Genomic DNA, 71,771 nt, shown 5'->3' with positions numbered 1-71,771 from the left:
GTTGGAATCATAATCTAGAGTTTATATACATTATGTAATTGAAATTATTATAATTATATAATATAGTTATAATTATTACATAATTATATTGCGTATAATATAATTATATAATATTTACTTGCTTATAGGTGTTCCACATCTGGAACAATGAAACCAAATGGGTTAAAATTGTTTCTATGAACCACATCATATGTTAAACTTAAAATATATATTTATTTAACCTAAAATTATATTATACAATATTTTTGAAGGTTTATAGAATCTTCCTGGCTTTCACTAGTCTTACTTTTTCAGCTTTATTAGTTTTAAAACTAAAGTTGAGCCTTGACCAAACTAATGAATACACAATTTATACCACTTTATTCATTCTAAATATTGTGGGTTACAAAGGATCTGAGTGTTCAGTGTATTTATAATGTATGTGAACTAGGAATGTACATTTTTTATTTTCACATATTTGTTATACAGGAATTACCTCTTAGTCAGTGAACTGCAAGAAACATTACTTATCCTTGCTGTAGTTTGCTATTTCCTGCCTTAGTGATTTTCAACCCTGGTAGTTCATCACCGCTCTCTCTGGAGCTATCTAAAGTAGAGGTACCTAGGCATTCTCCTTTCTATTCTACTTTATTTCATTTCTGGTGGAGTCTAAGGAATTTGGATTCTGCCCTATGGTAGAGGTCCTCTGTCCTAGCCTCATACAGAATGGTATATCTCTCCTTGCTGTCAGCACATAATAAAATTGGTTCTCATATCACTCAAAGTTCTGGCAGGAAAAAATTTGTGGCACCTTTGTATCCTCTAAATAAATAAAAAGTTGAAATAAGTATCCTAAGATTTTATCATAACTCGATATTATTTTAATCTTCCTGAATTTTTAAATATTGAAAAGCTTTCTAAGTTTCTTTTTTTCCTTTCTCTCACACTCTAGTGATGGTGCCACGCAAGCCCTAGCAAGTTGTCAGAGGGACTTTCGCAATAAACCCTATCCTGTTCGGGCAAAGATTGTATATTACCAGAAAACTCTGACAGTAAGTCGTAGTAATCAAATGAATAATGTTCTAGTATGACTTTTCTTCTTGAATTCTTTTTGAATTGATTGAAATTAAATGGACTTAAATGTGGATATTGTTTATGTGCTGATCAGTGTTACTCTAAGAGAACAGACATGGCTTCAGAGCTTGGTATATATAGGCATCTATTTTAAGAACTTGCCAGCAGGTTTCCATTTGGTCAGTAGGCATTTGAGCACCATGCTCTATGTGACATGTTATATGTATATATGCTAGTCTTTAGGAAGTAGGAGTAAGACAAAGGTCATTCTCCCCAGAAAGCTTATAGTCTAATGCTAGAGACACATGTAACATTAGCATGCTATGTAACAAAGACTACAACGCACCACCATTGAGGAATTGTAGGAGTGAAATTCTGTAACTCTGATGTGGGAGTGGGGAAGGTCAAAAATAGCTTCTCAGGGTTAAGCTACATTTTAAAGCAGGAGCAGGAAGTTTGGGGTAGGGTGTGTGTGTGTCTTCTAGGCACAGAAGGCAGTCATAGGGCCTTGAGAGAAATTGAAATATTTGAGACAGAGTTTGCTTTGACTTATAGAGGAGACCTGGGGGAAGCAAGTTTGAAAGTTTGGCGGTTATACGCCTTGCACAGGGTGTCCTGTAGTTTATCCTGTAAAGAACTTTTAAGAAAGTTTAGTTTTAAGCAGAAAGTGAAATGGTCAGATTTACAATTTTGAAAGATGACTTAGGTCCTAGTGTTCTTAAAGGATAAGCCAATTTTGACTACTTGACTCTGAAAAGTTCCAGGCCTGTGCTTTGTGCTTTATGTGCAGTTTTTTAAATAGCCCTGTGGCATATGCATCCCCATCTTAAATGAAATTGAATATAGGAGATTTTGAATAATTTCAATATTATCATACTGAATAACTCAGAGAACTCTGATGTAAACCCAGCTCCATCTTAACTGCAAGACTCCACTTGTGGTCTGCACCAAGGTGGTGCCAAAGGGAAGGCAGAGGAGAGATGAGGAGCAAGTAGAGACTGTAGGACTAACTTAGTTCAGTTTGCCAGGGGTTGAGGTACAAATAGAGTTGTAGAGTGAAAGATAGTTCCTGAATGTCTGCCCATTAGACAACTAATTGGTACCATTTCCTAGCAGAGTAGCAGTTATCTTTGTGTTTGGGGAAAAATGGAAATGAGAGGGTTGGTACATGGTTTAATTATAGATAAATTGAATTTAGCATAAAACATAGATGGCTGTATCCAACGGGCAGTTCTAATAACTAAGATCATCAATGCATTGTAAACTTTGCTTTTTAAAGATGTTATCAATATCTTTTGTGAACTTTTCCTTTTCCTAAATCATGAGCTAGTCTTAAACTCCTATGTATGAAACACTGAAAATTAGCTCTTTGGAGAAAAAGAAATTACAGGTATGTGGAATTGAACCCAGGGTTTCATGGATGCTAGGCAAGTGCTCTGCCATTGAACCATACTCCCAGCCCTTTGGAAAACTATATTGGCTTGATCTTGAATTCCAAGCTGTTAGAGATCTCATTATAGAGGATATGTCCAGGGTATTAGGCTGGACATAAGTTTCACTATAATTACTATTCATTCTGTACAGTTTCATTAGGGTCATCACTAAGTCACACTTACCTTCATATGGATAAAGCTCAGACAGCAGATATTCACATGGTGAGTAGATGCTCACTTAAGATCTCAGGGAGGCTGCCTGCATGATTCTACACAATCTATACAATGAGGGGCCCACCAGCAGTTCCTGCAGAGTGTACTACTTCCCCCCAAAATTTCCTAGTAAGATGAGATTGGGCATTGCTATATGTATTAGCATATTTAAAATTCCTTCATAAAGAAAGGATAAATAAATAGACCTTTAATAAGCCTCACATTCTGCAAATTTATTTGGCCCTGGAATTCTTTGTTGCCTAATATCTACAGATGACTGTAGGCTGGTGTTTGAAGTTACATGCTGCAGAACATGCTGGACTCCTAATGCAGCTTATTGGGTCTAGCCTGTGAGCGTTTGCTCAGCCTGTTGTTCCTTCCAGTGATGTTCTCTCCTTTTCTCTGTACTTGACTGACCATACTCAGCTTTGAACATACTGCCTCAGATCCCTTTTCCACAGATTTCCCAAACATCAGCTTATAATGATATATTTCCCCTAAACTCTTAAAGTTTCATTTATTTTTTTTTTTAGTGCTTTTTTTGGTCTTTGATGAAATGTGCTGTCTTGAATTGCTAGTTAACTCTATGTTATATCTTTTCTTACCAATATGGTTATAACCTCAGGCAGGCATTTTATCCTATGATTCTCAAAATCATTAATATTGTGCCCATGTTAGGTACTCGAGAAATGTTTAAGTTAGTATTTGCACCTCAGCTTGTCCCAGTTGTTTTGACATTGGAGGGAAAAGAAAAAGATATTGCAAGCATGAAGTGTGTGTTCTGGCATTAATTATGAACATATAGTATGTGGGCTTTACAATCCCAGTCCTGATGGTCCTCCTAACTCATAGTACAATGAATATGTTATACCCTTTAAAAAAAATAAGAACAAGACAATAAAGACAAGTTGCAAATGATATAAACTGAAACAGGATTATTTCTAATAAAAAGAAACAAATAATAATATTAGTTAACTATATGGCCAGTGATCTTTAAAATTAATTTTAACTAGTTTTTAGTCCACATATTTTTATATTACATTACATAGAGAATAACCTTTTCTATTGATGGGTATTTTATTCTTTTTCTGAAAATTTGGACAGAGTTCTATAACATTTCACCTGTGTGATTTAACCTTAATTGTCTGTGACAAAACTTTGACTCTAGAAGTAGTGATACAGGTGCCCTTGGTCCATGCCATGGACCTACTCCTTGTGTGGCCACTCCAATTTCAGTGGCTATCTTTTGGGGTAGGGCTAGTGATGGGGTTGTTAGGAATGAAGAGGTGAAACCTCAACTTGACTGGGTTGATGGAAAGAGTGTTCATGTGTCTACTGGATCCCTATGCTTTCTTAGAATTCCAAGATTCTCTTAAGAAATTTAGGGTCGTTACTTCAAATATACATCCTACTGAGAAGAAACTTGGATGTCCTTTTAGAGACTTCTATTACTTTTGCTGTTTCTGCTAACCTATAACAGCCCAATTACTTCACATACATAATAAAGAAGAGCTCACTAGTTGAAGCAATCTATTTAATTCTCTATGAGGTGTAGTTAAACTTGCACACTTAACCTATTTGGTTTTAGCTCTGTCACTGGGGTTTCAGAACAAATATGATCTCTCTTCTGAATAAACCATACAAAGAGAATAATTTTTTAAAGAGCAAGTGAGCCATATTTCATTTTAGAAAATTTGAATGAAAAATTATCAAAATTTTCACATTTTAAACATTTTTCACAGTGGGTAAAAAACAAATGGAATATCTTATTGTGTGATAATATTAAGTAAGTGAGGTTATTTAAAATTACCCTTTATAATAGTGAAAGGAAGCAAATTTTTATTTATTTTTAATTTATTTATTTGTTTGTTTGTTTATTTATTTATTTATGGTGTTGTGGATTGAACCCAGGGCTTTGAAGGAAGCAAAGTTGAACAAATTGACTAACTGTAGATCATTTTACACTGTCCATTGTAAAAGCTATAGCTGTAGTATGTCTTTCTAGGTAATGATCAATAATGGCTTTACACCAAATAGAAATGATTATGAATTTTGCGCCAAAGTAGAAAATATGGTGATCCCTCCACAAGGGTATTTTGGAATATCTGCTGCAACGGGAGGTCTTGCAGGTAAAACATGCTATCTTTTTAATATTGAAAGCTAGTGAATTGAGTTTTATTGGTAATAATATATTTTGGAGATATGTAAACTTGTTTGCATGTAACCTTTTAAGACTATTTGAAGCCTTCCCATAGTCTACTGTGCGTCTTTGGCTCTGTTGGGACAGCTCTCATTGTTTTATAAGTATACAGTTGGCTAGGGATGCATACAGGTATCCAACTTACAGCATTAGTTTGGGTACTGTTTTACAGCAAAGGAAACATATTTAAATTTGAAGATATAAAAGGTTAATTGTCCCTAGATGCCCTTCAATAGACGAATGGATAAAAAAAATGTGGCATTTATACACAATGGAGTATTACTCTGCATTAAAAAATGACAAAATCATAGAATTTGCAGGGAAATGGATGGTATTAGAGCAGATTATGCTAAGTGAAGCTAGCCAATCCCTAAAAAACAAATGCCAAATGTCTTCTTTGATATAAGGAGAGTAACTAAGAACAGAGTAGGGACGAAGAGCATGAGAAGAAGATTAACATTAAACAGGGATGAGAGGTGGGAGGGAAAGGGAGAGAGAAGGGAAATTGCATGGAAATGGAAGGAGACCCTCAGGGTTATACAAAATTACATACAAGAGGAAGTGAGGGGAAAGGGAAAAATAATACAAGGGGGAGAAATGAATGACAGTAGAGGGGGTAGAGAGAGAAGAGGGGAGGGGAGGGGAGGGGAGGGGGGATAGTAGAGGATAGGAAAGGCAGCAGAATACAACAGACACTAGTATGGCAATATGTAAATCAATGGATGTGTAACTGATGTGATTCTACAATCTGTATACAGGGTAAAAATGGGAGTTCATAACCCACTTGAATCAAAGTGTGAAATATGATATATCAAGAACTATGTAATGTTTTGAACAACCAACAATAAAAATTAAAAAAAAAAAAAGGTTAATTGTCATATGTTTTAGGACCCTAAGTGTTGTCACATCATATATAAGTGAATTTGGCAATCTGAGGAAATTTTATTTGGGGACCAAACTTTATACCAAGATTCAGTGATCATTTTTTCTCTTGTGTGGTAATAAATGAAGTTACTCCACATTAACCCAATTTTGTGTTTATATGGCATTGTAGTTTTAAATACTTTTCAAATGTATGGATCGTTCTATGCAACCCAGGGAGGGCCGAAAGAGAGACCACATTTTTCCTATTTTTAGATGAATTTGTCAAATCTTATGTGAAAGGTTCTGAAGATCACATGGCCTATAATGGTTAGCCCAAGAAGGTCTGATCCCTGCCCTTTTAGACCACATGATTTCTGTTCAAGTTTCTCAGTGTACTGTGAAGAATCACAGTTTTCTGGATTGAATTTGCCTGCATCTCTCAATTTCCATGAGTGGTAGAAAGCATGAAGACTGATGCACACTGTAGATAATTGTTCTACTCTGTGGGTGTAACTAACCAGGACAACCTGCTGAGTCTCTGCTTTTAGCTTAAACAGCTTGACATTAATTTGATTTTATGTGATTTTAGATAAAACATAAAGTTATTTGTGGCTTCCATGTGAGTAAAATAAATATTTTTTATTTAAATAACCAATACATGTGATGAAATAGACTCAGAGACAGTTAGGTATAGGAAATATATTAACAGGATTTTTGTCTATTTGTTTATTGTTTATTCCTTATTAGACATTTGTTAAGCATCTGTTATATGTTAAAATTGTTAAATGTTGTGATTTAGGGTTTAAGAAAGTGAATTTGGATTACTTTTAATGTAAATCTTTCAGATGAATTTTTGCCCTTAAGGTCACAGAGAACCATTGCCTTTATCAAATTACAGCTTATTTATCATTATTTTAAAAGCAATAAATACAAATTCACAGCTATAAAAATAATATATTATGGAATTTTTTTTTTTTTTAATTTGTAGATGACCATGATGTTCTTTCTTTTCTGACTTTCCAATTGACTGAGCCTGGAAAGGAGCCAGTGAGTACATATATTTGTTTTTCAAAGTGTATTTTCAATTTTCAATGGTTATGCCTCATGGCTGAAAACTCGGGAAGACTGACCTTCCTGCTGTATGATCATGTACAAGTTACTTAACCTCTCTAGTATATAATATTTTTATTGGCAGAACAGATGTTTGTCCTGGCCACTTCATGATGTAAGGATTAAAAGAGACAGTATACTTAGAGCAAGTAATAGTGGTTATTGTTATTTTTGTTGTTAATATTAGTAGCAAGAGTAAAGTTTTTTTTTCAATAAAAAGGAATAACCACATTATGTTAACCTTTCAGCTGGTGGTAGAATAGTGAACATAAGAAAAACAACATATATTGAAATGTCTCACAGGTTCTCTTATCTTTTTTATGATTTATTCTTAAACTCCAATAAAGCCTACACCAGATAAAGAAATTTCAGAAAAAGAAAAAGAAAAGTATCAGGAGGAATTTGAGCACTTTCAACAAGAATTGGACAAAAAAAAAGAGGAATTCCAGAAGGATCACCCTGACCTTCAGGGACAGCCTGGTGAGTGGTAGCAAAGCTGACATCCATGGTGGCTGTAAATTGGATGCATGATTCCATGTGTTTCCTATCTCACCCCCTGCTCTCTGACCTAGTAAGCTCTAAGTAATTTTTTGGAAACAATTTATGAACAAATTTTCAGTCCTCAAGAGTTGAAAGACCTTAAAAGTGAGACCTTATCTTAGTGTCAGTAATGAATGCCACAGTTGTATAGATGAATCCTACACCACTAGTGCTTGAGCTCCATGGGGCAGGGATTACACTTATTATGTTCTCTAAACCTAAAAAGTAACCCAGAACATTACTGTGCTAGTGAGGCTCAGCAGGTATTTGCTAAATGAAATCATCCAAGGTTTATGTCTCTCCTTTTAGTGGTACTATTTACCTTTTTAGCATAGAGATAATACTTAAAAACTATCAAAACTATTGTCAGAATAATGTGAAATGATATCTAATCCACTTCTCTCCTTACTACTAATAGAATCCTGGACTTGAATATTTAGTATTTTAAAGTACTATTCTAGGGCTGGGGATGTGGCTCAAGTGGTAGTGTGCTCGCCTGGCATGTGTGGGCACTGGGTTTGATCCTCAGCACCACATAAAAATAAAATAAAGATGTTGTGTCCAACAAAAACTAATAAATAAATAAATAAAGTACTTTTCTAAGCCAATGTAATTCAGATCTTGCTTATTAAATTAATAATGTCAAAAATATAATGTTAAGACTGGTTTTTATTACCTGGTTTTCCTTGTGCACATAAACAATCACTGCTGTACTTAAAGCCTGTAGCAAACATTTAACACTGTGTAGTGTAATGATCACCAGTGTCATCCAGACTTGAAGAAGATAAAAATGAAGCATAAACTTCTTTCTTTTAAGTATGTGAAAAGTGTAGTTGGTGAATTTTGAAAAATGTTTCCACCTACTTAACTATCACTCAGTATATTTTTTTCACTTTAGAAAGCTCCCTGGTGCCTCCATCACATCAAAATCCCTCTCCACAGAGCCCATCACCATTTTGATTTCTGTCACCCTACATTAGTTCTGCCTATTCAAACGGACAGAATTATACAATATGTATGAAAGAAAAAATTACTTTTAAATGACAAATTTAAATGGAATTTATAAATGTTCAGCCACTAGAAATGGCAAAAAACAAATAGTAAGAGTCATGATTAAATTAATTATTTACACATTTTCTCTTTGGAAGATTATACTACTGTGTTGGAAATGTTTTAATTTTGGTGTCTGTTTACCCTTTGTTTGGTTACAGTATTTTAGTAATCACTTATATATAAGTATATATAGGTGATTCTAATTTTAATTCATAATTACTTTGCAGCGGATGAAATATTTGAGAGTGTAGGAGATCGTGAGCTAAGACAAATCTTTGAAGGACAGAATCGTATTCATCTTGAAATCAAGCAGCTGAACCGACAATTAGATATGATTCTTGATGAACAGAGAAGATATGTCTCTTCCCTGACAGAAGAAATCTCTAAGAGAGGATCAGGGATCCCAGGGCAGCATGGGCAGGTGAGCTTTCAGAACATGCAAATATGCCTTATTTTGCCTCTCTTGGATTAGAGTAGAAAAGAAAGGCTATAAAATGAGGATTATAGAGCTAGCTGACCATCTTTTTTTCTTCCAGGTCACTCAACAAGAATTGGATACTGTTGTGAAAACTCAGCATGAGATTCTGAGACAAGTAAATGAAATGAAGTAAGTGCATCAAAGTCGTGTTTCAGTGTTAAGTGGTATCTTTATCCTAGTGAAGGTATGCATGCATGCACTGTGTTATTATGAGGGATCAATCACATTCTTGATTCATTTTATAAATAGGGGACTATAAACATAAGAATTTTTAATTGTGCAGCCAATTTGGAAAGCAGTATAGAGATTCCTTGGAAAGCTGGGAATGGAACCACCATTTGACCCAGCTATTCCTCTTCTCAGACTATACCCAAAGGACCTAAAAACAGCATACTACAAGGACACAACCACATCAATGTTTATAGCAGCACAGTTCACAGTAGCTAAACTGTGGAGCCAACCTAGATGCCCTGCAATGGATGAATGGATAAAAAAAATGTGGCATTTATACACATGGAATATTACTCAGCACTAAAAAATAATAAGATCATGGCATTTGCAGGGAAATGGATAGCATTAGAGCAGATTATGCTAAGTGAACTTAGCCAGTCCCAAAAAAAGAAATGCTGAATGTCTTCTCTGATATAAGGGGGGTGACTCAAAATGGGGTAGGGAGGAAGAGCATGGGAAGAAGATTACCTCTAGATAGGGAAGAGGGGTGAGAGGGAAAGGGAGGGAGAAGGGGAATTGCATGGATGGTGGAAGGAAACCCTCATCGTTATACAAAATACATCTATGAAGATGTGAAAAAAAAAGAAGTAAAAGAATTTCTTTCCTTTTCATGAAAAAGAAGACTCAAACTCATAATAGAATGCATGTTTAGGCATTATGTTCATAGACTTTTTTTTTCTTACTTTTGCTTTGTTTGTTGTTGTTGTTTAACACCTAATATATGTTTGTTTTCACATCATCAAAATTATTTCACCTCTATCCAAGAAATGCTGTGATATAAATTAGTGAAAATTTTGGAAGCTAGAGAGGAAAAAGGAAAAGAAAAGTGGGGGAATCTCAATAAAATCAACGGGAAATCAGTAAAATAGAGGAAAGGGACCAAAGGGAGGGAGGACAGGAAGGAAACGGGAAGTACTTCAAAATGATATTGGCCAAATTATATTGTTGTATTGTGTGCATGTATGAATATATAACCACAAATCTCACCATTATGTATCATTATGTAATTATGTGCATTACACAATGACAATACACAATAAAATATGGAAAAAACCCCCAGAAATTTAGCAGTATGAAATTATATAAGTTTTAAATAATAAAAAAAGAATTTTTGATATTTAGAAACTATAAACATCTAAATTTTTAATAGTTTTAACCTGGAAAAAAATCTTTAATGTCTTTAGAAAAGCTAACTTGACAGAGTCAGGTGTGTGCTTGTATGTAGAAAATATTAAAAGAATATGGAATGTGACATATAGCAATTCTATGAGAAATACTAGGGAATGAGCATGTTTAGCATTGTAGGACTATAATATAAATTAATTGGATGCAGGTATTCTTTTTTTTATGGCATGAAAACATTTTAAAGGAAATAATGTGTAACCGCCTCTTTTTCATTCTTATCTTGTACTCTTAAGAGAGACTAGACAAAGAGCAGAGTGTTGAATGATAAGTTTCTGATGAGAATGATTTACTTATGCAGACGATTAACATTTCTCAATTCCTTGAGCAGAGAAAACAAGCCAGAGTTTCACGTTTCCATAAGCTAATGCTTTAGAGCACTATCCTGACCAGTATAATCCTTGACAAACAAGAATGTCAAGGTATATTATTTAGGATTAGGAAATTAAACTGGATTAAACAGAAGGTGATGTTCCTGACATCTAAAGATGAAAACCACTCAACTTATAACTGAAAATTTCTATTTCTTTAATTCTGTTTTTTGGCACTTAAAAATTTTTTCATATTGTGAACTCATGATTGCCAACTGAATAGTTGAGCTATTCAGATAGTTTAGCTAAATGAATAGAGTTCTTTTGAAAATGAACTTGATCATGTAACATAACATTTGAATTTTTTATTTTCATCTGTTTTAGACTTCAAATGCTGCAAAAATAGTACAGAAAATTTCCATAAAAATCTTTTACCCATCTTCCCCTAATGTTGACATCTTATATGACCACAGTATAATTGTCATAACCAGGAAATTAACATTGATAAAATACAATCAATTAAACTAATTACTTATTCAGACCCCCTCCCCGCCAGGATATATCCTTCCAAGGAAATATTGCTTTCTCTTTCTTCCCTGCTATCACTCCTCAGTCCTTTCTCCCTTTCTTTCAGACCTTTTCCCAGTATCTCTGTTGACAAGCAATTACATTAGTTTCTGGTTTGTTCTTCCTGTTTTTCTTTTGCACATGTGCATTTTCTTAAGTCTTCATACTCTAGAAACCCTTGTGCTTTGTTTGTTTCACATTGCAGTAGTATTAGAACACCTTAAAATTTAAGTAGTGGTTAGGAATTCCTTAGGATATTTGATAGTCCTTACAAACTCCCACTTACTAGTGGAGAACAAATGTCATGCATGCAATAAATTAACCAAAACTAAGCTCAAATTTTGAATTGGTCCTATAGAGCTTTTTCTTTGGAATTAAGGTTCAGGAAAAATGTGAAGAGATAGGAAATATTTGTCTTTAATGGAAAGGAAGATTTGTGTCTTTATAAAGGATTTTCATGTTCCCATAAAGTTATAATTTTTTTTTTTTTTCTGTAGAGGTCTTAGAAAGCATGTAGTTCAGCCTCTTTTCTGTAGCATTGAACCTTTTCCCACTTCTTCATCTCAAAACTTTTTCCTTTCAAGATTTCTAGCATACTGCTCACTCTTTGGCCTCTCTGCTTCCATTTAGTTTTCTTCACGTGTTGATCTTCTTTCCAACATCTCTTAAAAGATGTTTTCTCTGGGTTTCTATCCTCTTTTCACTTGATCTATGCCCCCTTTCACGACAATTCTGCCTCATAGACCCATCCTCATTCTTTAATACTCTGCTCTAGGTGCCCAGGAAAGTTCAACACATCTTTATTTGCAGAACTCTATATTCTAAGACATTGCTCTCTTGCAAGACTGTTGGCTCAGCAGGGCAGGAATTACATTTTTCTCACACAGTTTATTTCCCTAAAAATTGCCTGGCTCATAACATGTACCAAATAAATGTTAGCAGAATCACAGGCAAACAAATGAATGATTGAATGAGAGAACATTAAGAGACTCAATTTTTGTATACTAAAAAGACATTTCTATGTAAGCAAGTTTGTACTTCTGGGAAGCAATATTCTTAAATGGAGTTATGTAAGAAATTTATATTACATGGGAGGTTTTAGTCTTGGTAAGTATTTCAAGTGTATTAAAATATAATCCTTAATTGGTGTTTTAATGGAAAAGCTTAGCCTCATGAATTTTCTTGAGCACTTGTGCCATGGAAATAAATTTTAATCAATATATGATATTGATTCAGAAAGCACTTGAGATATTTTATAGCTAGTTTTAAAGTCTTCATTGCTTCTTTAAGTCAAATACAGTTTTTTAAAACTTAACATTTAGTCTGACATAACTATGCTATTTCTAATTAATTCTGAGATTTGAGTGTCTTCTTTTTGCTTTCTTCTAGTAGAGCTCTTCTTTTTAAATTTTATTCCAGGGAAATGAGTGGGATAACTTTGTATTTATTCCTCCAAATTGAACCATAATTGCAGACACTGGTAGGAAATCAGAGACATAAAACTCATTCTCAGGGGGCTTATGCTGATCCATCTGTGCAGATCCAAAGTAGGAAAGTCTCCATGTGGGAGGACTGACTGTGTTTGTTAGGGAAGGATCCAGGGGAGAATGTAGAGGAAAGGTAACCTATAGTGGAGGGATTTTACTAGAAAGAACATCCAGAGGCTTAAAGGGAAAGGATATTTTTCAAGGAATGGCTAGAGCCAAGACAGGTAAAAAGGAGTAGTGGGAGATAAAATCTGAGCAATAAATAGCAAACATTATAGAGACACTTGAGTTTTAGATTTTGTGGCCACTTTCGAACATCCACAGAAATAGAATAGTACAATGAATATCTGTGTATCCATCACTCAGCTTCAACAGTTGCCAGTTGTATTTTATTTACCTCACAAAAGAAATTTCCAGACTTGAAGATAATTTGTAATATAAGTGTTAATATATACCTTTTTAAGTGCTTAGTAGGTAAAATAATGATATTTTCAGGTAAATTTATTTCCTTATTAATAAAAAGCCTGTTATATTTCTGCAATTTTTAAAGAAAAATGTTTGTAATTTCTTACTATCATGCTTACAGATTCATATTGAAAGGGCATACTCAGTGGTAGAACTCCTTATTTTACGTATGAATAGTGGAATCACATCTTGCATTAAATTATATTCTAAAGTCAGTATGTTAAGACAAAATGTTGCATGAAGTCAGAATTACCCTTCAAAATAATATCATGTTGGAGAATATCACACCATCTCAGCATACCAACCAGTTTTTCCTTTATATTTGGAACAAATAGATTCTTCTTTGGTTGGCTTCTGGTTGAAGCACTAGTTTGTATAGGGGCCATCTGGTAGAACTGCAAGGAGAAAACAGTAGTTGGATTTGTGTTTGGGGTTACAGAGTCCCCTAGGATTCTAAGATTTACCAGAAGTCTTCGCAGAACTCAGAAAAACTGTTATACTCATGGTTATAGTTTAATACAACAAAAAGGTATTAAGCAAAATAGCAAAGAAAAAAGGTACAGAGAGTTGAGTCCAGGAGAAAGAGGCTCCAGCTTCTGGTTGTCCTCTGCTAGTGTTCTCACAGATGGTACAGATGGTCCCCAATTTAAATTTTTCAGTTTTACCATTATACAAAAGTGATGCACATACAATAGAAATTGCACTTCAAATTTTCAAGTTTGATCTTTTCCCAGGCTAACAATGTGTGGGATAATACTTAGTTGCAATACTAGACAGCAGTATCTAACCACAGACCCTATCAGCCCATGTAGTCATGAGGGTAAACAACCAGTAGTCTATAGTGTGCTGGGTTGCTAAGCAATGATGTGCTGTTGCTTAGTTGTACTAAATGCACTTTTAACTTATATTTTCGTTTTATAAGGGGTTTGTCAGACTGTAAATTTCGAAAGTCAAGGATCTTCTATACTTAATTCTCCCAACGGCAATGTGTGACAAACAATATGTGCCAAGTGCTGCCATCTAGAGAAGCTTACCCAAGCCTTGGCATCTAGGATTTTTATTAGAGGTCAGTCATTATAAATGGAGCACCCATGTAGCTGACCACAAACACTCTGTCATCAGTTTCTTTATGACTGTAGGCAAACAAAAACAGAATTCTCATAAATCAGAGTTTGCATAAACTGGCCAGGCCCAACACCCCAGAAAAATAACTCTTTATTGGGCAGCATATTCCAGGTGCTTATAGAGATGACCTGATCAAGGGCAGTCCTGAAAAACTTAGAATGCATAGGATTTGCAGAGTTCAGGTCTGCTTAATCCTTTGCTGTAAAACATTGAAAACACTGGAAAGATTTCTTATAATTTATTAAGAGTAATTAATATCCATTATATTATTCAGAATTTAACCTTTATTTTATTTATTTATTTTTATGTGGTGCTGAAGATCAAACTCAGTGCCTCACATTCCATCACGGAGCTACAATCCCAGCCCACGTTGCTGGTTTTAATATAGATTATTTGGTAGTACTCTCTATGTATTATTTTTAGGTGGCCTTTAGTGAAGAATAAAGCCGTAGTATTAAGCTGTAGTTTTATAAATCATTTTCTAGTTTTGAAGACAATTCTGAGTTTAAATACTTTCTTTACCCTTTTTTTTGTGTGTGTATATGTGTATGTGATCTGATTATTAAGCTTCAAAAAGTATAACCATTTGAAATCTGTGACTGAAAAAGTCAATCATCTTTTTAGTGATTTCATTATATAAAGAGATTTTCTGTTTCAGGAATTCCATGAGTGAAACTGTCAGACTGGTCAGTGGGATACAGCACCCCAGTTCTGCAGGAGGAGTCTATGAGACCACACAGCACTTCATGGACATCAAGGAGCACCTGCACATAGTGAAGAGGGACATAGACATCTTAGTACAGCGAAATGTGGTAACTTTGTTTCTTTTTCTGTAACTGTTATAGACTTCCTTAGAAAAGGAAGAATGCATGGTCTACTTTTATTCTGCTGAAAATATTTTAACATTAGTTAGTGTTAATACCTTTTTTTGGCGGGGGGAGGCGGGTACTGGGGCTATACCACTGAGCTAAATTCCCAACCCTTTTAATTAATTTTATTTTGAGACTAAACTCACTAAGTTGCTTAGACTGGCCTCCAACCTGTGATCATCCCATCATGCCCAGCTAGCTGAAGTTCATTTTTATTGTTCAGGGTAGAATTGGTCCATGTCTTTCAAATTTCTATATATTTTGATTTCTTTGTTAAGTTTTATATGTAGGATTTACATTATCATTCAATGAAAATATTCTCTGATTACCATTTTAGTATCTTCTCTGATCCATGGCTAAGGCCAGGATGGTTTGGGTAATATATATGTCCTGAAGAACTGTGCTGGGTAGATGTAACTATATCAAGAACAATACATATGGAATAGGAAGAGAAATGTTTTTTAGAACAGTAGTGAGTAATATTGAATGCTGTGAGATTGGAGAGAATGATGGTAAGTAAGAGCTATTATGTTGGTAGTTTATTGGCAGGATAACTGTGCCATTTATTTTCTGAACTGAAACACTTTTGAAAGTGAAGGGTGAGCTATTGGTAAACACACTAGTGCAGCAAGTGTGCACTGAAAGTGTCCAGGGGAATGTGGTTTGTATTACTTCTCATCTCTAAAACTTTCAAAATCATCATCATCCTTAGTGAAGACAAGAGCCAGAAGGCAGTGTGATAAGGTAGAAACCATCTCATGTCAACTACTCTTAAAAATTTTTTTCATTTTTAAATTAAAAAAAAAAGGAAAAGTTGAAGTGATAGAAGATATTTCTAGGGATGAATTAATCAAAATACTTGTTTGTATAATAAACCACAAGTTTTATAAAGTTTCATGTATGTCTTTTTCCAAGCTACTAATTTGACTAATTATAATTATAGCCGTCCAATGAAAGATCAAAATGCCCAGAACTACCACCATTTCCATCATGTTTATCGACGGTTCACTTCATCGTATTTGTAATTGTACAGACACTGCTGTTCATTGGTTACATCGTGTATAGGTGAGTCTCCGTGAAATTTGACATAATTATTTTCTGTGTTTAATTTAAAATACTGTATGAAGTTATATATACCCATAATGCAACTTTCAGATACAAAGCAAATATTATTTCTAGTCTATTTCAGTTCACATTTGGAGTACATACATAGAATATATTCTTATCTTAATGTATTTTATATTTCAAAGGCATCAATATTTTAAGCAATCCTGTTTCTTTCCAAAGTTTAATGTGAAGAACTTCTTTCAGTTTTTTTTTTCTTTTTTCTTTTCTTTTTTTTGTAGGACTCAGCAAGAAGCAGCTGCCAAAAAATTCTTTTGACCACCATTTTCATGTGTGTACATCATGTATGTATGTACAAAATGTCTTTTTGAGGGACTTTTAAGTATTTAAATTACTTCATAGTCTAAATTATTAAATTTTATATAAAATAAAACATTGTTTAAACATTGATTTTTTTTTTTTTCGGTAAGAATAAACCTTAAAGATAACCACATGTAAATTTATTCATAGTACATAAATCTGTTTAAATTTCAGTGAACTGGTTAGTAGAATGTAGCCACTGAATAAATATTGACAAGAGGATAAATACTAGAAAATAAAAAATAGAAATAATAGAAAATGGATCTGAGTGTAACCCACTAAGTCTCTAATATGGAGAGGCTTATTTATTTAACATAAACACACTTGTCCTCTTGCCTCCCAGAATATGGGTCTCAGTAACAGCTCTCCATTGTATTTTGTCACCAAAGTCTTAAAGGTTGGAATTTCCTAAACTAAGACCTGGCTTTGCAGTTCTTTAATCTTAATATAGCTCCCTCTGGAATCAAAGAATGTTTTGTCTCAGAGCTTTATGATGTGGTTAATAAGCTTCAGAATGTTTAATGAAATGTTTTTCCCTCTGATTATCAATGCTACATCTCACCGTTAAAGGAAATTTTAGGGAAAAATTAAGAGCTGCATTTTGCCTAAAAAGTCACTTAGATGAAAACATTCCTCTGATAATAGTTTTTAATGGTTATTTTGCCTGGTGATGTATTCATTTCAGGATGGCCAATATTCTTGAGTGTCTTCATTCAGTATTATAAAAAATAATTTGTTTGTACTTATATTTTTAATTTAAGGAATTTATTTCTCTCATTTTGTCCAATGAATTTCAGCTCAGATTGCATGTTTTAAGAATATTTTGAGTTCACAAAACCTACCACTACACTGTGGTTTACATTACTCTGTGTAACCCAGGATTTGTTACTCCTTGTGTACTCTTACATTAAGGAGGCTTGATTTAGAAGCAGTTTTAAGATTTTTGAAGGCAAAAATTGAAAAATAGAGCAAAATACTTCTGATTTCTTCCTTTTAATGCCAGAACTAAGGATGTTGTAAAGCACTTGTTAGTAAACTTAACCATGAAATGTTAGACTGGAAGGAGATTTTATAGTCTTTGTACATAGTTCTGGGTATTAGAGAAACCATCTGTAAATGACATTTTATAAATACAGATTTAGTTTTTGTTTTCACACCTGATGTAGACTTACTTTTGCTTGCTTCAAAATACTCTTTTACCTAAAGTGATTTGATTCTCTTTCCTTTGCCATAGGATCAAGAGTAATACTGTTTTATAAAATAGTACTATTGAATTCTTCCAAGCCTTCCCAAGATTCCTCTCAAATGTCATTTACAGATTGGGCTAATGACCTAAAATTTCTATAAAGACTTCGTGAAGAACTGTGCCAGTATAGCAGTACCTAACTAGCACTGTGTGTGCGAACAGTCTTGGATTGCTTCTTGTGTAAGTGTTTATCCTAGAACACAGAAAGAGAATAACTAATGACGACTCACCCTACTTCGGTCACTTCAACGTTGAAAAAGTTCCTCTCACATTTCTCCTTTGTGTTAACATTTTGAAATTCATGTTTTGGAGACATCATTCATCACAGAATTTACTCATATTCCATGAAAAAAAAAATAACTACCCTCAGAAGAATATGTTATATACTGTGGACCTTGGGAAATCCTCTTGAGATAAAGGCTGCCAAGTCCAGTATTTTTTAAAGCCCATGGTTACATGTGCCTGAACATTAAAGAAATACAGGATCTATGCAGTATACACTTTTCAGGTTAGAATTCAAGGGGAATTCTTCTGATTGTTCCTAATACTAGTGGAGATGGTTGTTATGAAAGAGAATGAGCATGAATTTTTTTCTTATTAATTTAACTTGCTTGAAAATCAGTAAAATAGTTCATGTAGGACATTTATCTTATTATTTGAAATTTGTTTTCCTCAAAATCATCAAGTAGCTCATTTTTTAACAAAGTGTTTCGGTCGTGGAAAAATCGATCACTGCCAGAATTTTTTCATTTTTGTACTATTATGTATAATTGAATTTAGTCACTTCTCTCACACCAGCAAGTATTTTACAGGTGCCTTGGATTAAAACAAAATTTATTTAAAATTTTTAATGTAAGTTGTTGTGTTTATGATGCCACTTTTAAAAAGAAAATTCAATTACATAATGGCTGATGCCCTTATTTAATATACTTATTTGTATTCCAATTGTTTGAATGTTTTATTCAGCTTGAAACTTTACCATGAAGTCACAATAACCAATGTTCTGTTATGTGTTAAAGGCATATTAGTGTTTCTTAAAGTATAGTCCATGGACCAGACTGGGTCATGGAGTGCTTGTTTAAAATACAGATTTCAGGGCCCCATTCCAAATCACCTGTATTAAAACTCAGGGGTGGGAGGGCTTCAGAGTATCAGTGTTCAACAAGCATCTCAGATGATTCTGAGCACACTAATGGTTGAGAACCACTAAAATGGAGAGTGAAAAATAGGTCTTTTGTTGGCTTAATGCTGAGTTGAGAGCATAATATTTTTTATTATCAATGAAATTATTAGCAAATGTGCACTGATTCTTTTATATGTAAAATTTACTTAATGTTTCTTTTACTAAAATTCTTGGTTCATTAGTGACTACAAACTAAATCCAGGTTATTACTTGTAGCTCTTGGTACTTTGGTGGCGGCTTATGTTCAGATCCTGGTCAAGCCATGGAAACTCCCATCTTGAAGCCTGCCAGCTAAAGCCCTTGCTTTCTTGTTGTGATTGTGCTGATGTTTCATCTCAGACAACTGTACTTTTTGATAACGTGGGGAAAACAGAAATTACTTGAATAAGGGATTGCCTGCCCTGCCACTTTGCAGAGATGTGGTCTTTGTAAAGAACATAAAGCAGTTGTGAATATTAAGATGTGATTATCTTTCCCTGTCCATGTATTTGTCAAAGGGAGATAGTGAACAAATTATTATATTGGGGATTTTTTTTATTTATAAGATCTAGTGTAAAATCAGCTCTTGCAACTTTTTAGATCTGTGTGTTGCCTGTTTAATATATTTCTTTTATGATATTACTTAAAAATTTAAAAGGATTTTCTATCCACTGTCAATTTCAATTGGATAACATTTTGTCAAGTTTTTTTTTTTTTTTTCCTGATTGTTATTTTATGCTAGCTGGAATTTAAAAAATGACACTGACCTTATTCAAATAAAGAAATATTTTAGTAGTTTGCTATTTTCTTCATTGATCTCAGGTAATAAGGAGCTTTTCGTTTTCCAAATAAGCTCTGATCTGCAATAGAACTTCATTTATCTGTCATCTGTGCTTTGTCTTAGGTGATCTGCCTCCTGTGGCGTCAACAAATGGAAGGGAAACTGGAGAAAGTAGAAATGACATTTGTTAAATATTTACTCTTGCTGGTAATGAAAAGTACATATTAAAACAATATATTTGATGTTTTCACCTTCAATAACCAAATGCTGGCAAAAGTATAGTTAAGCTGGAACTCTTTGTTGTTATTAGTTACTGGCAATTTTTTAAATCTTTTTTTTTCCCCCAAATACCATTAACCTAGTGAAACTGGGTTTGAGTCTTGGCTCTGCAACTTGCTAGAGGTGGTTTTCAGTATCATCATAATCTTACATGGTTGTTAGCATTGTAAAAGAGAGTCTTTATAAAGAGATTTCAAAAAGTAACATACTAAGTTAATGGATCCCTTTCCTCTATAAACATAAAGAAATGCTGGATAAAAGATTTAAATACATAGATGAGTGTGAAAGAAATTAGAATTTAAAGATTGATTAGGGAGCTTGCTAGAGGTAAGGATAGCAAAAACTAAACTATATAAGCCCTGATACTGTGGTTGGAGGATATGTTCAGTTGGAGCTTAAGGGATGTGATTTTGGGCCTGGAAAACCCATTAGGTTTGAGCTAAGATGCTCAGATAAAGTTAGGACCCTGGCAAGTTGCTCCTTCAGTGGAAGTGGGCTGACAAGAGAAAACATAACAATCATCTCTCCTTGGGGTTCTGGATAGGGCACAAAATTCTCTATAATAGAAATTAAAGACCCAGCCTCATGCTTTATGCCATTGTAGCATCCAAATGACCTGCATGGTGTGGAATTTTCCAAGCCAAAACTAAATTAGTTCTGGTCTGGTAAATTCCAGGAGGAGGCAAAACAAAAGCACTCTTTAGCAATAATTCCACAACAAAAGCACATCAGACAACCCGGAACATCTAGTCCTAACTGAAATGAGCTCTAAAAATCATACACCAAACAAGAAAAATGTGAAAGAAATAGTAAATAGAAAACTTGGCACCTCCAAGAATCTGGGGTAACAGTGACAAAGAAAACCAATATGTACACTGTAAATGACTTTAAAAAACTTGAGTTTATTTAGACTAGAAATTATAAGGAAGGAAGGGAACACTGAAAAGAAGTAAGAGTAAGAAGTTATCTGGTAGTTTAATACCCAGAGAACTTAAATATGGGCAGAAGGATGAAATTGGACACTGCTGAAAAAATGATTGCATTATATGTAAGAAGTCTGAACAAAATTACAGAGAATGCATCACAGAGATTAAAATGCAAAATATGAGAAATTGGCAGTTGATAGAGAGGTATAATATAAATCCACAAGGGGTACTAGAAGGAATAGGGAGAACTGTGGGATGACTACTCACAAATAGAATTTTCCAGAACTGATGCACATAGAAAACTGAGTCTACAAGAGATCAGAAGGCAGATTTCGGGGGGCTTCCACAGACATTATCTAAATCATTAGATGCTTGGTATGATCTGAATGTTAGTGTTGTTCTAAAATTCATATTTTGGAATTCTAACTCCCACAGTGATAGTATGGGGGCTATGCAAGTAGGGAGGGCTGCAAGAGAACCTATGCTAGGCAGACACAGTGACGTGAACTAAAGCCAGGAGTTAAGAAGCAGTGTTGTTTACTTGAGAACCTATAATGAATCCTGTTACGCCAGAAAATAAAGGGGAAATTGATGATTGGATTTCAAAGCTGTAGGCTGTTAGATTAGACTTCATCCAAAAGGTAGTGAGATGCCACGAAAGTTTTAAGTAAAGGATGTTTGCATTTCAAACGTTGCAGTTGGTTGCTTCGTGGAGAATAGATTGGAGGGAAACTTGCTCCCAGTGGAAAATGGTGGCCTGATAAGAGGCCAAGACAGTGAAAACTGGAAAGTAGAAAACTTATGGCAATAGTAGAGATAAAACTAATAAGCCAGGCATGGTGGTGCATGCCTTTAATTCCAGCAGCTCAGGAGGCTGAAGCAGGAGGATCACGAGTTCAAAGCCAGCCTCAGCAAAAGCAAGGCACTAAGCAACTCAGTGAGACCCTGTCTCTAAATAAAATACAAAATAAGGCTGGGAATGTGGCTCAGTGGTCAAGTGCCTCTGAGTTCAATCCCCAATACAAGAAAAAATAATAATAATAGCATTGTCTTAGTCCATACAGGATGCTATAACAAGATATCATAAATTAAGTAGCTCATGAGCAACGGAAATGTATTTCTACAGTTGTAGAAGATGGGGAGGTCCAAGATCAAAGTGGCAACTTTGGTGTCCTGATGACTTGCTTTGTAGATGGCTGTCTTTTTGCTATGTCCTCAGATGGCAGAAGGGGCAAGGGACCTTGCTTGGGCCTCTTTAATAAGGGCACTAGTCTGGTTCATGAGGGCTCCACCCCATGGCCCAATCACCTCCAAAGCCCACCCCCATACATTACTTGGGGGTTAGAATTTCAAAATATGGATTTTGGAGCAACACAAAACATTCAGACCATAGCAGGCATCTAATGATGATTGATAGGGGAAGCAAATGAGAAGGAAGAATGTAGGATTTTGTTTCTTGCTCAAGGAATTGGATGGATGGTACCAAGCCCTAAAATAAGGAGCCCAGGAAAACGGGTGGGAGTTGAGGTGAGGGAAGAAGTTGAGCTCCATTTGGGGCCTGGAATTTGATGCAACTTTCCAAGTGAAAATAACCAAGAAACTTGGGGTCAGGACAGCTCCATATCTCAATTTATTTTTTATTAGTTCATTTTAGTTACACAATATTAAGAGTTCATTTTGACATAATTATACAAGCATGGAATATAATTTGCTCTAATTCAGTCCTCAGTACTTAGCCTTTCCCTCTTCTCCTCCCTCCCCCATCCCCTTTCCTCTACTCTACTAATAACTGTGCCTCAATTTTTTGAGTTGTAAGATAGAATTATAACAGCACCAAAACAGAACCTGCAAACTGGATGCCTGTGCCCAATAAATGTCAGCTATTATTATTTTATGGGATTGAACTCGGAGCACTGCACCCTAAGCCTTTGGCTCTTTCTCTGCCTGCTCGTGAGTTGTTGACAAGGGAACAGTCCTCAACAGTGTTAAGAGTTGTTAAGTTTCTCAGATCCTTGCATGTCCAGCCAGCTGCCTGGTTAGCTACCACATGTCTTTGTTCTTTCTTCTCTCTTTTCCTCTGAACCCCTTTTGTTTCCACTGGGTCCTGCTGCCCCTGATGGCTGCGTGCCCCTTTGCTGGCCATCACTACTCATTTTTCTGGGCTCTGCCATTGCTGCCATGTCAGCTCAGCAGCAGCACCATTTCTGCCAAGTTCCATCATACTAGCTCCCATTGCTGCTCTTGGGCATAATTACACCCTCCTCCCGTGCACTGCAGCCACTCTGCAGTCTGATCAGGCATCTCATGGCTGCCATGCCCACAGAGGTAATGTAGGCTTCCAGGAGCCAGCCATATGGGTCTGTGTTAGAGTTCTCCAGAAAGGCAGGACCAATTGTGTGTGTTTGTGTGTTAAACTTTTGTAAAACATTTTTTATATATATAAAAAATACACACATACTAAGGAATTGTCTCGTGATTATGGAGGCTAAGCCCCATGATCTGCCATCTGCAATTGGGAGACCCAAGAAGCCAGTGGTGTAGTTCAAAGGCCTGAGAACCAGAGAGCTAATGGTATAGATTTTATCTAAGTCTGAATGCCTGAGAACCAAGAGGGCTGTGGGCAGCTGAATATCAATGTCCCAGTTCAAGGAGTCAAGCAGAGAGAAAATTCAAGCTTTCTCAGGCATGTTTAGGCCTTCACCAAAAAGATTAATGCCCACCCACATTAGGAAGGGTCATCTGTTTTTACCTAGTCCACCAATTCAAATGCTAATCTCTTCCATAAACACCCTCACAGGCACACCTGAAATAACATTTATTCAGATATCTGGACAGCCCATTACCTGGACAAGCTAGCACAAGACTATCACCAGTAGTTTGTTAGCACAAAATACTACTACAGATGGTTTGTGGACAAACGAAGAATGCCTTTCTTCCATCTGCACGTTACTTTCTGCCAGGAAAGTACAAAAGCAGTAATATGAGGGCCCCATGCCAGAGTTCTCAGAACAGTTGTTCACTTTTAATTATAGGTTCATCTTTACAGGAATAGCTATAAGGAGTTCATGGCCCTTGTTCAGGATAAACCTGAGTAAAAGAGAACATATTCAAAATGTCATGCCTATGAGATGGAACACTTTGTGAGACAAGCTCTGATATCTGCTTCTAAGGGCCTCCTTAGTGCTTCTTTGCAAACAGTCTAAGCAAGGCACCCCACAGTTGCTACAATTTGCCAAGTATACCTGCACTCCAAGCGTGGGCATAGCTCAGGTCAAACTGGTCAACCCACTATGTCAACAATAAGTTAGGAAATTAGTCTTTGGTTCCCAGCTCATCTTCCCTTCCATGTGGTACCAATATGGAAGTTTAACCAGATCCTGGAGACCAGCCTGTCTTGCTGAGAATAACAACCACCAACTTTATACCAGCTTACCACTCTCTACCTGCATGGAAGTTCTGTGACAGGATACAGAATAGAATACAATTATTACCCCCAACAAGAAGTGATAGTATGAGCTGAAATAGACTAGTCACAAAAGTATCAACCAGATACATGCTTTAGGGATCTCAAAACAATGTCAGTATAATAATAATGAATATTACTAGAAGATTGGAAGGGTCAACTTGAGATGCATTTCCTAAAAATGGTCATTTTGAGAGAGAGATAGTTAAGATGTGCTGGGCACCCATAGCATTCCAAATGGTCTTACAACCTATCTGATTACAGCTGTTCAGGATGGTTCATAAAAGGATCTTTAAGTCCTGTAATTCAATTTAAAAAATTTCCTGTAGTGTTTGAGAAATCTCTTTGCATAGCTGGTGTATAACTGTGGGTTTGTGTCTACAAAAATATTGACTAGTTCTATAGAAATGAAAAGACCCATGCTATTTGGCCTGTCATTTCAATATAGCTCACTAATTATGTATAAAGTATCTATAATATAAAACAAGAACAACTAACATTTCTCCAGTTGGCAGTCATTCTCATTAGGACTACATGTTTAATTTGCTCTTGGTTTTCATCATGGTTCTTGTCCCAGTTAGAACAGAGATCAAGAATCTATCTCAGTAGTTGCATCTTTAATTCACCTCTACATTCAGCACTTGGTGATCTTTTTTCTCTACAAGTTTTGCTGGCTTTTTATGAAGGTTAGCTGCATAGTTTCACCTGAGATGCTCTTGTGCCATCCACTAAGAGGGTGTGGCAACTGAGCCAGGACAATCTACTGGCCATGATTTCCTCAGAGAAGATCAAAAACGAAATGAGACCACAAACCAACCTTAATTACAGAAACAGAATTAAGCTTAAATGTGAAAAGAAAAATCATAACAGAAGGACCTAAGTGGATTTGTGATGTTTGAATGTGATATCTTTCTAAAATTCTGTTCCACTAATGGGATTATTGCTTCTCTAGTAAATTCTCTGGGTCAGATGCTATCACATTTTCCCAGATGCATTAAGTCACAACTAATCACTGTTTACAAAGGTGATCCATTAAATCAGAATGAGAAATGATTTTTTTAAACTGTAGCTAGCAGTCTTATTCTGGCAGCCAGCAAAGAAGGCAGTGACCCCTGTGGCTTGACTTGTAAAGCATCAAGGGTATATACCTACTAAAGGTAACACTCCAGGTGCCCCCTACTCTGCCAGGTAGTATCTTGAGTACTGCCGTTAAAAGCGAATTGCTGTTGGGCACTGTGGTGCATGCCTGTAATCCCAGCAGCTCTGGAGGCTGAGGCAGGAAGATCTCAAGTTCAAAGCCAACCTCAGCAAAGGCAAGGAGCTAAGTAACTCAGAACAGTGAGTTCTGACCCTGTCTCTAAATAAAATACAAAATAGGGCTGAGGATGTGGCACAGTGGTTGAGTGCCCTGAGTTCAATCCCCAGTACCCCCCACCCGCCCGTGCCAAAAAAAAAAAAAGTGAATTGCTTAAAAATAAGTCATTAGACCTAATCACATTATTCATTAATTTCCCCCCCCCAAGATTCATATCAACCACTTTATTACATGCAGAGCATGATTCTCAGGGATGGGTACATAAAAGTGAACAAAACTATCTGCATCTCATGGAGCTTTCATTCTAATGGAATGGGTGGAGAGCAAGCAATGAAATCAATGAAAATGAGAAGTCTTTATTTCACCATAGATTATTCTTGCTCATTTTTCATATTGAGGCATTTTAGCAGCATTTCAAAACAGATTAGTAAAAGATGAGTCAAAGAGAAAGCAGACCTTAAAAATACAAAGCAAACATTTTAGGCAAAAATCCAAATTAAATGATACCATACAACCTGAGGGATGTTCATCTCTTCACAAGGGCTGTGGCTTCTGAGAAATAATGAGTAGAGCTTACAAATAGGTTGTAGTTCTTCCCTCCCTCCACTGTCCCTCCTGGAATGCTTTAACTAGAAACGTGACTAAAGACTTAGCCATCCTCAATTCTTACCTTGACCTGAAGAAAACCACAGCCAGAGAGAATCTGGGACATGTTAAGTTTGTACCGAGGTACATTGGTGAGCTTGGCTAGAGCTCCCAGGAGGTGGACTCTACACTAGGGGGTAAAGTGACCCTGAGCATATTGATGACTCAGCTCACACGTGTTCTTCCCTCCAGATTAGAGTCTTGGAGGTATCCAACATGTCCTTTCCAGGTGGGAGTAGCTCCCGTGCAGGAGACTAAACAATCATCCAGTGTAGACTAAGGACCACGGTTGGTTCTTTAGATCATTTGCCTCAGTAGTGTATTTTTGTGTGGGACACAGTCACCACTGAAACAATGCAAAACTCAAGGAAACCAAAAAACAAACCTTTGCACAGAGTTCAGCAAGATAAAATATGGACCAAAACAATTATTTTGCTTAATGAAGTATTCAGGATTTGAGCCTCAATGGACTCAGGTTTCAATGGCAATGTTGTGTTTAAGGGCTAGAATTTGGAAATCCCACAACAGCTATATAATCAGCTCTGATTAATGTAATCAAGACAGGACTCTCAATGGAACCCTGCTACATTTATGATTTAAAGTTCCAGGGCCAGGATATAGCTGAGTGGTAGAGCACTTGCCTAGCATAAGCAAGAACCTAGGTTCAATCTCAGGACTGCAAAAATAATAATGGTAATAATAATAATAATGTAAAATTTTAAAACAGGGAGAGAGAGGCTTAGAAGTGCAGGTTTCTTCCTCATGAAATGAGCTGAGTGTATCAATCAGAAGGGAGTCGGTCGCATCTGACCCTAACTGTGGCTTTAGTAATCGGAGCCATCTGCCTGTACACTAAGGCGGTCCCCACTCTAATCCAGCTTACGTCTGGCAAACCACTCTTCCCCGCCTGATGCCCTTGAGCAGAGGAGGCTGTGCAAAATCCTGTGCTCCTAAACGTGTCGCTGTCGCTGAGGATATCTAGGTTTGGGTTTGGGTTCATTTCGTCGGTTTGTTTTTTTGAGCTTTGTCTGAGGTTTAGCTTTCTTTTTCTAGGACAGAGACAATGGCTTTCATGGTGAAAAGTATGATAAGTAGCCAGGTAAAGAATTTAGGATTTGGTGGTGGGTCTGAAGAACAGAAAGAAGAAGGAGGTGCATCGGACCCAGCAGCAGCTCACGGGATGACCAGAGAGGAGTATGAGGAATATCAGAAGCAAGTGATTGAGGAGAAGTGAGTACCCAGCTCCATTTTCTCTACAAAGCCAGCAGATACATCCTGGTCCCCCCATGCATTGCTCCATGCTTTTTAGGATGCTTCTCCTTTGACCATTGACCTCTAACCTGGGGAATGTTTGATCCACAAAATGGACCATTCCTTAGTCCTTAGCATCAGCAACTACTGTGTGCAGCCGCTACTGTGCAGTGAAAAATATGAAATGAACAATATGCCATTCCTAATGCATCTTAACACCGTATGGTCCAGGCATGTTTTATTGGCCTTAGTTTAATTCTTCAAATATACATTGATGAGTCTATCTTTGTGATCTTTCTGAAATTCATCCTCCTACCAAGTACAAAGTTTTCAAATAGTGAGAATTCAGACTTTATCCCTTAAAGAACATCCAGATCAGCTTTCTTGATCTTGCATTAAAAGGCCCAGAAAGCACAACATGATGATTACATCATAAGATGTGACTTATCAAAGACTATGAATATATTTGTGGATTATATTATTATATTATTAGGAAGATTCTGAATGTACAGAAAAGTAGAATAGTATGATGAATACTCACATAAGGCAATAGTTAACATTTTGCCATGTTTGCTTATAGATTAAATAAATATTCTAAAGTAAATTACAGATAGCATGATAACTTTGTCACCAAGTATTTTAGCCCTATACCTCTAACAATGAGAGCATTCTCCTGGCTATATAAATGCAATGAGAGTAAAATATAAAATATCAGTAACATTTTGGTTGGGTATTATGGATTGGGAATGTCACCTATAGTTTAAGGATGAAAACATCCTTAAATAAGTATAATCTATGTGTGATTTGTTTAAAATGGAATTAATTTAAGAGTCTTTTAATAATCAGCTAAAAATCAAAGTATCAATCTGGAGGTTAAATGTTCATCATATGTTACAGAAGAAAAGCATTTCTTTTTTTGCTACCATGGCTATTTTGCTAGCAATCTTTAAGGTCCTCTTCTAGGGATAAAGTCTGAATTCTCACAATTTGAAAACTTTTTACTTGGTAGGAGGAGGATGACCAATTACATAATAGTTGCCTAAGTCCTATTGCTAAGATGATTATAGGTGAAAAGGTTAACGACCTGGAGAAAACTAAGAAAGTACAAAGCCTACAGCTAATGGAAACCTCATCTATTGTTTATTCTGAAAGCTTATAAAGGTTCCCTAGAATGCATCATTGCTCTGCAATAAATTAAAATCAGTTAAAAAAAAAAAGAAAAAGAAAAAGTAGTTGCAACAGCAAAACTGGTGTTGGTGGCACCAGTTGGGCAAAAAAAGCAATGTTCTTTGAGTAGTGGCCAGCTTTGTGTATAAAATGTGTAAAAGAAAATCAAGTATAATGAAGAAATTGAATAATAAAATCATTCAGTCTCAGTTCAAATGGGCTAATGAAAATGGTCAGTAATTTAGACTGTCTATCTGATTACTCAAAGTATCATTTAATATGCCCCAGCAATACATCTGGCCACAGAGATGGCATCCATTTGATTAACGAATGCCCTAGTTTTCCTTAACTTGACATATGAATAGATCAAAGCTCAAAGTTGCCAAATGGTATGGGCAGCAGTCAGTAGACCTGCTTATTTGTCAACGGCTTAGATTTTTGTGTGTGCATGAGAATATTAAACATTTATGTAGTCACCCAATTCAAGGAATGGTGGTAAGACAGCAGGGCAGCTGCTTCCCTATGGCAAGAGGGAGGACCTCCCGCCCACCACTGGCCTGAGCGTTTAAGAGCTTCACCAACTAGAATATGATAGAAAGAAGTAGCCTTCCAAAATGCCTACTAGCCACAAGTTAAACGGGGAGAGACTTATAGACAGTGTGGTCTATCATAAGCCTAATGAAAGTTAGGAAATGAAGCCTCCTAACCTGTCCTCATTGTTTTAGAAAGGTGGGGTCGACTTCTATTAATTGTAAACAAAAAACTACTTAACAATACAGCACCTTCGGTTTTCTTTTCCTGTGTGTCTTCCCCAACAAATGGTAGCATTGGTCCCAAAAGCAGTCAATACTTAAAGAGAAGATTTAGAAAAGAAATCCTTGAAAAGGAAAACGAGAGTCTGTTTATCCCTCCACTTTTCTCAGGTAGGCAGGAGTGTTCCTTTACTTAGCAATGGTTCAATACTTGCTCTGGTACCATTTGCAACTTGACCCTGAACTTAGGTTTCTTTAGTTATCATTTGGAGCCTCCACTCCGGACTGGGCACTGTGAGAAGGATACCAAAATGGAAGATGTGGGTTTTCTTCTGCAGAAATTTATACTCTGTTTGGGAAGATGAGCTCCATGAGACTATAAACAGAATGCAGCTTTTCTCAGTGACTCAGAGACTGGAATCCCAGTCTTAGGGTATTCAGATAGACAGTAAACTTATATAGTTATTTGATTTTCAACAAAGATGCCAAAATAATAAAGAAGAAAGGAAAGCCATTTCAATAAATGGTGCTGAAACAACTAAAAAACATTTAGCTTGGACCCTTACTTCACACTGTACACAAATTAGTCTGATTTGCATTATCACCTAAACATAGAAGCTGAAATTATAAAGCTTTTAGAGAAAACAAATGTGAATATTTTTGAGACTTGGAAGTAGGTGAAGGTTTCTTTCTCATGACCCAGAAAGCAATAACCACACAATTCTTAAATGATACATTAGGCCCTCTTAAAATTAAGTTTTTGCACATGAGAAGACATTAGGAAAAATAAATAGGGCTGGGCATGGTGGCACATACTTGTAATCCCTGTGGCTGGGAAGGCTGAGGCAGGAGGATCACAAGTTCAAAGTCAGCCTCAGCAATTTAGTGAGGCTCTAAGCAACTTAGTGATACCCTGTCTCAAAATAAAACATAAAAAGGGCTGGGGATGTGGCTCTGTGGTTAAGCACCCTTGAGTTCAATCCCTGATACCCAGAAAAAAGAAAAGAAAGGAAAAAAAATAGCCAAATCACAGACTAAGAGAAAATATTTACAAAACATATGCCTAACAAAGAACTAGGATCTAGGATGTATGAAGAACTCTTAACAACTTAATAATAAAAAAAAAATGCCTAAAAGAACAGTTCTTTACAAATATATATACACATCACCAATTAGTAATGGGGAATAAGCTCCTTAATATCATTAGTCATCATGGAAATTCAAAAAATTAAAATCACAGGAGATCACCAGAACATATACACCATAATGACTAAAATTAAAAAGACCCGAAATATAAAATATTGGCCAAAATGTGAAACCACCAGAACTTTTATTCTGCTTAAACAGATATAAAACAGTATTACCACTTTGGAAAAAGGTTTATTTTTTATAAGATTAAACATCTTCAACTAAACTTACCTATCAACCCAACAATTCCATGCCTAGGAGAAATGAAAATACATGTCCACAAAAATATTTGTTCAAACATGTTCATAGCAGTTTCATTCACTAAAATGGGAAATAAGTCTAGTATATACAACAGGAGAAATGAATAAACCATGGTATTTGTACACAGGATACTACTCAGCAATAAAAGGGAACACGCTACTAATAAATAGACATGGATGAATCTGGAAGCTCTTTATGCTGAGGGATGGAAACACTACACAGAAGGACATGAAGTATGTGGTTCTGTTTATATGAAGTTCTAGAAGAGAAAAAAATGAGATTTTCTCAGGCAGGAGTAACGTTTTAGATCTTGGTAGGGCCTGAGGATGCACAGGTGTAGTAGCATCATTCCATGGTATGCTTAAGATTTGTGCATGGAATTGTATGCAAATTTCACTTCAAAATAAAGAAAAAGAAACTGTAAATAAATATGTAATTTTAGTTACTGATGTCCTTCACCAAGCCCAGGAACAGAAATCCATCCAGGCCTCACTTGACCTCAACCAGGAGCCAGAGGCTGCTGAGAAGCCAGGGCCACTCTTTCCATCTCTTGCTTTTGCTTCTACCACAACATTGCCATTTTTTTTTCTCAGCAGTCATCTCCCTTTCCAGTGCTCCCTCTAGCACCCACACCACAAGGAAAATGGCAGCTAATGGCCTTTAAGTTCGCCTGTTACAGTTCTAGCCACTCTTCAAGTCTCTGTCTTTCTCAGTCCCAAACCCAAATTCTCAAAGAGATTTCATTTACCCAACTTGGTCCAACCCAATGCAGCCAGAGAGCAGCGTCAGATGTATAAATTGGCCACCAAAAATGCACTTCTGTGAGCCACCAGGAAGGCAGGGTTCTTGCAAGCTTTGCACATGTCCCCAAAGGTCTCTGCTTTTTGACTGGCTCATCATAAGCAAGGGAGTCCATTTCTAACCATAAGAAAGGGTCCAATTAGGTCATCTGTAGGGCAGTATACCAGTCTGACATTACAGAAATCTAACCTATTTTATTTGGGGATATCTCTTTCTAACAGATGGGGCCTAGAGTGGGTATTAGTGATGGGAAATAGTTTTATATTACATCTCCAAAGGCCATGGGCCTCTAAAGAATGTCCTCATCCTAGATAGGACACCCCTGTTTTGGCTTACCTTAGAATCACTCAGGGGGCTTATTAGAAATGTAGCTTCCACTCCCCCACCCCAGAGAGTCTCACACACAAACACACACACAGGACTAGGATCAGACCCAAATAGCTACCTTCTTGACAGGCCAGTCTGAGGCTCCTGGGTCTGGGCCATGAAGGCCCTGAGCAATCACACATTAAAAATTGTCACCTGCCCCTCTCTGGGTTTACATCACACAGAGATTCCCAGACCCAAGCTGTCTTGGGGACTTAGGGGGCTGTACTAAGTGATGTCAGTGGAGTAAGAGGGGTAGACATTAGGGGGTGCAGGGGAGAAAATCCCACGTTTCCTGGAGTCTGCCAGCAGTGGGGACTCTGGGGTCTCAGAGTCCAGCTCCTCTGAGCAAAGGCTAAAATGTCCTGGGCTCTTGTGTCCTTATGATCCTTTATCCTGTTCTTTAACTTTTAGGATGGAAAGAGATGCGGCGTTTACACAAAAAAAGGCAGAGAGGGCGTGCCTGAGAGTCCACCTCAGGGAAAAGTACAGGCTCCCAAAGGTAAGACACTCAGCACAGGGACACCTCGACATCTCTTAATTAGGAATCACTGATTATCAACAAAGGTGTGAATATCAGCATGAATTCGTGAAAATATATATATATATCTCTTAATTTACAAGCTTGATATAGTAAAAGCAGCATTAAACTACGAGTTCATCAAAACAGGACTCCAGTTATTTAACCTCTATAAAATTTCATTTCCACTAAAGAAAAATGAAGTCAATACCTGTGGATGACATTTTTATGTGAATGTATCTGAAGAATACAGAAATTGTAAACAGAAATACACATGGGGATAGCAGCAATAGCTGACATTGTTGATCTCTTTCTAGGTGCCAGGCACTAAGTAATTCATTTAGGTCCCATTAGCATCTCCATCTTACTGTAACAGGCACAAAGCAAGGAAGTGTCGCCTGCCATATGTCAGCCAGCAGGGAAAGGCAGAGTCCAGGGCCCAGGGTCTTACTTCCATAATACTCTGCTTCTACTTTAGAGAGACAATCAATTGCTTATTGGTGGAGATGGCACAGTAGTGACAATTGTCACCTAGCACCATCTTCTCCATCTCAGTGCTGGCTGGAAGGATGACTGTCTGGAAGCTCTGGTGGAGTGTGCAGGTGGAATACTGGTGGGAAGAGGTTGCACTAACATGGATGGGATATGGCTCAGATAGATCTCCTCCTGGGAGATAGGTTGGTCCCTAAGACCCTAAGGAACCCAGCTTGTGCTCTTGGTGGGACCAGGGTAACTCACTTCCAATTTAAACTCATTTCTACATGCACCAATAATTTGGGAAGAAGGCTTGCTTTTCCCTCCCTTCCTCCATACAGCTTTGCTACTTTTCCCACTGTGCGTGCATTTTGGAAGAAGGAAGTACTGCTCAACAGTGCTCTTTCCATTCTCATTGCCCAGTGCATTTCCTGAAATCCCTGTGATATCACTGGCTGGCAATGTGACCTGCCCTAAGAAGAAGCCTGAGTCAGATTCATGCTGCTGAATCAAGGACCCTACCTCCCACTTGGCTCCTTCTGTTTAAAGCACACATCTTGTTTAGGATAAAGCAGGAATCAATGAAAATCTGTGTGTGTGTGTGTGTGTGTGTGTGTGTGTGTGTCTCTCTCTCTCTCTCTCTCTCTCTCTCTCTCACACACACACACACACACACACACACAAAACACACGCTCACTAGATCAGCCAGGCATGCATCTTTCACCAAAATCGAGCTTTTTGAGACTTTGTTTTTGACAACTGTGACAAATGTCCTGTGACCCTTCTGTGTAGATCTAAGGAAAATGAGTTTCAACTCTGGCTCTGCCACTGGGACATGGTGAAACTTAAGACAGCTTTTTTAAAAAGCCATCAAATGACATAATCATCCAGCAAATGCCATAATTTTATTCAGTTTTCTCATCTGTAGAGTGAGGGCAATAATACCTAACCTCATAGGTAAAGATTTCTTTGAGATAATATAAAGGGCTCTTATTAATTAATTAATTTATTTATTGTCAGGGATCGGACTCAGAGGTTCCTAGCCTCCTTTTTTTACTTTTTAAATTTTTAATTTTATTAATTTTTTTGGTACAAGGTATTGAACCCCGGGGTGCTTAACCACTGAACCACATCCTCAGCCCTTTTTTATATTTTACTTAGAGATAGGACCCTACTAAGTTCCTGATGCTGGCTTTGAACTCGAAATCCTCCTGCCTCAGGCTCCTGAGCTGCTAGGATTACAGGTGTGTGCACCACACCTGGCTCTTATTTTGAGACAGGGCCTTGCTATGTTGCTGAAGCTGTCTTTGAACTTGTGATCCTCCTCCACAGTCTTCCAAGTATCTGAAATTACAAGTGTATGCCACTGCATCCAACAAGGTCTCTTTTTTCTTAAGGTTTTTATTAGTGAATTATAGTTGTACATAGTGTTGGGGTCCACTTCAACATAATTATAGGTGCATGGAATATAATTTGCTCCATTTCACTCCCCAGCACTTTCTCTTTTACTCCCCTCCCCACTCTCCTGTTCCCCTTTTCTACTCTGTCTTTCTTCTCCATATTGTATTCTTTTTAAACTGGTGCTTTATAGATATACATGAGGGTGGGATTCACTGTGGTATATTCATATATGTGCATAGAATAATTTGGTCAATTTCATTATTTAGTTCCTCCCTTTTCCCATCTCTCCTCTCTTCCCCTCTACCCCCTTCATCTCCCTTCTATTTTCATGGGACATGCCCCCCCATCCACTTTTTCCCCCCTTTATTTTGCACTAGCTTTCACATGTGAGAGAAAACATTAACCTTTGAATTTCTGAGTCTGGTTCATTTCACTAAGCATGATGTTCTTCAGTACCATCATCCAGCAAATGCCATAATTCTATTCTTCTTTATGACCGAATAAAACTCCATTGGCATATATATTCACACACCACATTTTCTTTATCCATTCATCTGCTATGGGCACCTGGGCTGATTCCATAACTTGGTTATTGCGGATCGTGCTGCTATCAACACTGTTGTTCCTGTAGCCCTATATAGTATGCTGATTTTAGGTCTTTTGGATAAATACCAAGGAGATGACAGCTCTACTATTGCTGTTATGATCTCTGTGCACAAAAAGTTCTCTTTTCTTGATGGTAACAGTCAGGGGTCTTGAGGAGCTGAGGTAAGCACACTTTTGTGTATAATTGATGCAATAATTTGAGACCCCCAAACCTCAAGAATCCACGTCTTTGGGCACTATGACACACACCTGTGATCCCAGATGCTCAGGAGGCTGAGGCAAGAGGGTCACAAGTTCCAGGCCGTGGAATCTTTGCTTTTAGAACCCTGGCACTGAGACAGGAAGATTGAACCCAGTGGATAATGGTAGTAGTTGCACACTATATATGCAAGAGGACATATGTCTCTTCTGTACCCTGCTGGGTGATAGGACCTTAGGAAGCATCATTTCCACCCGATGGATTTCATTTATTTACCTTTCATTTAACTGACTGTGTCTTTTCTTGCCACAGTTATTTGCCAGAGAGGTAATTCATAAGGTGAAATCCTGTTCATAGTAGGAGTTGTTTCTCTCTCCTTTCCAGATTTAGTAAATCCCTGCTCTACTTGGTGTCTCAAGAGAAGAAGCTAATAATGGAGACTTTGTTTCAATATGAGACCATGGTTTGGCCCTAAATTGTCATTCCTTTTCATATATCTGACTCAGCCTGGTTTCCATGTGAGAAGTACAGCACACGTGTTGGGAACCATGAAGCCTTATTTCAACCATGAAAGAAAATCTGCCTCCTGCATTTGAAATGTATTAAAAGTAAAATTGCTATTAAAAATTCCATATCTTATCTATCTCATAGCAAATTGCACAATTCTTGCCAGCATAAATTTTATTACCATTATCAGTATGTTTTAGGGAAACGGCTCCCAAGGTGACCTGCTCTTAAATTTTGAGTTGTCCCCAACATATTGGGGCAGTTTTGCAGTCTATTTGGTGTAAAATAGCCTAAGATACTTGTCTTTGGCCGGGGACCACCAGGGGCCACCTGTACCCCCTGCTTCAGGGAAATATCACCGAGTCCTACCCCTAGCAGCCAGGGAAGCAGCCTTTTCCTTCTGCTCCTTGTCTGATGCCCTTCCCAGAGACCCACAATGTGGCTGCCTAAATTCCAATCAGAATTTTACTCACTAGCATCTACACCTCATTCTTCACTACCAAGTTTCCTTTCAGTTGGGGGCCCCCTTAGGCATCCTGATATTATGTTGCATTTTGTAAACTCCATTCTATACACAATGTTTCAAGAATTCACCTATGGTGTGAAACGTTCAGAAAATTCTAATATTACAGTGGCCTGCTTTTCATAAAGTACGTGGGAATTCTAATCCAACCTAGTTATCTGTAAAAACAATACTTCATAGAAACTAAACAATTAAAAAAAAAAAAACAGATCATATTCCTCTCAGTCATCACCGTATCTGGCTAGCTTCCTCCACGCACCACCCTGCGCATGCAGTTCCGCCCCATCCTTGAGATCCTTCTCTGCCTCTCCCGCTGTCGCCTGTCACGTGCTCCCTTCCCACACGCTCGCATCCCCACCCACTGAGGAGTCTCTGGGCACCGCGGGCCTTCAGTAGCCCATCTCGGGAGGAAGAGGCTGTGGGGTCAGCGTTTCTCTGGCCAGGGCCGCGGCTCCCTGTCTGCACAGAACAGCGCCGGGGTCAGCTGCATCCTGGCGTGAGCGTGGAGGACGCTACCCAGGTCGCCTGCGTGGGGACCAGTTCCTGGCGCCCGGCGCCCCCTGGTGGTCCCCGGCGCTGCGGACACCAAGTCAGCAGGAGGACGCGCTGGCCTCTCGGGCAGAACCCGGACTGCGGGGGTCACAACAGGACCAGGGAGGAGCAGAATCGAATCTCTGGAGGCGAGTTTTCTTCTTTTCAATTTCTATTTTTTCGTTATTAAGGACTATACCCTGACTTTTGAATCCTCCCATGGTATACCGGGAGAGAGCCCTAGAAAAAAACAGGGTGTAACTAACTGTCTCCCCAGAAACTAGGATGGTGAGGTTTTGAAATGAATTGTATTGGGATATTTAGCTTTGAGTGGAGAAAGCTGGGGAAGTGAAGACTCTGAGGACACAGTCACCTCCCAGGCCTGGAAGGCCATGCTGGGTATTGCACTGCAAAGGCCCCGACCTTTGGGATGTCCCCATAAAATGGTATTGAGAATCAGAATCGGAGTTCTGTAGATGGTCCATACAGGAGCCACAGGCCCTGGACTGCGAAGTGTCTGTCTGCTCACTGTGGCTGTGAGGGAGCAAGTTCAGGCTCCTCCAAACCTAAGGAATTAGAGGGAGGATGGGAAGAAGGTCTGCTGCAGCCCAGGGAGGGTGATGCGGGTCTGGACCAGGAAGAAACTATTAGGTTGAAAACAGGACAACAGAATTCTGAGCCATTACATGGATCCCCTCTGGGGTCATCTCAGGGACATGCCATCCATTACTTCTCCCTGGCTCTCTAAATCCTTTTCCTAGAACAGATTTGGGTTCCTGGATATCCACAGTATTTGACTCCTTGACACCAATGTCTGATTATCTCTCTTTTTTATTAGATCTGTTTCTTACATTCAGGAAAGCACATGCCACAGGAGCATACTCAATGCATAAAAATATCATGTAAATTCAGACCCTTGCTGAAGGTCACAAGACTTACAGGGACAACAGGGACTCAAGCCTCCTTAATCCTTGTCCAGCATTGTTTTTTTTGTCTCTATTCTCACAGCCCCTCTGCAGTGTCTCACACCTGGTGGCAGACCTTAGAACTGAATACAGTTTAATAAAGAAAATGGTGTAATGGTCACCAGGATTCCAGCAGGCACTTAATAACTTTCCCCTCCATGAGAGGTTTGCAGAATCCACAGCCCTGTGGCATGTTTCAATATCCATACTGGGTAAGCAATGATAGCAGTACTAGTAACAGTTCACAGTGAACTGGATAAATTCAACAGGTCGTCAGCTAATGAGGGATGACCCTGGGCACCTCATTTACAATTCCCCAGGGTCACCTCCACAGTGGTTACATAACAACAGGAGTCAGTTCTGGACCCTTCCCTTTACCAAGGCCCAACGGGGAGCAGATTTGAGAATCTGTCTTCCCAGGAGCTGTCAGGTCTAATGAGGATAACTGTGTCACATTTTGGAATTAGAACAGTATTTTCTAAAGAAATTATTTGGCTGGTGTTTCCTATGTAAGAGAGTTTCACTCTACTGCTAACTGGGGAAAGCAAACTTGAACTCTTCAAAAAGGAGCAATGGGGGCCTAGACAGTGAAAGGTCTGTAGTCCCGGGCTTTTTGTTAATTGTTGATGACTGTACCATGTCTGTTGATGGCCTCTGTTAATTGCAGTAATCAGATAAGTAACTAAATAGGCACTGTAATCAAGCTGCAGTAATCTGCAGTATGTATGTATATTTACACATCTGTATCAGCTATTATGATGTTCATATACACACACCCAGCCCATATCAGTTTCCTCTAGTTTTTAATGTTAGGCCATTGGAGGACTTAAGAGGACTAAGGTAACCCAAGATTCCCCCATTAGTTAGTTTGAGATCCCAGCCCACCTCCATCCAGCTTCTTCTCTACTGGCCTCTGCTTCATAAAGGAGGGCACACCTCTCCCAGCTGAAGCAAACAGGCAGCACTTTCTCAGTGAACTTGCCTTTCTCAGTATCTTTCCTTGAAGCCCCATTCCCCCTCTGCAGGAGCTTTCTTCCTTTTGTCTAAACATAGTTGATGTTCTCTCATTTTCTCTTAGTCTCTTTGCTTTGTCTAGCATCCATGGTCCCTTCCTCCTTGAAGCCCCCTGTTCTGGGCTTGTTCTTCTGCTTCTCATACTCCCTCAACTCTTCCTTCTTTGCCTTCTTTGTGGGTTACCCAGTATACCCCCAAATTTTGGAATGTCCCAGGGTGCTCCCTTGGTGAGCTCACTCAGGTCTGCACATTCTCCCTGGATACCTGCATCTGGCTTCTGTCATCTGCTACCACCTGCATGTTGATGGGTATCTCCAGCCACATCTTCTCCCTGTCATTGCTGCATCTAGCCTTACCTGGACACTTCATCCAAAACACAGTGGTTCATCATCTCCCTCCAATGGCACCTACTGTAGGTTCCACCTCCATTGATGGTTTCTCAGTCACCCAGCCTCAAGCTGATAACTGGAAGTCACCTCAGCTCTTCCCACTCTGCTCAGCCTCACACCCAGGAAATCATCAAGTCACCCTCAGTGACCTCCTAGACAGCTCTTGGTTCACCCCCAAGTTGTGAGCCTTATCATTTCTCACCTCTGTGACAGCAGCAATTCTGTGTAGAATTTCTACTTTGAGCCTCAGAACTGCAGAACTGCTGCATGAATGTTCCAAAATGCAGATCTGATCCTGTTCCCTCCCTGGTTTTTGCTTGTTTGTTTGTGTATTTTTTACGGGGTGGGGAAGGTTTGCTGTGGCGTTTTTAAACCCACACTCTGACCTACACACCATGATGCAGCTGTGATCTCCCCAGCCTCACCTCAAGCCCCTCCCTGCCTGTCCCTCTACTCTGCTCCTCGGGGTCCTTTTCTTTTTATAAGATTTTGATTTAGTGCCACTTCTTCCAGAACCTTCCATGGCCTCCCTTCCCCCAACTAACGCTGGACTGGGTCACCCTTCCCTGAATCCCCGTAACATCTTTGGGGCATGCCTCCTTTATCTTATGACCCTGAATAGTCATCTACTATGTGCTCCTTGACACACTTGTCCTCAGTGCCTATCATGGGACCTGGTGTATAGAAGCTTAGGCGCGCACGTGCACACATACACACACACACACACACATACACATGCACACACAGAGTTTGCTGAATGAATGAATGTTATTTTGGGAAAGGAAAGGAAAACAGAAAACATAACCAAAGAATGACATATCAAAAACAGCAGAAAGAATTAATCTGCCTTAAGAGTTAAAGAACAAGTCTAGATTGGACATTACAATTTTGTATAAAACACTAAGTTTATATCATAATTAAAATGTCATATTTCTTCAAAAGCAGAAAGTTATATGTTTTAAACAAAGCCACAAGATTCTCTCTAAAAGCAAATGGGCCCTGTCCCCAGCCAATTCAAAATGTATATGTAAGTCAAGCCAAATTAATAAGAGAAATAATTTCCACAATGAACCCTAATCCTATTAACAGAATTGTCAATCTAGGTCAGTCCCTGAAGAACAATGTTGTGCCCCTGCGGAGCCATATGATTTGTTACACCTGGTGTTTGTCTGCTGTATCAAGAGCATCCGTTCATTACCAAGATGAATGCACAAGGAACTCTCTCAGTAGAGCTGTCTTTAAAAGTGTCACATTGAAATCTCCATTAGAATTGAATTTAAAATTTGCCTCTTAAAAAATTAGTAAAGATGACTCTTGGACCATCTTTGCCTGACTCCTTCGGATTAGACTCTCTTGGCCCTGCCCAGCAGGTTCTGAGACTCTGAGCCCTCCTGCTTCCCACAGCTGTTTCTGATGGCAGGGAGGCCATCAGAGGTCCCCCTTCTCTTCCTTCCCCTCCTCACCCTGCCCCAGATCTGTTTGCTCCTCCTACTCAGACCCTTGAAAGAGCAGAGGGACATGGGGACAGATAAAGGCGTCATGTGACACTAGTAAAGCAGGTTTCGATGCATGTTCCCTGGCCACCCTGTAAGGTACTAGAGATCACTTCCCCTTCACAAATGAGAATGCATTTTCTCAAGATTACACAGCCTCTAAGGGGCAGAGCAGGATTCACCCCAAGTCAGCCTGCCCCCACAGGCCACATTTTTCTGCAAGGACATCCTGGCAGCCATGCTGGATTAACAAGGGAAATGACATTTCTAGCAAGGGGAATGACTTTTTTATAAGTATCTCATCTGTAAATGAGAGGCCTATAAATGAGAGTTGCTGTAAAAAGTGACCTCTAGGAACTTCTTGAGTCCTGATAGTGAAAGAAGCTCTTGCAAGGAGTACAGAGCTGGTATCTAGAAATTGTCGTTCTATGTAGGGCCTTGTACATGCACCTTGAAATCAACATGAAAAAATGACACCCACTATTTGAAAACAAACCCACATCTGTCCTACTCTGGTGTGCCCAGGGCTCTCTAAATAGCTAGAAGAAAGAACAGCATTGGGGGTGTGGGGGTTAGCAGAAGGAGCAGCTGGCAAGCTCCAGCCCTGGGCCAAGCACACAGTGCAGTCACCTGGGCAGCACCAGACACGGAGAAGTGACTTGTGATGACAAGTGACTGCTGAAGGCACTGAGCTCACAAATCCAGAAGCATGGAACATCAGCTCCACTCCCACTCGGCTGCCTGCTGTGCCATGCACCAAAAATAAATGAGCAAACGGAAAGCAAAATCTAACCACAAATACCAAATATCACACTGGTATTTGCTTATATACCAGTTGACTAGACTATCAAGCAGTGAACATGCAAATTTTTGAAGATATAACTATCTAAGATAATTTATCACCACATCTCATATCTGATAAAAGATGAAGGTTAGTTTAGCAAAACCTAGGGAATAATAATTCTGAAAACCAGGGTCAAGCTTACCCTAAGGTTAAAGGTCAAGGATCAGCCATGGGGAAGAACAGTAGAATACCGGCTATTTAAATCATGGGGTATTCAGCCCTGGCAATCAAAATAATAAGTCTGGTTAGGCTCAATGGCACATGCCTATAATCCCAGCAGCTCAGAAGGTTGAGACAGGAGGATCCCAAGTTCAAAGCCAAGCTTCAGCAATATAGTGAGGCTCTAAGCAACTCAGTGAGACCCTATCTCTAGATAAAATATTTTAAAAGAGCTGGGGATATGGCTCAGTGGTTAAGCACCCCTGAGTTCCATCCCTGGTACAAACAAACAAACAAAAGATGATATCTGGTTAAAATGAGAGAATAAAGCCAGGTATAATGGTACACACCTATAATCCCAGTGACTCAAGAGGCTGAGGCAGAAGGATCAAAAGTTTGAGGCCAGTCTGGGCAACTTAGCAAGACCCTGTCTCAAAAAATTTGTAAAAAGGACTTGGGATGTAACTCAGTGGTAGAGCATGTCTGAGTTCAATCCCAGTACCAGAAAAGAGAGAAAGAGAGAGATTGAGATGGATTCTGGCAGTTGGCATAAAAATAATTAGCTCTGAACTGTATTAAACAGTATCCCAAGTTGGTAGGATTTGTAGAAGTGAGAAGACTTCCAAAGAGACCCTCTAGGAAACTCTAAGAAAATAATTTGGCCTATCATCCACGGTGCCCTAACCATGTGGCTGTCACTCACAGGCCTGTTTACTCCCTCCCTGAGGTCCTCAGCCTTGGGGCCCCTCCTTGGAGCTGCTTCCAGTGATGCTGATTGACATTGGCTGTAGCTGCGCTTGTGTTTGAAGTGTGGACTGTGTTGAAATATTCCTGGTCTCCCCCACCTAAGGTTTGTCAATGGGCAGCAGAAAGTCTAGACAAGGCATTCATTGTGTGAGTGGTAGACAGGGTCCTGCCAGCAGGGCGGTTCATTAAGAAAGGCGGAAGCGAGGCTGCACAGTGCCCACTCTATAAACCCTGTTTGTGCTCCTTAATTGCTTGCTCTGTCCCAGCTCTCTGGAAAAGGCCCACGCTCTCTTACTCTCTGGTTCACTGTCCGGGCCTCCTCTATCCCAGACATCTTTTCTGCAGGGACCTGGACATGGAGCTGCTCACTTTCCTCTGAAATATTAATAAGCACAGCTACTGTTTGAACAGGGTTGGAGGCTTGTGGGCCGTTTCACAGCATGCCTTATTCAATCTGCTCAACAAAGTGCCAAGTGGCCCTCCCACTATACATCAGGCATGTAAGGTGGCTTGCCCAAGGTCACACAGTGAGTGAGTGATTTGTATTGGAACCCAGGTTTTCTGGTGTCAAATCTCACCATCTTTCCCCTGTTGTAGGCCACCTTCAGGGAAAGAGTCTGAGGAGGATGCCACTCTTACAAATGAGACATGCGGTCAGTCCTAGATCCCCGGCCAGCTCCGTTAGTTAGAACCCAGTGCTAATAAGGCCAGAAGCCTGGGTTTGGTGCCAGGAGCCTTCATTTGGTTCTCTAGCCACTCACTGGCCCAATCTGGTTGTCTCACTCTTAGCCAAAGGTGTCCATGGCAAAGGCTATGACCTAAGCAGGACCAGGTGAATTAGAATCACCACCTAGAACAACCATGCTGCAGATGGAGGGCCAGGAGATGGTGCTTCTAGAACAACAGAGAGCGTGGAACTCTGAAGGCACCCAGCACTGCCTTCAGACCTGGACATCTGGGGGCGCACTTTATAGGCTCCCTCTCTCCCACATTGGCCATACTCCTTCACACAAAAGTGGGGAATCTGCAAAGCCAAAGGGGCATGCCTATTCTGGCTGCTCAGAACCCCATTTTCCCTGCCTAAGTGCACCCCGGACCTCCTTGGAGGCCCATGCTTCCGTGTGCACTGAGAGGCTGACCAGAGTGAGGCAGAGGCTGTGGACCAGTGTCCTAAGGTCCTTCTCAGTAAAGAATGGAGCTGGGGACCTCGCAAAGTGAGGAAAGGTCATCTGCCAGAAGGGACTTCTGTCAGTACTCAGATATCAGGGTGGGCCTGACCACAGGAAACAGAGCTTGGGCCAGGAACTACCTGCCACCTAAAGTTGGAGACGGAGTGCTGGAAGGGAAATGGATTTCTAGCTTACTAGGAGAATTAAGCTTGGGATCCAAGGTGGGAGTCATTGGTAGGATGCAGAGAGTGAGGTCTTCATGTGGGTCTAACCTTCCCATGCAGGACAACCCAGAGAAAAATCCACCCATCTCTGAGATTTATCATTTTTATGAATAGCCACCACTAGTTGAGGATTCAATGAAGATTCTAAATAACACAATTATCATCTAATTGATCCTTCACAACTCTACTACATATAATACAGTCCCCAATTTATAGATAAGGAAATAAAGCTCAGAGAGGTTGGGTAAGGTGCCCAGGCCATGTAGCCTGGGAAGTAGTGGAGTTATCATTGTCACTCAGGCATTGGTCAAGCCAATGTCCTTAACTCTGGAGAGCACCACCTCAATGGGAGGATAAAGAAGAACTCATGGCTATGAAGACGGAGCTCTTTACGGCAAAGCACACTATGACTTTGTGTGGTTATTGAGACTGTCACTAACTCATTCCATATACAGGTACTGCCAGTTTCTCCAGGCCAAAATCTCTGCTGGGCTCTGAGACAGAAAGGTGCATCTGCTGCAGCCCATCCTCAAGGACTGTAGAGCAGTAGATGTAACCCTAGAGCAGCACCAGAACCACAGGAGGGCTTGCTGGGTCAGGCTCCACCCACCTGGTCTCTGAATCAGCAAGTCTGGGTAGGGCTTAAGAACCGGCATTTCTAGCAAGGTCTCGGGCAGTGCTGCTGCTGCTGGTCCAGACCCTACTCTGAGAACCATTTGGTAGAAGTTGGGGTGATCAAGAACCCTTCTCTGAGTTATGAAATAAAGCAGGATCCCAAAGCTCAACCTTCCCTGGGCGCGAGGATAAAATAAACTTCAAAGTGCCCCGTGGAGGAAGAAACCTGAGGCTTCTCTGGAGGCTGCAGGATCACTCTGGGAGTGGGAGCAGGAGAGCCCCATCCCCTGTGAGCAGAGCGGGCTGGGTCTTCATGGCACTGGGTGGGCTGGCGCACTTCCTTCCCCCTGGCCTCTAGCTGCCTCAACCTTCAGGTCTATAGCTATTAGTCAGCCAGGGTGGAGCCTGGTGACAAATGCATGGATCTTGCTTCCAACCTGAGGAGTGGAGTCAAAATTCCTGAAAATTCTTTTCAAATCATTTACATTTGATTTGGGTGCAGGGCAGATGTCCTGCATCTGCATGATCTAATTCAGGGCTGGGTAAAATGTGCATGTTTAACTCCTCCTGCAGAAATGCCCAGAGGATGATCAATGAGGAAAGCAGTCACAAGAGTGGGTAAATAAGAAGTAAATAGAAATGCAAGATTGGCTGAGAGCCCCTGGGGATTAACTAATTAATCCCACAGCAGTTTGATGAGAAACTAATTAATCCTCTAAATGCTGGAGGGACTGAGGCCCCAGCCAAGTTCAAGAGGCTGAGGCAAGGTGTGGCTCTCCTCTGAGGTCTTCAGGGAGGGCCTGTGTGAGGACCATCTCTCCAAGGGTACTCTTCTCCTCTGTATAAAGAATCTGTCTTCCAAGCTCATTTTGGAGTCAGGCATGGCTGTCACTCTACTGGGGAACCAAATAAAAGAAGTTCTGGGGAAAGGCTGCTGGACTACACTTCTCCAAGGAGAAGTTCAGAGCCATAGAGTGTCAGATAAGGAAGCAATCTCAGCTCACTTTACTGATGAAGAATGCCACTTGGACCTAGAGACAAAGAAATGATCTTTCTGATCATTTCTCCTCAGCACCCAGACAAGGGGTGTTCCCATCTCTTAGGAGTTGGCTTGAACTTTTCCCAGGCATTTAGCAGGTGCTTATTATGGCTTGGATATGTGATGTCCCCACAAAGCTCCTGTGTTCATGCAGAAATGAATGGAGGCGAATGATTAGATTGTGAAAGCTGGACCCTAATCAGTCCATCCTAGTTTGAATGGACTGACGAGGTGGTAACTATAGGCAGGTGCAGTGTGGCCAAAGGAGGTGGGTCACTGGACTGTGCCCTGACAGGGTGCATCTTCCCTGTGGCCTCTTCCCTTTCTCTCTCTGCTTCCTGGCTGCCATGAACAGAGCTGCTTTTCTCCACGATGCCCTTCTGCCATGATGTTCTGCCTCACCTTGGGCCAATCTGGACTAAACCTCTGGAACCATGAGCCAAAATAAGCTTTTCCTCTTTTAAGTTGTTCTTTTTGGGTATTTTGGTCACAGTGACGAAAAGCTGACTAACACAGTGCTGAAATCGTTAAAATCACTTTGGTCTGATTAGGATCAAGATGATCATTTCATCTTTATGTGACCACATGAACTTTGGTAACAGATGCAAGGCTGGTCACAAGCTATGGGGGTGGACCCTAACATAAATCTTTTCTATCATTAGCTCTTCTGATACTTTTTAATTTTCTGTTCCCCTGAAACCCAGCTTGCCTCCTCTTACAACCTGACTTCCAAAAATTGTCTGAGAGCCACCATCTGGGAACATCGGCTGTGTGACCCTTTCTCAGAGGACATTTTACTTTAGATTATTCTCTCAGCAGAACTTGCAAAACTACCCAGGGGAGGAGTCAGAGCGAATATTCAGGCTTTGGTGGGTATCAGCATTGAGGAGAGGGCTTCTTACCACCCAGATTGCGGGGCCCAACTGCAGGAACTTCTGATCTAGCAGGTCTGTGGTGGCCCGAGGACTGTGTTTCTCACAGGCTCCTAAATAATGCAAATGCTGCTTGTCCAGAGAGCACAGTCTGAGAACCACCAGGCTAAAAGTTTCTGGTCAAGCCAAGGTACAGTGAGGGTGGGACCTTCCAACCTGGAGCCCTGGCCTGCCGCAGAATGGCTACCACTGGGACCATCCTGTGCTGTGAGACAGCCAGGTAGACCGTTTCTCCTTGCAGACCTTTATGCTCTTACTGCTCTTACATTTTATTTATTTATTATTTATCAAGGTGGTTAATTTTAGAATATTTCTTTCTGTGTTTATTTTTCACCTAGAGTGAAATGGATGAGAATCAAATCCAGATGGCCGGAGAGGATGTGGATTTGCCTGAAGATCTCCGGAAGATGGTAAATGAGGATCAAGAAGAGGAAGAAGATAAGGATTCTGTTCTTGGGCAGTTGCAGAATCTCCAGAACATGGACTTGGACACCATAAAAGAAAAGGCCCAGGCCACCTTTATGGAAATCAAGCAGTCGGCTGAACAGAAGTGTTCTATGATGTGAGGGGACAGGAGAATGAGAAAGAAGTGGGGAGGGGACATCGAGAGGCCATCAGCAGGAAGGGCACTCGCCTGTGGGCCTTTCCAACAGCATGAATTTTAATATTGAACACAGTTAAGAAACCCATGAAATAAATCTGTCTACAAGCATATAGACAATGATTTGGCTGTGCTCATTGTGCCTGGCAGAGTACCTAGAGAGCCCTTGCAGAAGGAGACACACTTCCCTGTGAGTTATAAATGTGAGTGTGAAATTTCGGCTGTGAATGATGGGGCCAAACACCTCATCATTAAAGGTCTTTAGGACAACCAGGAAGAAACAAGCACAAGCAAATGGCATTTCCTCTCTAACTCTCTTCCTTAGAGGGCAGGGCCTCACCCCTCCAACCATTAGCATGAGGTCAGGTCCTTCAGAGAAAGACGCCTAGGGTCAGGGTGCTCACTGGGAGCCACAGAGGCTCCAGGACGCCAGTGAGACTTTACATCAAGCTTGGTACTTTAACCCTTCTCAGCCAAGTGGCGGAAGCAGGGTTGTGAGAAATGGAGGCAGAGAATAGGATTTGCCGGCCGTTTGCACTGGAGATCATTACTTAAGGGCTACGTGAAGATGGGGCTTGAGGGGTGCAGAATTAGAGGCAGAAAGACAACAGAAAGCTGACTGCTACTGCTGGTCGAGCATAACTCCTCCTGTCTACCCTTGGTGACAGGAAGGAACAAAGCAGGCAGACAAATACAGTATCAAGCAGTTAAGTCAAGCTCTCGGTCTTGGCCTCTCTCTGGCCCTTCCCTGCTTCTTTCTCATTCTCCTGTCCCCGTCTTGCTCCTCCCCTTACTTCTCCTCCTCCTCCCTCTCTTACCCATCACCATCCTGCCACCTTACAAGAAATCACACCGGCATTCTGTGCCTCAGTGTTCCAGGGTAGACATTGATGTCTTTGGCTATATCTGGATTCATATTCTTTCATTCTCATTCTCTCTCTCTCTCTCTCTCTCTCTCTCTCTCTCTCTCTCTCTCGTAATCATTCAAATAGATTTGCCTCTGAAACATTTAGAGCTGTTAAACCAACACCAACCAAATCAAAACTAACTACTGGTTTTCCAGTGAACACTTTATTGATAGAATTAGAAATACCCAATGACAAATTTTATTAAGAAGAATTGCTGTATTAGAAGAAAAGGAGGTTAAGACCAAAAAGCAGAGTCTACCTTATATCTATATCCATAGATCCTAGATGCATTGCTTAAGAAGCAGTTTCATGTTTAAAAATATGCAAATAAAGAGAGTTCCAGAATCTATGGTCCTTGGCAAAAGTTAGCCTCTCCTGAAAGGCCTTGGGAGAACCCTGGAGCGGTGTTGAGGTTATTGAGCCTCGTAGTTCACGAACCTCAGATACCATGGGCACATTATAAAACCACATTGTCCTCTGTCAGAACTGACATGTGAGTTGTCTTTGGTTTTATGGATGAAATTTTTTAAAACATAGTTTATCCAACTACAAAATAATACATAAGATTTATTTTCAGTTTGATGCTGACTCTGCCCTCCAGCTGATGGGCAGGAGAGGTGGGTGAGAGGCCCTTGTGGGACTCTATGGCACACATTCTGTTGTGACATGTTATACTGTGGCTGCCAGACTATTCCACAGACCAGTGCAGGATGACACAGGAGACTTGCTTTCTTATAAAAGATGCAGCCAACACTGCCAAGGAAATCACTAGATTGGCACTTCGTCTCAACAACCCAAACGACTCCAGTTCCACTTGGTCACTATCCAGTGGAGCTGCACACCTTAACAACACCATACCACACAGCCACATATGTAGTGCATCAAACATGCCACCCCATACAACAGTACACCATTTCACATGACACCATGCCACATCCTACCACATCACGTCACACCACAACACACACCCCACACCAATCCACCCCTCACTACACCACAGTGCATCACACCCGACCACACCACTCCAACCCATAGCAATCCCCATGGGTATTAGGTTGGGGCAGGGAGAGTGTGTGTGTTAGGGTACTCAGAGGCCCCCTTCCCTCTACAGGGTAGATAGGTGTCTATGCCTTTTAATCTTAATGAGCCCAAAAGGTCTCCCATCATCAACAGTTGGATATGGACCAGGAGGAAATCTATTCCAAACTCCCATATATTAAAGGAACCCCTTCTAAGATGTCTCAGTTGAGCCTTTCCACAAGCTTCCAGAGGTACAGAATTCACCACCTGGGGTATTTTGGTTGTTGAGATGAAGTGCAGGTGAGGGAATCCAGCCCTTCTAACTGTAGACATTTCTAATTGTTAGGAAATCTTTCTTGTCCCAAACTGAAGTTGACTGTATGCTTGACCCATTTATCACAGTTCTGTTGTATGCGGCTCCATAGAATAGGCCTACATTCCCACTCGGGTCTTTGATGTTCCCACTCAGTTTTCTCTCTTCCAGGTAAGACATCCTAACTTCTTTTACTCCATTCCCATCCTACACTACTAATACCGTGAACTCACTAGGTGACCACGCAGACTGTCATTGTCCACTCTGTCACCATCTAGGAGGGATGCCAGTCAGAAAGAAAACTGAAGTGCTATCGCCTTCCACACACTGCCACTGGACTTGGTGCTTGAGGCCATTGCTGGGTCCACTCAGTCTGGAATTAGGACTTGGCGCTCATTGCACCCGGCCATGACCCCAGACAAGACCTTTACCCTCTCTGGCAATGGGTTTTCTGAACAGGAAAAATGAAGGAGTGGCTTTCCTTTACATTCTGCTTCATTCTATGGTTTCAGGATGGCCAATCTCAAGACAGATTTAGCATGTGAAAGAGAACACATTAGCTATTGTCACTGTCACAGAACTAGACTCCAGTCCTTTACCAACACCAGCTGAGCAAAGAGACAGCAGGCCCCAGGAGAGAGAGTGTTGATAGGTACTAGAGGAGAGAGGGGTCCTGGAGGATTGTCTGGAAAAAGAAAACTTGGGAATCCAGGGATCATTTCTACCCAGGCAGGAAGAACCATAAAGACGCTGGGCAGAGGGCTGAAGAACAGGCCCCGGGAAGGCAAATTAAATGGGCTATCCAATTTTGCCTAGAGTTGGTCTAGTCCCAATTATGTGGACTCGGGCAGCACAATGAATCAGGAGTTCTACTTCTGAAAGCATATTGACACAGTAAGCTCATAGTTATTTAGAGGCCCACTAATCCAGTTTGTGGGTTATATAAGCCCTTTGAGTTTGCTCCTGGCATGAGAAATTTGGCCAAATCACCACTTGCAAACAGAACCATCAGAGACAGGGAGAGGAGTGATATAAATAATGAACAAACCTGGGCTTCCAGCTTCTGGTAATGAGATAGGATTAGCTCCTATTAGATGAACCACCCTGCAGGTAACAACTATACGCTGGACAAAATACAAAGAAATGGCTGCCCAAAGGCACTGTGAGCAGTAAAAATTAGGCCTCCACTGGAGGGGAATCAAATCTACACCTGGAAGAAGGACATACTGGTGAGTTTTCATTTGTTTACAGTTTTCATTTGAGTGCTGGCCCCAGTTGATGGCAACTAAAATTCATAGAGAAAACCCACAGCCTCAACTGGGTACAGTGGCACACACCTGTAATTCCTGCAACTCAGGAGGCTGAGGCAGGAGGATCACAAGTTTGAGGCCAGCCTTGGCAACTCAGAGAAGTTCCAAGCAACTTAGTGAGACCCTGTTTCAAAAATAGAAAATAAAATTGTCTGGGAATATAACTCAGATGTAAAAAGCTCCTGGGTTTAATACCTGATACCCCCCCCCCCAAAAAAAATGAAAAGACATAATTACTCTAAGGAATTTATAAAATAGCCACCAAAACTGGTCAGTTAATTTAGCAAGGTTGTAGGGAGCAAGGTTGAGATATAATAACCAATTATATTTTATAATATTATCTACAAACAATTCAAAAATGAAATGCGAAACAATTTTATTTGCAATAACATTAAGAAACTAAAATTCTTAATAATAAATGAAACAAAAGATGTGAAAGTCCTATACACTGAAAGTTGGAACACATTCCTGATGGAAAATTTAAGAGCACTCAAATGAATGTCTGTGGATCAGAAGGCTTAATGTTGTGACATCAATACCCTCTAAAATGATCTGTAAACTCGAGTGGATCCCAATTGTAAGCCCACCTATAGAAAGCAATGAGCTGCTTCTAGAATTAAGTAGAAAGGCAAACATAGTAGGATATATAGAACAAATCTTGAAAAGCAAGGATGGAGAACCGACTCTCAGAGACAGAGCGTGTAGACAGAACAGGGAGCCCAGAAACAGACACACACTGATGTGGCAACTAATTTTCTAAACTTTGTATTTGGAAATAGTTATTGGATCATGGGAAATTGCAAAAGTAGTACCAAGAGGCTTCACAGACCTTTCCCTACTCTCCCTGGATGGTTGCATGTTGTATAATTACAGTATAATATTCAAACCAGAAAATTAACATTGGTTCAATGTGTCATTTAATTTTGTGCTATTTTATTACAGTTGTATATTTGTGTGACCACCATCATAATCAAGATTCAGGATTATTCCAATCACAAAATCTTCCTGGTGTTTACACCCTCATATCCATCCTCCTCTTCCCATTCTTAACCTTGGGCAATATTAACTTCTCTATCCCCTGGCCAGATGGTTTTGAATAAAGGTGCCAGTGTAATCTCATGAAGGAATGCAAAGTCCTTTTTTTTAATATAATATGCTGAAATACATCAAACCTAGACCCTTACCTCACGCCAAACCAAAAAAGTTAATTCAGTGTGTATCATAAGACTATAAAAGTTTTAGAACAAACCTAGGAGAAAATATTTATAATCTTGGCATAAGCAAAGCCTTCTTGGAGCACAGAAAATCTTTTTACATATATATGTGTGTATATATATTTATATACATACATACATACACACATATAGTGTCTTTTGATGAGCAGAAATCTTAAATTTTGAAATTATATATATATATGTATGTGTGTGTGTGTGTGTATATATATATATATATATATATTAGAAACACTTAAAACTTCACAAATTTTTTAAAATTTAATTTTAAAAAATTAAACAGGCCAAGAAACTAAGCAAACACTTAACAAAGAAATATATACTAATGATCAAATATGAAAAAGTGATCAATTAAACATAAAGGAAATCAAAGTTGAAATCTATCACAAAGCAGAATATCACCAATGACCCACTCAAATGGTTAAAACACCAAGTGTTTGTGAAGATGGAAGGCAATCAAAATTATTGTATATTTCTGGAGAGGACATAGAATGATACAACTAGTTGGAAAAAGTTCTGGCAAGTTAATGTAAAACTAATATACTAAGCTAGCATCCTTCAAAAATATTGAACTCTAGATAATGATACATATCCTGACATATCTGGGAGTGAACTGTACTTACTTTCAAAAGCATAAAAGTTACAATATATTGATGGAGAGATACAGAAATAGATGAGTAAACATGTAATAGAACAGTATATAAAATATTAATTTTAGAATCCAAGTTGCAGGCCTGTGATGTTTATAATTCTTTCAACTTCATATATTAAATATTTTTTCTTATATAATATATATATATATATATATATATTAGTTGCAGTTGGACACAATACCTTTATTTCACTTATTATTTATTTTTTATGTGGTGTTGAGGATCGAACCCAGGGTCTCGCACGTGCGAGGTGAGTACTCTACCACTGAGCACCAGCCCCAGCCAATATTTTTTTCTTAATAAATATTTTCTATTTAGTTAAGTAGTGAGTGTAAAATGAATGAACTTCACTACTTGTTATCAACTCTAATGAAAAAAGTCTAATTAGAAGAGAGGCTGACCCCAGCACAGTGGCACATGCCTACAATTCCAGTGACTTGGAAGGCTGAGGCAGGAGGATCACAAGTTCAAGATCCCACCCAGCCCCTGGCAACCACCATTCCACTTTCTGTCTCTGGGAATCCGATTACTTTAGGATCCTTGTGTGAGTGCCATCACACATTATTTGTCTTTTTGTAACTGACTTACTTTCCACTGTTTGGTAGTTGTGAATAATGTTGCTAAGAACATGGGTGTACAAGTGCCTGTTTGAATCCTTGCTTTCAATTCTTTTCATATATATCCAAATAGAACTGCTGGATCATTCCTTGATTTTTATCTACATTAGAAATAGCAGTTTTGAGAGCCACAGAATTATGATTGAGAATATAAGATTTAGAAACATACAGACTAAACTCAGATTCAGAAATCTTGTATTTTTTTTAAACCTTTCTGCCAGGTTTGGTGCCACACGCCTGTAATCCCAATGGCTTGGAAGGCTGAGACAGGAGGATCATGAATTCAAAGCCAGCCTCAGCAACAGCGAGGCACTAAGCAACTCAGTGAAACCCTGTCTCTAAATAAAATACAAAATAGGGGTTGGGATGTGGCTCAGTGGCCAAGTGCCCCTAAGTTCAATCTCCAGTACCATAAACAAAACATACAAACAAACAAAAACTTTTTATGGAAAAATTCTCTTCTAAACAAAAGCAGAAAGACTAGCATAACAAACACAAGTACCAGAGTTTGACTCCTTTGCCCAGCTCTAAGTGCTGCTCTCCTTGGAAAACTACATATTTTTATAACTCCTTCTGCAAACTGAAGACATCACTCTTGGTGTCAAATTTCTGAGCTATAAAAAGATAGCATACATATACAAAGTGATATTTGCTTGTTTTCTTGAGTTGTTTCAGAATCCCTTAAAGATTTCAAGTTGTTTCTTATTGAGGATGATTCATTTAACAATGCACATGTCTTGCAGTAAGCACTAAGCTCCTGACAGTTGAATGAAGGAAGACATTTCTGGGAGCATCTGAAACCCCTACTGAAAGCATATGGGGTTAATTAGATTCGTCAGGACGTATAGGATCAGCATATGTAGGGCTTAACGGGTCAAAGGAGAAAGCACAGTAAAAATGAACCAAAAAAATTGTCCCTAAAATGACAATAAAATATAAAAGTAAACCAAAGCTAATAGTCTGCAGCACAGCTGCAGGAGCGACTCTGGAACAAGAATGACAGTCCCTCAGATACTGTGGGCTCTGAGCAAGATGGCAGTGGCCCTGCCTGGGAAAGCCTGTCTCCTCTTTTAATGAACGCTCACATCAAAGGCGGTGGAGGAAACCCCGGCCAATGCTGATGCTAACAAGAGTGGAGTGGACTGAAATGCCTTTTGAAAGTGATCAAATGATTTCTGTGGGCTATTTGAGAAGGAAAGCAAAGCCGTTTGACAGTTTCCAAACACATGGGAAATAATTAATATCTTAGAAAACCCCAGATGGATGATTCAAGTATAAGAATGTGAAAAAATGTATATTTGCACCAATTAATGGCCATGTGAAATCAGACAAGTTACTTAACTGTTTCCTCATGTGTGAAATAAGAGTCCTTTGTAGTTATTCATTAAATCAACCACTGCTATTGGGAACACAGGTTCTGAGAGCTGGGGATCCAGCAGACAAGGTCCTTGTTTCCAGGTAGCTTGAATTCTAATGAGGAGAGACAGGTAGTAAGTAGTAAAGAATATAGGTTTAGAGAGTGGTAGGTGCTATGGGAAAAATAAAATGACAATCAAGAGCTTGTGACAATTTGTGGGAGAGGATTTCTGGGAAAGAGACGAGTGAGAGAAAGGTCCTGAAGCAGGAAAGAGTTTAGAGGGTTTCAACAAGGAAAAAGGGTCAATGTGACTATCGCTCGTTAAGCAAGGTGGGGAGGACAGAAGAGAGGTCCTATGTGTTAAATGAGGATGTTTCAGATGTGTAGAAGGGTACATGATATAGAGTAGTTTCGATTTTATCATAAGCACAGCAGTGAGTTTGGTTGCGTTTATGGAGGGAGCATGATGGTTTGATTCACATTTTTGAAAGGTTGTCTGATTGCTGAGTGGAAAGTGGAGAGAGCTAAGAGCAGAAGGGAGACCAGAGAGAGGCTAATTCTGTACTCCATCCAAGTAGGGATGTTGGTACCTATACTATGGTGAACTAGAGAGAAATGGGCTACAGGAGAGACTGAATCTGGGGTGCAGGTAGAGAAATGATTATAATACTACTGACCTGATGGGGAGCTATGACAGTGTAATAAGCATATGTAAAGGTAACACATGCCATCTGCCTCCATAGACTTATCACCACAATATCAACAATGACTAAAGCAAAGAGCAGAAGGAAGACATTGTAGCTTGCACTTTCCTGTAGAACAAAGGGCAAAACCGTGGACCACTTGGCTTGCCTTCAGAATGTCAGGAGTTAGACAAAATTCCAGAAAACAGGCAACCTCTACAGTAAATTAGATAATGAAGAATAATGGAATGTTGGAGTTTGTTAACTACTTTTTCTGCATTTACGGATCTGATCGTATGCTTTTACCCCTTCACTCTATTAATGCAGCTCATCATAATTAGAGATTTGGGCATGTGGAGCCATCCTTGCATCCCAGAGATAAATCCCATTCAAATCCTGGTAATGAGCTTTTTAGTGTGCTATTAAATTCTGTTTGCTAAGATTTTGTTTAAGATTTTTCACCCACGTTATCCAGGCTGTTGTCCTATGATCATCTTGTCTTATAGTGTTCTTATCTGGCTTTGAGGTGAGAGTAATGGTGGCCTCATAAAATCAGTTTGAAATATTTCTTCCTCTTCAATTTTTTTTTGGAAATTAATGCATTGATAGTAATTCTTCTTTAAACACTTCCTAGAAATCACTAGTGTGTGAAGCCATCTCTTGGGCTTTTCTTTGTTGAGAAGGGTTTTGAAATCATTATTATTACTTATTCATCTCCTTACTCATTGTTGGTCTGCTCAGATTTTCAATTTCTTTAGGACCCTGTCTTGGTAGGTTGGATGTTTCTATAAATTTATCCATTTCTTCTAGGTTATCCAATTTGTTGGCATGTAATTGTTTATAGTAGTCTCTTAGCATCCTTTGAATTCCAACTAGAATATCTCCTCTTTCATTTATAATTTTATTTATTTGAGTTATCTTTCTTTTTTTCTTGGCTAAGCTAGATAATAGTTTGTTGATTTTTGTTTATCTTTTAAAAAAATCAACTCAATTTTATTTCTCTTTTCAATTGTATTTCTAGGATACATTTCACTCATTTATGCTCTAATATTTACAATAAAAACTCTCAACAACTTGGCTATAAAAGAATTTACCTTAACATTAAAAAGACCATATATGATAAACCCATAGCTAATATCATACCCAATCATGAAAAGATGAGAGCTTTCCCCTTAAGATCAGGAACAAGACAAGGTGCCCAGTTCCCCACATCTATTCAACATAATACTGCAAGTCCTCCCCTGAGCAATTAAGCAAGAAAAAGAATTTAAAAATATTCACACTGGAAAGGAAGAAGTTAAACTGTCTCTGTTTGCAAATGACAGATGTTTTTATGGATAAAAATTCCTGAAAACTCCTTCAAAGAAACTTAAAACATGAGTTCAGAGAAATTTCAGGATGTCAACATAAATATCAGGTGCATTTCTGTACAGAAACAATGAACTATTTGAAAAAAGTTAAGAAAACAACCCTGTGTACAATGGCATTAGAATAAAAACGTGATTGTGAAAGTAAATCTCACTGAGGAGGTGAAAAAGCCGTACACTGAAAACTGTAAGACACTGGTGAAAGAAACTGAAGAAGACACAAATAAATGGAAAGATATCCTGAGTTCTTGGATCAGAAGGATTAATATTATTAAAACGTTCACACCACTCAAAGTGATGTACAGATACAATGTAATCCCTATCAATTTTTTTTTAACAGAAAGTGGACAAACAATCCTAAAATTTGTCTGGAACAAAATAGTCAAAGCAATCTTCAGAAAGAACAAAGCTGGAGAAATCACACTTCCTAATTTCAAACTATACTACAAAGTTATAGTTATCAAAACACTATAGTACTGGCACAAAGAGAAAAGCCATGGAGCAAAATAGAGAGCCCTGAAATGTACCCACACATGTATGGCCAACTACCTCTCTCTCTCTCTCTAAGGATATCATGACTGCACAACAGGGAAAGGATAGCTTCTTTAATAAATGGTGATGGGGAACTGGATATCCACATGCAAAAGGACGAAATTGGACCATTATCTTACACCACATACAAAAAAATCAATTAGAAATGGACTAAAGATTTAAGACCTGGAACTAAAACTCTGAGAAGAAAACGTAAGGAAAAGCTTATTGATGTTGTTCTTAGATATGAATTTCTGGGCACAACACCAAAAAGCACAGGTGATGAAAGCAAAAATAAACACTGGGCCTATATCAAACTAAAAGTCTTCTTCACAGCAAAGGAAACATTTAACAAAATTAAAAGGCAACCTACCGAGTGGAAGAAAATATTTGCAAATCATATATCAGATAAGGTATCAACAACCAAAATGTACCAGGATGCATATAGGTCAACAGTTAAAACAAACAAACAAACTTATAACCTGATTTTTGAAAAATAAACCAAGAACCCAAAGAGATATTTTTTCCTAAGAAGGTATACAAATAGCCAATGGATATATGAAAAGTGTTCAATGTCACTAATCATTAGGAAAATGCAAAGCAAAATCCTAATAAGATCACCATTTTACACCTATTAGGAAGACTTTTTTTTTTTTTAAGAAAAGAAAAAGCATTATCAAGGAGGGGGAGAAATTGGAACCCTTGCACATATTTGCTGATAGGAATGTAAACTGGTGCAGCTCCTGTGGAAAATGATAGGGCAGTTCCTCAAAAAATTGAAGAGAAAGACCACATGATCTAGCAATCTCACTTCTGGTATACATTGAAAAGAATTGAAAGCAGAAACTCTCGCTCTCCAAATGAAAACTTATAAAGTCGAATCTGTTAAACTCCTATTTTTAGAAGCCCACCGCCATTGGGAGGAGGGGATAAAGAATGTGAGTGTTAACTTTGCGTGTCCATGATCAGTAAGTGCTTGTGAACTGGCTCCCAGGAACTCTTCTTGCAGAAAGAAGAGGCCCCAGGAGCTGCAGCCCCAGCCCCAGGGGTGGGGGCTTGTCGAGGCTGCTGCAAATGGCGTCCTCTGATTTACCTTCTTAGCACTCTAAGAGGATTGATGAGCTTCAAGACTATCATCCCCTTGAGATAAATGTCTCTAGTGCTTCTCCCTAGACACTCTGAATTCAATTAGTTTAATTAGAAAACAAGTAAAGAGGCATTATCTTAATATAGCTTTGCTCCTAACAAGTTAAAAAAGTCCATTTTGGCGGGGCGGGGGAGCGAAATCCAATTGCCCTCTTTTATTTATGTACTCTGAGATGGTGATGCAAATTGTCATTTTTAAACAAAAAGATGAACATTCTTTGGCTCAATAGATCATGTTTTGTTTTGTTTCAATAATATTATTAATAAACACTTCCTGATTCCTTCACTCTTTGGGGAGATAGGAGCAGTGATATGATATCAACCTGTTTTAAAAGCATTAACTGGGAGGCCTACTGGTTTTTAGTGTTTGCCAATTTCTGTGATACAAACACTCCTACTATGGCTAGTGTCAAGCTCCTAAGGTGAATCACTGAATTTAGATCTATGGGACAAGATGCTACCCATCTGCTCTCACAAATCAGGGAGCTGGTTTAAACACACCAATGGACAGGAAGGAGTAAATATATTGTCAGGGGGCTTTTTAAAAATTGCATAGAGGTTACTTGGACTTGCATCAGTTATAAAAGCAATCTGGGGACCCCAAACCGTTGGGTTGGTAAATGACGGGGGGTATGGGGTGAAGAATAACTTCATTGTGCTTGCACACAGACTGGCCTACACAAGCATGGGACCTGAGTGGGAGAACCTAAGAGCTCAGCAAGCAGGTGGTAGGCCCAGTGGCCTCCTGGAGAGACAGGGAGGGCTGACACAGGGCTCTAGTCCAAGCTCGACCACAGATGTTCTCATGTTGGCAAATCACTTAATTTCCCTGGACCCATGAGTAAGAAGGAAAGGTAGGAGGGAGTAAGAAGGAAAGGTAGGAGGTAGACATGAGAGGATAGAACAAGATAATCATCAAAGATCCCCTTATCGGTCTACCACATAGGAGGCTCTGAGACAACAGGGAACTTAATGGGAAACTAGTTTTTTGTGATTTTTTTTAATATTTTATTTTTTTAGTTGTAGATGGATACACAATATTTTTATGTGGTACTGAGGATGGAACCCAGTGCCTCACGTGTGTCAGGCGAGCACTCTACCACTGAGCCACAAACCCAGCCCTAGTGGTTTGTTTTTGTTTTTGTTTTTTTTTAATATTCTTTAGTTATAGGTGGACACACTACCTTTATTTCATTTTTATGTGGTGCTGGGGATCGAACTCAGTGCCTCACACATGCTAGGTGAGCGCTTTTCCTCTGAGCCACAACCCCAGCCTCCCCAGCCCTAGTTTTTTGTGTTTGACTTTTTGTTTTGTTTGTGGTGCTGGGGATGGAACCAGGTCTTTGCACGTGCTAGGCAAGCACTGGGCCACTAAGCTATATCTCTGGGCTTTGTTTTTATTTTTCATTTTGAGACAAGGTCTCACTGAATTGCTGAGGCGGGCCTTGAACTTGTGATCACCCTGCCTCAGCCTCCTGAGTGGATGGATTATAAAGCATAAGCCACCACCACGCTCAGCAGGGAACTAGTTTTAAGGGATCCTGTTTCTGAAAATAGCCTAACTGGGAAGCCATGGGCATGGCAAAGGAGGATGGGCTTCTGCTCTTTGCTGGATGTTCTGTAAAGAGCTGTGGTCTCCGTTCTGATGTACAAGGACAGTTACCTCTGGGAAACACATCAGCTCCCAACTGCCCCGTTTCCACCTCTGACCAGATGAAATGTTTGTTGCCATAAGACCAGGGAGGGCACCCCACTCAGCCACAAATGCCTCTTTTCATTCTCTGATGGTATATGTGCCACAACTATGTGATGGGGTTCTTACTCCTAACAATATCTTACTCCTAACAATAACAATATATAAATAATTAACATTTAATTTAAGTCAATCTGAAAATTTTAGAGAATATTCAGCTTGTCATGTTGAGTAGTAAACTGGTGTATATGAGGTGTGTGATGTTTATCATCTGTGCCAAAGTCCTATTCTTACAAAAGTGGCCAAGAGTATTCATTATTAGTTACCCACAGATTAAAAATGAAGTTTCTGATAAACACCTCTCAGAATGTTTTTCTGATATACCTTCTCTGGTGCTTCAAGTAGGAAAATAGTTCATCAATCAGGAGGACCTGGCAGTGAGAGATGAACACGCATCCTGTCTTCATCTCTGGATTCAATTTGTCAATATTAAAGAGATAGCTTAGCTTCAGAGTTTTTTCCAACTTTTGCCAGCAACTTGCATATTATGCCCACGATGTCCAATATATAATTCAGGTTAAGCATCCCTAATTTAAAAATCTGAAATGCTCCAAACTCTGAAACTTTTTGCATGTCAATGTGATGCCCCCAAGCAGAAAGTTCCACACCTGACCTCACATGACAAGTTGCAGTCAAAAGACAGGAGTCCTAAAAGAATTGTATAAAGTTATCTAGGACTGTGTATAAAGTGTATATGAAGTATAATTTAATTTCGTGTTTAGATTTGGGGACCCATCCTGAAGATAACTCAGTATGCATATGCAAGTATTCTAAAATTGAGAAAACACCCAAATCTAAAACATTTCTTGTTTCAAGCATTTTTTGGATAAGGGACATTCACCCTATGTGGAGGAGAAATCACAACCTCAAAGGCAAATACTTCAAAATATACTTCAAATGCTTAAAACTATATTACCAGAAATCACTGAGAGTAATTTGGAACTCTGGGAACAGAGAGAGTTCCCCAAACTTCATGAGACAGCCTTGGAAAGTTGAATGGTAACTTGTTTTTTAGCAAATCTGCCATCATTTCAACTGAAAATAAATTATAGACGACACTTCCTACCTTCCTCATTCCCACTTGACTTTGAACTATATTTTTCCTATTTCCTTGAACTCCCCAAATTTCTTATTTTATTTACTGGTTCTCTGATAACCACAGGAGAATTAACAGGTACACGCACACACACACATACACACACACACACACCACATTGCAAGGTGGTACACATAGTGGCTAGAAAGTTGTATAACTGAACAAAACACGTGGGTTCAAATCCTGCCTCCAGGTGAAGTCAGCTGTGTGACTTGCCTGTTTCCTTAACTGTAAAGTGGGTAACGATGTTTCTTTAACTGTAAGGTGGGTAACAGTAGTGTCTACCCCATAGGGAAATTGTAAAGACTAAATTAGATAATCCATGTAAAGTACTCAAAAGAGTATGGCATATACTTGCTAGCATAGATAGTTAAGAGTTCAGTAAATAAACTATGTATATATTTAACTCTTTAATTGAATTTTGTGGAACTTCAGTGCATGGATTTGTGTGTGCACTTAATGATATATAGGTTGGGTTTTTCTAAAACTAAACTTAAGTTGCCTTCCCTGAACACGTATCAGCAGTGGGAGGAGGTGGTCCCCAAGTGTGGAATGCCACAGGTAGGGAGTTCCAGGGTTAAAAGACTACTCAAGGGATAATCCCCATGGAGATGATCAAGTTGGTTTTGTGCACTCTGTGAAGGGATGTCCCACAGACCCTGAAATAGACATTTTTCACCCAAACATCAAAAAGCACTGAGAAGCAAAACTACATCATGTAGCCAAGTGGCATTGATTCATAGACATCCCCTCTTCCTGCTCCAAGTCTGGGGACTCTGCTCTGTAGAGGTCCATCTCTCTTAAAGAATGTGGCAGGTAAAACAGTGCATCTACTGTACGTGCAGAAAATAGCATCCCTGCACACAGCCAAGAAAACAGAGCCATTTTATACTAGAACTTCTACACTTCTGAAAATGTGTGCCTGAACCATGCCGAGTTTAATGGGGCTCTATCTGCGTCTAAGGTCAGCTGCAGGTGGGGGCTGGGAGGAGGGAGCTTCCTTTGATCCATCTAATGAATTAATGAATTAAACAGAGGTGGAGTTCAGAAGCCAGGCTCCCTACTTTCCCTGAAGCAGGGCTGATTATGAACTAGCATAACTGCTGGAAAAATGCAGCTTTGAGCTAGAAGAATTAGGGACATGGCGGAGTCCATTCATCTTCCCTAATCGAGTTCTTGGGAAATACACATGTAGATTAGCCCCTAACAATGACCCCCGGCTGATTGCTTGGAGTACCCTCCACCGCGCCCACAATGGTATTGACTGGCTCTTTATGTCCCACACAAAGGCAGCGAGCTCCCCTGTCCAGCTCAGCCCAGCCCTGCAGGCCCTCACCAGCGGCTGTTGAAGTCTTTCTGCTTTTCTCCTGAGACTTCGAAATAAATAGTAAATAAAAGCTCACCTCACCTGGACCTATTAGGAAGAGCTGGGCAGTTCTAGAAGGTATTAACTTTGGAAAACAAGGCCATAAACCCCTTAGCACTGTGTGGGCAGGAGCTTAAGAAATGGCTGCCAATCTTCATTTGGTGGTGATTATAAAGATCAATTTAATATTGAGGAAGTTTATATAAAAAGCATTCTCAGAAGGGAAGCAACAAACACCGATTAATGATATCTACATCTGCCCTCCGGTCACTTCATCCCTGGACCACTTGGTCTATGTAACTGGCACCTAAGAAGGGGCAATGTCTTGGGCAGCAACTTGAACTGCCTAGATGGCTGATGAGGGGCTGGGGATATGTTTCACCTGGTCTACAGTGGAACCTGCTGTGGGTTTGTAAGTCTCTCTGGACATTGATGCCCATGGCCATTCTCAATGGATTCTGACTTTATTTCTTCCAAATGCTGGCGATGTGTCCACTTCAGCCATAATTCAGGGACTCTTCAGGGAAGAATTGCAGATTGCAGCAAAGATGTGCTTTCTTAAAATAAATAAATAAAATAAAAATTAAAAATTAAAAACCCTCTAAACAATAATTGCCAAGGTGCTGCAGCCAGAAAATCCAGGACAAGGAGTCAGTTGGCCTGAACTCTGGTCCTGACCCCTCCACTTTGTAGCTGTCTCATTTTGATCCTCAGTTTCCTTATCTGTAAAGTGGGGACCATTTTACAGCATTGTGAGGATCAGATGATATGAAAAATGTAAAGTCTTCTTAAAACTAAAACTATAAAACATGAAGTGCTATTAATTTTCATTTAGCTTTTTTCTTAAAACAGAAAATAATTTCAATCCACTGCAAATGGAAGCGTGCTTGCTATTTTAAATTACCTATTTGTAGTTTTATTTAAAATGCAGCTATTAATGACCCCCTCCCCATATGCCTATCAGGGAGAAGTAATCATTTAACAATCCTTAAGGTATTCAGTTTTCCTTCGCAAATAGTCTTCTAACGCCAATCTCCGAGGGCGGATGTTTTCTCCTTTGCCTTGTCTCAGACTGGACGCTATAAACTCCTCAAGGCCAGGGGTACTGCCCACGACCTACGAGGCCCACAACCTCGCCAAGGGCAGAACTGGGCCAGCAGAACCGACGCAGCAAAGGAGTGTCTGGATGCAAGCAGGAAGAAAGGAAAGGGGGGTAGAGAAGTGACCGCTGAGATGGAGATCAGAGGACCTACCAAAATAATTGAGGAATGTGGTTCCCTAGATCTTTAGCTTTGGGGGGAGTATTTTAATTCATGCTCCCAGTTAATAGTCCAGGAAGGCTGGGCTCCTGCTCCACTTGGAAGGTTGCAATGTTCCCAGTGCCATTGTCCATCAGCACCGCGGGACGTGAAAACACACTCGCCCTCACAAATCATCGTTCTGCTTAGCCTTTGAGTAGCTCTGGGTCAAGGGGCCCCATGGGGGAAGAAACGCAAGCGGATTATGCCGGTAAACCTCAGGGAAGCGCGGGCTGTCTCGTGGGCGAAGATTCTTCCCCATCAGCTTTGGGTCTTCTCCTTGGCCAGGAGAAGTGTCGGGAGCTAGAAGAAAGGTGCCTGTCAGTAAAGGGCCCTGTCCTTCCCCCAGGGCAGAGATAGCGAGGAACCCTTGCGGGTGTGCTGCCCGGTATCAGCTCAGCAGCTTGTGGCTCTCTCGGCCTCCCAGCTCTTGAGGTCACCGGACCTGCAGATGGCCCCACCCGCTGCTTTAGCGGGCAAGAGAGTGAGAGAGGCTGCCCTCCTGCACGTCTTAGGGGGTAGTTAAAACAGACAAAGACTGAAGAAACCCGGTGTCTGGGACTTCGGACCACTGGGCTGAAAGAGGAGTGCGGGTGGGGTTACAAAACAGGACGAGAGATGATTCAAACTGGGAGTGTGCACTGACCTCCCTACCCCTCAGAGCTGCAAAGCCTTGGGCCCGGATCTTGGCTCTTTCAAGGGGTGCCCGGTCGCCAAGCCTGGGTGTGCAGCCCTACAGGGGAGGTGAGCCGCAGTGGGGAGGTGAAAGTAGCGAGCGGAAGAGGGGAACCCAAGGAGGTCAGGGCCTTTGAGGCAGGACTGGGGCAGGGAAGCAGGGGAAATCAGGCTAGCCGACGGGAGCCCCCAAGCCCGTCAAACATCCCACCTCTACACCCCAGAGAGTGTTGGTGGTATTTGAAAAAGGATGATCAAGAGGTGCAGGGGAGTGGGGGGGGGGGACGTTCCTAGTGCTGGCCTTGGAGTGGCAGGGCTAGGACCCCGAGGCTGGGCAGGAGAAGGACCCGCCCCTCTGAGGGGGGAGGGGCTGAGAGAAGGGGCCCGGTCCGGGCGTGAGAGGAGGAGCCCCGGACTAGCCCGCTCCCAGCTTTAGCTTCCGGAGCCCCAGTTGCTCCGCCGCCGAACTTCCAACTCCTGCAGCGACTCAGGCGGCGGACGGTCGAGCGCTCGCCCATCTCTAGCGCAGGCGGCCTGGGCGGGGTTGCAAGCCGAGCTTGACCGTGGGTAGAACCCGTGCGGTAGCGCGCGTTCCAGAAGTCCCACTACCCTGACCTGTACAGTTGGAAAGAGTCCGCTTGGAACCTCTTCTATCTCCAAAGCGCCAGCCTTCCTCCAGGCGCTCCCCATGCACCTGCCGGGCTGCGCGCCCGCCATGGCCAACGGGAGCTTTTCGCTCGCGGGTCACCTGCTCCGCAGTCCAGGCGGGAGCACCTCGCGGTTGCACAGCATCGAGGCCATCCTGGGCTTTACCAAGGATGACGGGATCCTCGGTACCTTTCCGGCGGAACGGGGCGCCCGGGTAGCGAAGGAGCGGGAGCGAAGGCTGGGCGCGCGGCCCGCCTGTCCCAAGGCGCCTGGGGGAGGCGCGGAGCCCTCCCCGCCACCAGCACCCGCGCAGGTCCCGGAGTACGAAGGTGAGTGTCAACTACAGGCTGCTGCGGGGCCCTCGAGGCACTCTGCAAAAGGAGAGCGTCCCTTCCTTAACTTTTGAGGCGACTGGGCGCGGGGGTGGGGGTACTGTCCACGACGGGAGCTTCCAACTTGCGTCCAGAGGATGCTTAGGAACCCCTTGCACGACCACCCACCCACGACCTCTCGAGGGCCAACTCTTTGCGATAGCTGGGCTGGCCAGACACTACGAGGAGGCATGGTAGGCCCAGGGATGCTCCCGGGAGTGTCTCTGACCCTCAGGGGCCTCGTCGCCCCAGCCTCTCGCCCCTACTGTCCCAAGGAGCCGGGGGAGGCACGGCCGAGTCCAGGGTTGCCTGTCGGGCCAGCCGCTGGCGACGCGAAGCTGTCGGAGGAGGAGCAGCCCAAGAAGAAGCACCGGCGGAACCGCACGACTTTCACCACGTACCAGCTGCACGAGCTGGAGCGCGCGTTCGAAAAGTCCCACTACCCTGACGTGTACAGCCGGGAGGAGCTGGCGGGCAAGGTCAACCTACCCGAGGTCCGCGTCCAGGTAAAACGCCCGAGTTAAGGGATTGGGATCCTGGAGGGCCCAGGCCTAAACTGCAGCCAGTGCTTCTCTGGATTCCCGGGCATCCACGCATTTATTATCGTGTTTCTTCGGCTTGGCAAGCCCAGAGGTTCCCCCACGCACCCGTCTTCTGGCAGAATGTCCGAGTTTATAGGACGATCCCCCTTTTGGGGTGGATCTCCCTCTTCTAAACTAAAAGGAGGAATTGTGAATGACTTTTGAGATAAAAGCCGGGATGGGGTTGGGGGGACGGTGCTGCGCATAAAGGGAATGTAGGCAGAGACCATAGGGTCGCTGGATTGAGATCCCAAATACCACCCTTGCCGCGCACATCCTGTTGAAAAGGAAAACACTGTCTCCTTGCGCCAGACCGCAGTTGAAACTTAAGAAAGTGGATTTAAGAAAGTGACTTTTCCTTCTCTGGTGCACGTCCAACCGAAATTTAGCGCTGCAGAGGCCTTTTCTTTTTATTGTAAAGGGGTTTTCGCTTTAATTAAAGCTGAATTATCTTTAATCCCTGATCATTAAAATATTTGAAAGCCTTAAATATTTGCTAGTCATCTGTGAAAAATCTGGGAGGATTTCCAAATTGGGAGAGTTTAGAGAGGCCTGAAAGAGAGACACTGGGAACAAATTTCAGTGCATCTGAAAGGCAGTGGAACTGAGATGGGATTCTTGAGTGTGTCTATGAAATTAGATTTCCAGGAAGTAAGGATACTCAGGTGTCTGGTGCTTTTAGCTGTGTCTTTAAAGTAAAAGGGAACAAGCTCTTGCCTTTTGTCTCTTTTGCTTAGGTTAGGGGTTTAAAGTAATGAGTAAAAGTCGTGGTTTTTAAAAAGTTCACTAATGTGACTCAGGATTAACTAGCAAGGACAGTTCAATTTCTCCTAATTTGGGGCAGTAAAGCGGCAATCATTTCATTGAAGGGGTGGAAATTTTAGCACCTGCTTTCCATTAGAGGGAGGGTTTGGTAGAGAGGGGGAGAATACAAGCCAAAGATGAAGAAAGAGGAGAGGCCAAGGCTTTCAGTGCCCTACATCATGCAGGTAAGGCAGCTTGAAGCCCACCTTTGCACTAGTCTTTGCACTTGACCCCACCTTTTTTCGGTTGTCCCACTTTACTTGTTCAGGGGTTTTGGCTTCTCTGAGTTGTGAGAATCTTGAAAACAGCGTGACTTCTCTGTGACTATAGGGCCAGCAGAGTGCTCAGCATATAGCAGTTCTTAACATCTGCGTGTGGTGTGTTCAGATGGTGTAGGAGAACTAGCCAGCATCTCCTCTAGCATTGGAGGCATCAGGAGAACAGTATGATAGCCAACTCTCCCAGGCTTCAGCTGTATGAACTTGGATACTGTATCAGAGAGCTAGAGCGCAGTTTCTGGCAATAAGGGAAGCCCCAGTGGTAGTGGGAAGGGAACCCTCACCCCAACCTGTTTCTCTTTTCTCTAATGTAGCCAAACATCTAATATTTCCTGGTGGTTCAGGGCCTTGGGTATGCAGATAAATCTTTATGGGAAGGGGACAGGGATGCTTACATTTCTCTTCTTTCCTCTTTTTTCCCAAATTCCAACCTTGCACACATTTACCATGCTCTAGTCAGTGCTGGACTATTGTTTTCTTAGCTCTCCTAGGTTGCCCTCACCTTCCTGTCCAACATAAATCTGCTTTCTCCCTTTTAAGGTTGCAACTATTTGCTCCCTTCCCTTCATAAGCACAATGCTGAAGCCATCTGTTTGGCCAAAGTTCTTCCGTATTCTCCCCTAAACTAAGCCAATTCTCTCTGTTCTGTTTGCGAGAGTGGAACTTGGTGGTGAAACGTTAATTACATTCCATTCTGGTGCTTTTGTCAGTAGTGGAGGATTCACTGCAAGAAACCAATGAAAGCTTGGCCAGGACTATATGAATAGCAAGAAGGAAAAAACCCTTGAATACTTACTGAGCTAATATCTTAGGATAATGTCAACCAGAAAGTAAAAGTAGGTACAATAAACTTGAACATTGTAACCTGTGAAAGTAATCCATAAGAAACTTCAGAAACACTAAACAACTATCAATGAAATAAAATGAAAACCTTATTAAAGCAATAATTGAAATGTGCATATGGTAAAATAAGCCCATTTGCTTCTATCTATATGATAACTAATAATCCATGGAAATAGCTGTATTCAACTCTGATGTTGCCAGTATTTATTTATACCCACGTTTATAATAGAGACGAAAAGGCAGATATAACAAGGTATGAGACAAACACATAGTAATTGAGAATTATACCATACTGGGGAAAAGCAAAATATTAACTCAAGTATCAAGACAGGCTGCCATCCAGCAGGTCACAGAGATCTGGTTTCAAGGGCCTATGGTCCAGAACAAAGTGACACTCACTTTTATTTTATTTTTTTTCTTTCTGAGCATCTGCTCCATGTCAGGAGTTAGAATCAGATGCAAGCACAATGAGAGCTATGGGTGCGGTCAACAGGGGAAAGGGTGTGGATGCCTCAGAGGACTAAGATGGGACAAAGAGATTCACCGGAGGGAAACGACAAAAAGAAAAAAAAAACAATGAAAAAGAAAATAAAGAAATCGGATGGAAGGAAAGGTGGGGATGAAGGGAGTCGTAGGGGATGAAAGAAACCAAGGCCCAAGCCCCTCTCCGCAGGTGCAAAATAGTCAGTACTAATTTTATTTGGAGCTGGGGGGGGGGGGTCAAACTAGCCAGTCGGCCTTTGGCGCAGGAGTCGGGCAGGAGTCATAGCCTACGACCTCGACGTCCGCTGTGCTTTGTCTTGCAGGTGTGGTTCCAGAACCGACGGGCCAAGTGGCGACGGCAGGAGAAGCTGGAAGTGTCGTCCATGAAGCTGCAGGACTCGCCCCTCCTCTCTTTCAGCCGCTCCCCGCCCTCGGCGGGTCTGGCGCCCCTCGGGGCCGGCCCGGGCAGCGGCGGCGGGCCACCAGGGGGCGCCCTGCCACTGGAGTCGTGGCTCGGGCCGCCGCTGCCCGGAGGGGGCGCCACATCGCTGCAGAGCTTGCCCGGCTTCGGGCCGCCGGCCCAGAGCTTGCCCGCCAGCTACACTCCGCCGCCGCCGCCGCCCTTCCTGAACTCCCCGCCGCTGGGTCCCGGCCTGCAGCCTCTCGGGCCGCCGCCGCCCGCCTACCCATGCGGGCCCGGCTTCGGGGACAAGTTTCCGCTGGACGAGGCGGACCCGCGCAACAGCAGCATCGCTGCGCTGCGTCTGAAAGCCAAGGAGCACATCCAGGCCATCGGGAAGCCGTGGCAGACCCTCTAAGGGGGACTGAGGAGCCTGCTGCGTGTTGACTGCAAACCGAGTGCACGGTCCAGAACCCTTTCTCTCCTGGACCCCTCATTGGGCCACTCTTTCCCCGTCCCTCCTGCAAGCCGCCTGCCGGGCTTGGGTTAGGGTCGCGCGCCTGCTCCCGACTCATAGGGAAGGACCAGCCGTCAGGCCGGAGGTGGCCCTCTGGGCACTTCCATTGACAACCTCCGTCCCCAGGTTCTGATGCTGGAGGGTGGCTCCGCTGGGCACCCTGCTCTTTTCCCTGCCAGCGCCGGATCCTCGATATTCAAGGGTCCACTGCTCCTAACCTTGGTTTCCGGAAGGGGGAGGAATAAGTCAGAAAAATATAGTTTGAGAAACTGTATGAGTAGTTTCAAGGTGTTTGGAAAGAGAATTAAAGATTTGCTTGTTTGGATTTGATTCTGATTGAACGCGCTAAGAAAGGGGGAGTGAATTTGGGGGTACCTGAGGAGTGAACGGTGATGGACTAGGTGGGTCGGAGAACGCAGAGGAGTGCGCTGGAGCTCGGGGTTCCTTCGGTGCTAATTTGGGCATACTTTACTACAACGCAGAATCGTCGCCATCCGGTGTGCAGCGGCTCTCGACCAGAGACGCTCTTCCCCGGTGCGTGCGTGCGGTGGGTTGCAGGTGTAGGGCCTAAGACTCTGATGCTACGTGTCCCCAGTTCCTCCATAGTCCAATAGCTGATCGCGGGGTGCTACTTCCATCCCAATAAGCAGCGCCTACCACACCTTCCGGGGCGAAATCTGAGCGTCCCGTAGCTCCAGAGGTCCCTGCCCTTCCCCGCCCCCTTTCCGGTCTGCGTCGCGGGGAAGGCCGCTCTCAGATCACTGTGCCGATCTCAGGGCTGGTGCCATCCTTGCCACCAAGAGTTAATGAAATTAATTCTCCGAGGATTGAATTAATTCTCTTTTTTGAGCCCCACGCCTCTCTTGTCTGCCCAAACACCGCCCAACCCAGAGTTGTTAACCGCGAGTGGGATTAATTGCTGCGCTCAGAGAGTGGAGAGTGTCCTGGAGCGCTCTGTGCCGCTGCTCAGTGGGCTCTACCTCAGAGAGCGTAGGGAGCAGTAATCTTAATTCTTTGGCACCAGACTCAGGGGCAGGGAAGAAATCTCGGAGTCCCCGCGGTCTTGAGAAGTTCCTGCAGTCTCGTGAAGTTCAGGGCGAAGAGCGGCCAGGACTCTGACCCAAGCGGTTAACCTCGGAAGCAGGGCTACTGCCTGCGGTAACCTGGATTCCTGCTGCAGGAGTCCTTCTGCCCCCGCCTGGTTTGAGCACCCAGGACAATGTGGCCAGAGCCTTAGCTGCAAACCAACTACTACCTGTAGGTCCTCAGCATATTAGTGAAGCGCCACAGCCCCCTTTTTCCTATTTATATGGGCACTAACTCGCGGGGGGGGGTGAAAAAGATGGAATAAGTATCCCCCGTGAAGACTTCAACCAAGTGCCCGACATAAGGCAATAATACATGGGGTGATAGCGGTTCTCAGGGCTTCACAATATTTCTGTACTGCTCACCGGTTCCTGAAACGAGTTAGGAGATGGATGAGTATCCTGGGGCTGGGTATTATGGGAGTGTCACAGCAGGACCCAGTCCCTGTTCTGGCGGGTTATGAGAGGCTATTACATAGCCAGGAATGGGTAACCTGGACCTTCATCTATTGCCTTGTATATAGTAGGCTTGTCAGTAAGAATTTGAATACAATAATTCCCCCAAGAGGCAGGAAGTAATACCTGCACTTTTCCTTTACAAGGATCTGTGTGGGGGAAATGGATGGGGTGGACCAAGTGATATTAGTTCTTAGCAAGGAAAAAGAAAAGCACAAACACTATGCATGTGTATGTAAAGTTCTTTCAGTTTGGCCTACCTTCTTCTTCATCCTTTAATGTCCTGCTTTTAATAGGGGTGATCTGATGATTTATTCTGAGAACTCCCAACTTCACTGGTCCCAGGTGAATATATTTGCTCTGTCCTCCTCCTTTCCACAGTCCTGGGTACCTGTGACTGTGACTTTGCCCATCCCATCAACATCACTTTTAAAAAAAAAAAAGATTTTAATTTTAGTTGTACATGGGCACAATATCTTTATTTTGTTTATTTTTATGTGGTGCTGAGGATCAAACCCAGTGCCTCACATATTCAAGGCAAGCGCTCTGTCACTGAGCCACAACCCCAGCTCCCCAGCATCACTTTCTTTAGATCATTTATGTGATTATCCATTTTGTCTCCTCTCCATTGCTCCTCCCCTCGTCTTCTCCTCCTTTTTTTTTTCTATCCTTTTGCTCTCCCTCTGAAATAAGAAGAGTTTATTCAGCAGTGTCTCCTGAACACGCAGTATGATCATGAACTGGCTGGCACTTCCTGTTATTCCAGGCAATCTCTCTGTGCCTCTGAGGTCAATTGTGTCTTCCAGATGAGGTTGTTGT

At 40.9% G+C, this 71,771-nt stretch overlaps 3 protein-coding genes across 5 annotated transcripts in view; all 3 read left to right on the top strand.

Moving 5' to 3' along the window:
* The window catches only part of Lman1 (lectin, mannose binding 1), a 25,491-nt gene extending 5,145 nt beyond the window's left edge, over nt 1-20,346 (top strand). The window contains exons 5-14 of one of the 2 annotated variants that reach the window (XM_046419464.2): nt 932-1,031; nt 4,705-4,828; nt 6,752-6,810; nt 7,221-7,353; nt 8,694-8,887; nt 9,003-9,073; nt 14,971-15,124; nt 16,125-16,246; nt 16,528-16,577; nt 17,841-20,346. In XM_046419464.2, coding sequence (XP_046275420.1) covers nt 932-1,031; nt 4,705-4,828; nt 6,752-6,810; nt 7,221-7,353; nt 8,694-8,887; nt 9,003-9,073; nt 14,971-15,124; nt 16,125-16,246; nt 16,528-16,564 — 994 coding nt within the window. In that variant the 3' untranslated portion in view covers nt 16,565-16,577; nt 17,841-20,346. Of the gene's footprint in view, nt 1-931; nt 1,032-4,704; nt 4,829-6,751; nt 6,811-7,220; nt 7,354-8,693; nt 8,888-9,002; nt 9,074-14,970; nt 15,125-16,124; nt 16,247-16,527; nt 16,591-17,840 lie in introns of both variants that reach the window. The other variant, XM_046419463.2, reaches the window with a different exon arrangement.
* Nucleotides 20,347-27,455: 7,109 nt separating this feature from the next.
* Nucleotides 27,456-47,284, top strand: Cplx4 (complexin 4). Of its 2 annotated transcripts, XM_046419469.2 has the most exons (3): nt 27,456-27,653; nt 32,624-32,711; nt 46,899-47,284. In XM_046419469.2, exons 1-3 carry the CDS (start codon nt 27,487-27,489, stop codon nt 47,124-47,126), a joined length of 483 nt encoding a protein of 160 aa, XP_046275425.1. In that variant the 5' UTR covers nt 27,456-27,486; the 3' UTR covers nt 47,127-47,284. The 2 variants fall into 2 exon arrangements, 1 of the variants encoding a protein (XP_046275425.1); XR_009224524.1 differs by lacking the exons at nt 27,456-27,653; nt 32,624-32,711 and adding an exon at nt 46,334-46,497.
* Nucleotides 47,285-65,174: 17,890 nt separating this feature from the next.
* Rax (retina and anterior neural fold homeobox) lies at nt 65,175-69,312 on the top strand. Its single transcript, XM_046419420.1, has 3 exons — nt 65,175-65,463; nt 65,758-66,011; nt 68,818-69,312. The coding sequence occupies exons 1-3, from the start codon at nt 65,175-65,177 to the stop codon at nt 69,310-69,312; spliced, it is 1,038 nt and encodes a 345-aa protein (XP_046275376.1).
* Nucleotides 69,313-71,771: the final 2,459 nt, after the last annotated feature.

The sequence above is a fragment of the Marmota monax genome, unplaced genomic scaffold (genome assembly GCF_021218885.2).
Source record: "Marmota monax isolate L192 unplaced genomic scaffold, Marmota_monax_Labrador192_F-V1.1 WCK01_AAM20220418_F8-fsc00088, whole genome shotgun sequence".
NCBI classification, from domain to species: Eukaryota; Metazoa; Chordata; class Mammalia; order Rodentia; family Sciuridae; genus Marmota; species Marmota monax.
The sequence above is the reverse complement of the archived record's forward strand: the minus strand, read 5'-3'. Positions and strand labels throughout refer to the sequence as shown.

Excerpts from the sequence above, each read along its gene's own strand:
- Cplx4 (XM_046419469.2), top strand. The coding sequence starts at position 27,487 with ATGGCTTTCATGGTGAAAAGTATGATAAGTAGCCAGGTAAAGAATTTA. Across the intron at positions 27,654-32,623 it reads AAGCAAGTGATTGAGGAGAA|GATGGAAAGAGATGCGGCGT; the intron begins GTGAGTACCCAG and ends TTTAACTTTTAG. Across the intron at positions 32,712-46,898 it reads AAAAGTACAGGCTCCCAAAG|AGTGAAATGGATGAGAATCA; the intron begins GTAAGACACTCA and ends TTTTTCACCTAG.
- Rax (XM_046419420.1), top strand. The coding sequence starts at position 65,175 with ATGCACCTGCCGGGCTGCGCGCCCGCCATGGCCAACGGGAGCTTTTCG. Across the intron at positions 65,464-65,757 it reads GCAGGTCCCGGAGTACGAAG|CCTCTCGCCCCTACTGTCCC; the intron begins GTGAGTGTCAAC and ends TCGTCGCCCCAG. Across the intron at positions 66,012-68,817 it reads TACCCGAGGTCCGCGTCCAG|GTGTGGTTCCAGAACCGACG; the intron begins GTAAAACGCCCG and ends TTTGTCTTGCAG.